This window comes from Mustela lutreola, chromosome 4 (assembly GCF_030435805.1).
Source record: "Mustela lutreola isolate mMusLut2 chromosome 4, mMusLut2.pri, whole genome shotgun sequence".
In the NCBI taxonomy this organism is placed as follows: domain Eukaryota; kingdom Metazoa; phylum Chordata; class Mammalia; order Carnivora; family Mustelidae; genus Mustela; species Mustela lutreola.
This window is the reverse complement of record NC_081293.1, coordinates 88,975,178-89,036,125: the sequence shown is the minus strand read 5'-3', so window position 1 is coordinate 89,036,125 and position 60,948 is coordinate 88,975,178. Positions and strand designations below refer to the sequence as shown.

The window sequence follows — 60,948 nt, the reverse complement described above, 5'->3', positions numbered from 1 at the left end:
ACGCAAAGAGCAATAAGGTAGACACTGTTCCTGTCCAAGTGAAACTTATAGACTCATGAGAAAAGCAGATATCTGACAGCTGTTTACTCACATAATTAAATCTTTAATTATAATATTGATACATCTACCAGCAAGAAGGACACTCTCATCTAGGTGGACAGGGAAGGAAGTCTCTGAGCAAACAAAATTTCATCTCAGATCTGTCAAGTGTTCTAGATATTGCAGGCAGGGAACTGGATCAGGTGGCAAAGAGCTAGGCTTGCTGGAGACAATTAAAGAGGCAAGGGGAGCCAGGAGAGAGTGGGGCAAGATGAGCTCCAGAGGGAGGCTGTGGGCTTTCCTAGACAGTCACAGAACTTTGAATGCAAAGCCATTTAAGAGTTTTACTTACAAGAGTGCTCAAAACAGACTCAGATGTGTGATTTAAAGGGATGACAGTAGCTGCAACATGGATAAGGCATTACTAGAAAGTTCTAGCGCTCCAGCTGAAGGTAAGGCTGCTTTGGATACCACAGGTCTACTTGGAACCACAGATCTAGGCATGGACAAATACTTTCACAATTCTACATTAAGGACTCCATCACCTTTTAGGGATAATCAGTGAAACTGTGCTGATACCCCTGGTCTCAAGGTAAAAACCTCTGAAAAAAAGCTAGACTAATCACACATATATATAACTACTGTTTATCCAGCCAACACTCAGAAGGAGTGGATCTAGGAAGCTCTCAATCTTGTAAATGAATTTAAATGATGGCAAAACTATTCTAGTGACTTTTAAAATATTTATTTATTCATTTGAGAGAGAAAGCATGAGCAGGGGAAGGGGCAGAGGGAGAGGCAGACTCCCTGCTGAGCACAGAGCCCAATGTGGGGCTCTCCATCCCAGGACCCTGAGTCAATGACCTGATTCAAAATCAAGAGTGGGGCACTTAACTGACTGAGCCACCCAGTGGAAATATGAAATCCTTTAAAAAAAAAAAAAAAGAAAGAAAAGAAAACTTTTTAAATAACAGTTTAGCATTTGTTATTGGCATAGAGTCAATGTAACAAGCTCTCTATCTAGATTTACTGAGCTGGAGAAGACTGGTGATCAAGGTTCATTTGATGAAGTATTATAACTAAATATTGGTGAGCAAGATGTTTGGCTGGACAGGAAGACTCAAGGCTCAGCTGGGGAGAGCAGAGGCTGAGTACTTGAGAAAATACGTTCGATGAATCAAAGAGTGAACAGTGCCGTAGGCAGTCATCTAATTCAGGTCAGACATATGACACAAAGCTATGTATCTGGGTAGAGTTCCAGTGAAGAAATAAGGTATCTGGTTGGAGAAAAGTGCAAGCACAAGACTGATAGGACAGTGCTGTCCCCTCCAATACACAGTCACTAGTCTGATGTGGCTCTAATGTTTTTACAATGTGTTAGTCCTAACGGGGATGTGCTGTGAGTGTCACATAGTCACCAGGTTTCAAAGACTTAGTGCAAAAATCATAATAATAAAAGAAAGTCTCTTGTTAATAATACTGATTACATATTGAAATGATAATATTGGGGTTCTATTGGTTTAAAGGAAGTATAATATAAAAATTAATTTCACCAGTTTCCTTATTCTTTAAAAAAATGTGGTTACAAGAAAATTTAAATGATATGTGTAGTTCACATCACGTTTCTATTGGACAATGCTGGCATACAGAAAAGGGTTATCTCCTAAGAAATCTGGTTATTTGTAGAAAAAAACTTGAATGGTTCTACATTGATGGGTTGTGTTTTTTTTAATGTATGGAGAAATTAAGGAAGAGAGGTTGTGGGAAAGATATCTGATTATGCCATAATAGACTTAAGGGTATATTAATAATAACAGAAAAATGACTCTCCAGTAGTAATTTTTTATTGTATTAATATGCAATGTAATCTACGACTAACGGTGGAATTATACCCATTTAGTACAAAATCAAAAACAAGATTGACTTTTCCTATGAGTTTACTCTCTTATTAAATCTACTATATAATGAAGTTAAGAAAAATGTCCTTCAAAGCATACTTAAAAGCAAAGAAATCCAGTAGAATCTATAGAGTAACGAGGTAAAACACCTGATACAAAGTAAATAATAAATAGTTAAGATTTCACTATTTTTATGAATAATAATATTATGCCTCAGTAATTAAGCAATGTTTTCTGGACTTCTGGATTCATCCGTTTATTTATTCACTCACTCAGCAAATACATTAGAGGTTGACAGAGATTAGGAGAGGGATGAAATCAAAGCCATTGGCCCATTTTTCAGGGGTGTTGAGGGGATTTGAAGGTGATTTAACAGCAATGTAACACAGCAGAAAATTCATTCAGAAAAGAAACAGGAGCATGTATCAAAATAGTCAGTGTTATCTTGTTGCTCTTTCCAACGGCCTTTCATTTACCCACAAATTGATGAGATGGTGTCTAAAACTAGATACGACATAGATTCCTGGCCAAGTGTCTTGTGTGTGTGTGTGTCTGTGCATGTCTGTGCATGTTAAAAAAAAAAACAAACAAACAAAAAACAAAACAAAACAAAACAAATTCCCACTTGAACATACCCCCTACAGGAATCAAATACAAAATGAGCTATAGGGAATACCATACATAAATTCTGCACATTAAGTAGGCAGGCAGGCAGGTAAGCAGACTTGGAGGATTAGATGCTATAAATCTCCTCCCAGCAGATGATATGGCTCCTCCTCTTCATTCCCTTGAAGCTTTGACCTTTGCCATGAATGTGGTCCTGATCCAGCCACTCTAGGACGTGGAAGTCATCAAAGGCAAACACCTGCACTTTTGGTAACAACTTCTCTTTAAATGGACGTGATCTTTCCTTTGCACATTTCCGATCAGGATGAGCGTCCATTCAATTAGCTTTTTATGACCTCTTTTCAAAAACCTTTAAAATTTCAGATATTTATGCTAGATCTTTTCATTTGCCTTTTCTCTCTTCCGCCTCTCTATCCTATAGCCATCCAGTGATTGAAGGTGGGTACAGACTACTGGAGCTGACTGGGAGATTCACCAACAGCAGCCAGCATTAAAGAGAGCGTGCTCCATTCTGATAGGTAACTTCAGAAACAGCATTGTTTCTTAGACATGTCATGAGCATGGCCAACTCTGCTTGATGGGTAAAGAAATAAAATAGTTAAATGTAATTTAAGTGCCTTTTCTAAGGCCAAGGTGGGCTAATCAATCATTGTGTGTGTGTGCGCGCGTGCATGCTTAAAGATCTGTTTGAATTTTAGGATGCATAATGAATTAGATAAATTATCTGGTGAACAAGCAACAGATTCTGTCTTTCTGTTCATGCAAAGTCTTTTATTCCAGAGGAAAATATGTCTAAAGGGGGTAAGGCTTAATTATTTGTTTTTCTAAAATTCTCATTCCTTTCTATTTTTAACCTCGACTTGCTTTCAAGGGAAAAATGATTTCCCCTTTGACACAAAGTTATGTGTTACAAAAAAAAATCAATCTTGGGGGAGAAAGAAGCAAACAAACAAACAAACAAAGATAAGATGTAATAGCAAAAGTATTTTGAATTAGAACATCAGAAGGAAAATAATAATCATTGTCACCAATAGATACCAAATTCAAGGATCCATGTTCTATGTTCAAGCACATGTTTTTAGACACCTTGATATTTGAATGAGGATCCATCATTAAAAAAATTGGCTCAGACTGCAATATGATCTTTGGACCAAGGTTTCAGAAACACCACCTTGCTTAAGAATGCTTGGATCAACCAGGAGATCAAAGAAGAACTTAAACAATTCATAGACACCAATGAGAATGAAGACACTTCGGTCCAAAACCTATGGGATACTGTAAAGGTGGTCCTAAGAGGGAAATACATAGCCATCCAAGCCTCCCTCAAAAAAATTGAAAATCCAGAATGTACCAGCTGTCTCTACACCTTAAAGAGCTAGAGAACAAACAACAAATCAAGCCAACACTATATGTAAGAAGGGAAATAATCAAGATTAGAACAGAGGTCAATGGGGTAGAAACCAGAGATACAGTAGAATGTATCAATAAAACTAGAATCTGGTTTTTTGAAAGAATCCATAAGAATGATAAACCATTGGCCACACTAATCCAAAAGAAAAGAGAGAAAGCCCAAATTCATAAAATTATGAATGAAAGGGCGAGATCACAAGTAACACCAAGGAAGTAGAAACAATTATCAGAAGTTATTATCAACAGTTACATGCCAATAAGCTAAGCAACCTAGATGAAATGGATGCATTCCTGGAAAACTATAAACTCCCAAACTTGAATGAGAAGAAATTGACAACCTTAATAGATCAATATCTAGTAACGAGATTGAAGTGGTGATCAAAAACCTCCCAAAAAACAAGACCCCAGGACCTGACGGATTCCCTGGGGAATTCTACCAAACTTTCAAAGAAGAAATAACACCTATTCTCCTGAAGTTGTTTCAAAAAATTGAAGCAGAAGGAAAACTTCCTGACTCTTTCTCTTGACTCTTGCTGGAAAAGCCAGCATTTCCCTGATCCCCAAACCAGGCACGACCCTACCAAAAAGGAGAATTTCAGACCAATATCACTGATGAATATGGACGCTAAGATTCTCAACAAGATCCTAGCAAACAGGATCCAACAGCACATTAAAAAGATTATCCACCATGACCAGGTGGGATTCATCCCTGGGCTATAAGGATGGTTCAACATTCGCAAATCAATCAATGTGATAGAAAAAATTAATAAGAGAAGAGAGAAGAACCACGTGGTCTTCTCAATTGATGCAGAAAAAGCATTTGACAGAATCCAGCATCCGTTCCTGATTAAAACGTTTCAAAGTATAGGGATAGAGGAAACATTCTTGAACTTCATCAAATCTACCTATGAAATACCCACAGCAAATATCATCCTCAATGGGAAAAAGCTTGTGTCCTTCTCGTTGAAATCAGAAACACGACAAGGAGGCCCACTCTCACCACTCTTGTTCAATATAGTATTAGAAGTCCTAGCAACAGCAATCAGACAACAAAGGGAAATAAAAGGTACCCAAATTGGTAATGAAGAAGTCAAACTCTCTCTATTCGCAGATGACATGATTCTTTATATGGAAAAGAATCCACCCCCAAACTACTAGAACTCCTGCAACGTGGCAGGATACAAAGTCAATATGCAGAAATCAGTGGCTTTCTTATACACTAACAATGAAAATACAGAAAGGGAAATTAGAGAATCAATTCCATTTACTATAGCACCAAGAACCATAAGATACTTGGGAATAAATGTAACCAAAGAGGTAAAGGATCTGTAATTGAGGAACTACAGAACACTCATGAAAGAAATTGAAGAAGACACAAAAAGATGGAAGACCATTCCATGCTCTTGGATAGGAAGAATAAACATTGTTAAAATGTCTATACTGCCTAGAGCAATCTATATTTTTAATGCCATTCCGATCAAAATTCCACCAGTATTCTTCAAAGAGCTGGAGCAAATAATCCTAAAATTTGTATGGAATCAGAAGAGACCCCGAATCGCTAAGGAAATGTTGAAAACCAAAAATAAAACGGGGGGCATCACGTTACCTGATTTCAAGCTTTACTACAAAGTTGTGATCACCAAGACAGAATGGTACTGCATAAAAACAGACACATAGACCAGTGGAACAGAGTAGAGAGCCCAGATATGGACCCCCAACTCTATGGTAATTTAATCTTTGACAAAACAGGAAAAAATGTACAGTGGAAGAAAGAAAGTCTCTTCAATTAATGGTGCTGGGAAAACTGGACAGCTATATGTAGAAGAATGAAACTCGACCATTCTCTTACACCGTACACAAAGATAAACTCAAAATGGATAAAAGACCTAAACGTGAGACAAGAATCCATCAGAATCCTAGAGGAGAACATAGGCAGTAATCTCTTCAATATCAACCACAGCAACTTCTTTCAAGATATGTCTCCAAAGGAAAAGGAAACAAAAGCCAAAATAAACTACTGGAACTTCATCAAAATCAAAAGCTTCTGCACAGCCAAAAAAACAGTCAAGAATACAAAGAGGCAACCCACGGAATGGGAGAAGATATTTGCAAATGACAATACAGACAAAAGGTTGATATCCAGGATCTATAATGAACTCATCAAACTCAGCACACACAAAATAGACAATCATATCAAAAAATGGGCAGAAGATATGGACAGACACTTCTCCAATAAAGACATACAAATGGCTATCAGACACATGAAAAAATGTTCATCATCACTAGCCGTCAGGGAGATTCAAATTAAAACTACATTGAGATATCACCTTACACCAGTTAGAATGGCCAAAATTAGCAAGACAGGAAACAACATGTATTGGAGGGGATGTGGAGAAAGGGGAACCCTCTTCCACTGTTGGTGGGAATGCAAGTTGGTGCAGCCTCTTTGGAGAACAGTGTGGAGATTCCTCAAGAAATTAAAAATAGAACTTCCCTATGACCCTGCCATTGCACTCCTGGGTATTTAGCCCAAAGATACAGATGTGGTGAAAAGAAGGGCCATCTGTATCCCAATATTTGTAGGAGCAATGGCCACGGTCGCCAAACTGTGGAAAGAACCAAGATGCCCTTCAACGGACAAATGGATAAGGAAGATGTGGTCCAGGTCCATATACACTATGGAGTATTATGCCTCCATCAGAAAGGACGAATACCCAACTTTTGTAGCAACATGGACGGCACTGGAAGAGATTATGCTGAGTGAAATAAGTCAAGCAGAGAGAGTCAACTATCATATGGTTTCACTTATTTGTGGAGCATAACAAATAGCATGGAGGACATGGGGAGTTAGAGAGGAGAAGGGAGTTGAGGGGAATTGGAAAAGGAGGTGAACCATGAGAGACTATGGATGCTGAAAAATAATGTGAGGGTTTTGAAGGAGCAGGGGGTAGGAGTCAGTTTCCAGGTGGTGGGTATTATAGAGGGCACAGATTGCATGGAGCACTGGGTGTGGTGAAAAAATAATGAATACTGTTATGCTGTAAATAAAAAATAAATTTAAAAAATAAATAAATAATTTAAAAAAAAAAGACTGACCTTTAATCTACATTTTGCCCAAGATCATGTTCCAGCTTTAATATCATCTAATTGGTGGGGGGGGGGGAGTGAAGCAGGGAAATTTTGAGCTTTTAGAAAGTAGGAGCTATAGTTTTGTATTTCACAGGGCCAATGAAGAAGTTGCAATGTGTTTCATTTTAGCTTATTTCAACAGGTTGAAAGCATTTAAGAGGGGATCTGAGAGGGCCACGAGGTAGGGCCACAAGTTAGAATTCTGAAATTCTCCCTGGTCTGCAGCCTGTCAAGGCTGGAGACATTTAGCTCCATTCCTGCTGCTCCCACACCGTGCATGGTCACAAATCTACATTAATACTAATAACATTGTGCCTCTCAGAACTCCCCAGAGAGTTTGCTAAGTTCTGTTTGAAGTGATTCTGGAAGTCAGAAGCCATGTGCATTTCCCAACAGGTCCTCACCCCTTTCACTGGGCCGTCTTTGTCAGGAACAGTGGAATCTTGCCTCAAAGGGGGAATAATCTGGGCGCCTAGGGGGTTCAATGGGTTAAGCATCTGCCTTCAGCTCAGGTCATGATCCCAGGGTCCTGGGATCCAGCCCCGCATTGGGCTCCTGCTCAGCCGGGAGTCGACTTGTCCCTTTCCCTGTGCCCTGCTTGTGCTGTCTCTGTCTCTCTCTCAAATAAATAAAATCTTTTAAAAAGTGGGAGGGTGGGGGGGGGCAGAATAACAGATAATCCTCCCACCTATTCCAACAATCATGAATTCATGAATTCATGAATCAACTGGCATGAATTCCCCATTCCAGTGGAACAGATCTGAGGGTTTGGACAAATGGAAGTAATAGCTTTGTTTTTGAAAGGGGTGCAGAATGAGTCCAGACTCAGAGAACAAAAACTACTGCCTCTGCTAGGTAGGACTTCACTGTCTCCCCACTTCTTGTCCCGGAGAGCTTCAGTCATTCCTGGGGCCCTAGAGGGTTACTGAATACAGGGTGAAACAGAAACCCTGTTTGTGTGCCTCCACTAGTGTTTGGGGAAGAGGGTGGAGCTAAGTTTTGTCATTCTCCTCTGGCCTCTTTTTCTACTTTGTTTTTTGTTTTATTTTTTGTTTTTAAGATTTTATTTACTTATTTATTTTAGAGAGGGAGAGAGTGAGAACAGGGGGAGGGGTAGAGTGAGAGGGGGAATCAGGCTCCCTACTGAACAAGGAGCCCGATGTGGGGCTGATACCAAGACCCTGAGATCATAACCTGAGGCAAAGTCAAGAGTGGGACACTAGGCCCACTGAGCCCCCCAGGCACACGTGCTTCTGCTTTGCTTTAATTCAAGGTGAACTGGTCTGTGGTTCAGCGCCCACAAGGGTCACTGCCTCCCTTGGATGTATGTGTCAGTTTCCCCTGATGCTCTGCTAGTTCTAAGTCCTACCGGCCTCGGGAGCCTGGAGTCAGGGTGGCCTCATCCTCACCATTTAGCCCACAGTCAGTCACCCCCTCCTCACACCACATGGTTGACATCAGTAGTTTTCTAGACTTGCTTCATCTGACTCCGAACAGAAATGGTCTGGTGTTGAGGAGATAGATTTTGCTTCTATGCCTGGTTCTGTCCGTTAGGATCCCGAGTCCGTCCAACTACCCCATTTCATGCCAGGCTTGGAAAAGATAGCTTAACCCTCCCGACAGCAGCTGCCACTCCAAGGAAACATAAAGGATTCAGTCATACTGGTCACTTCACACTCCGCAGATCACTATTTCCCAATCTGCAAGCACATCAGGGCATTTGGTGCATCAGGAAGACACTCTGGGAGGTGCCACGGCCTGGGGTTTCCTCATTGCCATTGGCTTCCGGTCTCTGCTCTCTCTAGCTGCTGTCACTGCAACTACATCTTGTTCTTCAACCTGATGTCATAGCCAGAAGTTTAGAGGTTCTTAGTCGGTAAGGAGTCTTCTGGAGCAGAGGGCACTCATTGAGCTAGGCAAGTTCAAGGTCTATCACAACTGGGAGGTGGGTTGGGGTGATGGTCAGATCCAAGGGCACTGCTGGGAGGCTGCCTGCCTTCTCCACCCAGTTCTGGCACCTGTGGGTTCTGTGACATGGGCAGATATGAAATCTCTCTAAGCCTTGGGTTTTTTTATCTATAAAGTGAGGATGATAGGACCCACTTGATGGAGTTTCTTTGAGATTTAAATAACACACCCCAGGCATTTAGAAACATTCTCTGCACAAGCTTTAGCACTCAGTAGATCTTAGCTGTTGCTAGTTTTAACAATGTTTTAAATAATATAACATTTGAAGATATAAAATCATCTTCAACCCGACAGCAAATGCATGGGAAGCTATTTAAAATCTTCAAAAGTAAAGCTCTAAATTTCTAGAAGTCGGTCATTAATTTGTTACAGCTCTCTGATGTTACTTTCTGGCTCATATAGTGAAAGGACTGACCTGTTTCTTGCTTTGTAGGTCATTTAATCCTTCCTGTAAACCCTGCAGGGTAGGCTACATTATTATTCTAATTTCACCCACAAGGAAACCAAGAGACAAAGCTGCAAAATAACTTGCCCAAGGTCAGATATCTTGTCTGTGGTGAGGCTGGACCTCAAAGTCAGGTCACAGTGGGGATGGGGAGGGTGTCATAGGAGGGTCAGTCTGGACAGCCATGAGGTTGTTCTGTCTTGGAAGGCATAATTTAAGCCCTGCCAAGGAAGAGATCACACATTTAAATGTGCAACCTTCCCCTTTGGGTATCCACAAGAGAAATAATCCCATCCCTGGAAGCCCATCTTCCTCCTCTCTGCTCACTGTTCTTGTTTGTTTTGTGGGAGGCCGGTTAGAGTAGAGAATAATGCCCCTTTTCCCTTTACTGTGGCTTGGACACCTGTCCAGGTATCCTGGCAATTTGCAGGTAAGCAAAGACTTAACATGATTCAAAACCTTTGATTAAAGGACAACCAAAACAATAAGTCTTGGTGCTTGATGAAATGTCTTGCAAGAAATGGATTGGGTCAAAGCACTTTCCATGCGAAGAATGGATTCCCACGCTCAGAATTAGCTCACTATGTTTGTTTGCTCCCTTCCACAGTTTCTCAGTGTCCCTAGGATGTCCGTCCAATTTTTAGTAGGGCACTATTTCCATTTCTTAAGCAATGTTGATGTATAAAATTAATCTGTGATTATTAAATGTCTTATGTCAGGCATTCCCACGATGTGGCTGGTTTTAACAACAACCTGTTGTTTGATCTGAGGAACTTTAAATGCTGGTAGATTCTTCAATTTGGAAAATGAAGCCAATCCTGGAGTGTGGATGAATATTGTAAGTCATGCCAAGTTCCAAAGGACATCACATAAGGCAGATGCATGGTCTTGTGAAAGCAGAAAGTCTCAAGTAAGGGAACAGATAAAACATAGGTGATATGTAAGGTTTCTCTGAGAGTCAAGCTAGGGAGAACTTCCCTTTTGGCTGAGTAAATAACACTTTCCAGTAATGTAAAGCAAAAAATAATTTATAGGCAACGTCCTTGTTTGAATTTATATTTTTAAAATATTAAAAATTTCTATTCTAAGCCCCTTGGATATTATATATGACCACCTTCTCCGCAATCAAAAGGGGTCTCGAGAATTAGCTGGAGAACATAGTTCTGTTAGAAAAATGGGTCAATACCTAATACCATCTCTACCCACTACCCACCCCCAAATTTGCCAATATCAGACATTTTTTAATATTCTGCTAATTTTTCTAAATCAAGACTTTACATAGTAAATCGATTTTGCAGTTACCTGGGGCTACAGATTTCAGATAATTCACCCCAATAAGTACACACAAGATACTTTGTTCTAGTTCCTTCCAAAACCTTTTGGAGAAGATGTAGAGCTAATGTCTGTGTTTTCACCGGGCAGAGTGAGATCATCACCTATAATGGCTACCCCAGTGACGAGTATGAGGTCACCACTCAGGACGAGTACATCCTCAGTGTCAACAGAAATCCCCATGGACGAAGAGATGCCCGGAGCCCAGGTACGAGATGCGTCTATCCTGCGAAGGCGACAGCATATCACTACACCTTAGGACTGGCTTTCCACTGAGAGAATGACTGGTTTATCAAACTTGGTTCAATTCTTAGATTAGTCTTTAAACAGTTAAAGGGAGTCTCCTTCTTTTCCAATTTTCTGAAGACAGCGAAGAACCTAAAAATATGACGGGCAAGACAGATCTTGTTGACAGCAAACAGGCTCGCTTGCTGGGGGTGTGAATGCAAAGGCGGGACCAACATTTCTTTCATTCATGACTCATTTCTCATGCGAAAAATTGCTGCATCCCAGGAAAGGGATTTCCTCACTCGCAAAGAGGTTGGCTGGTTTGCATGAAGTCTCTCCTGCCCCCTTTAGAATCAATAGGCCCCCTTCGGCAGGACTAAAAAATCAAATTAGATGACCCTGATGCTTCTGAAACATTTTCCAGCTAGGAAAATTGGAACATTCTTCCTATATTTTGATCAGAGGGACACAAGTTTTGTGGGAGGAAGGAGCATGGTGTTGATATGGCCTAAATTCTAGCATGAAGAGTCAGCCACGCAAAAGCAGAGGAAATTACTCTTTAAGTAGGGACAAGTCACTGCAAAGCTCAGGATGAGTGAGGAACAGAGAAGAAGGAGCAGAGTAACTGGGAAGACAGGAGGGCAAATACTGTACCCCATCACTGCACTTGTCTATCCTGCCATTCATATTCAGAGGTGGCTAAAATCGCCATTTGACTTCTGTCCTCCAAGAAAGAAAGGCATAATTCTAGAGATTCAGAATAAAATTTGAGAGTGGGACAAAGGTGAGGGTAAGAGACAAATGGCAGAAGTCGAAGTTGACTCTGTGATCATTAACAAATCAGTTTCTTGGACAAGTTCCTCTTTAGAATGTATTTGACCAAAAATTATTCATCCTGTATCTGAAATTCAGATCAACGCCATCCTGAGTCTTCCTGTTAATCTTTGTTTTCTTTCTTTCTTTTTTTTCTAAATCTGGCAACACCAGGCTTGGAGGGAGGGGGCTGGAAATCATAAAAGGAGGGCATTTTTCTCCTTTCCAAGGATGAAGAATTTGGGGAAGGTTTGGAGTTAAGAACCATGGGTTAAGTGTATTATTCTAAAAACTTTACATTAATTTATATCTGAGAAACCTCTCAGCATCCCTAAGAGGTCAGTACTATGAATAGTTACCATTTTACAGGTGATGAACCTGAGCAGGCTGTGTAACAGGCTCAAAGTCACACGCACATAGTGAGTGATGGAATCAGTACTCAAACCCAGCCAGCTCCATAGCCTGTGCTCTTAACGCACTAAATTATGGTGCCTTTTGGAACCTTCTGCGCTGGTTCACCTCATCTCCCTGAATACCCTCTCCCTCAAGAATTTGACAGTCATCAGAGGGATGTTAAGCTGACTCTATTATATTTGGGGTTTTCAAATGCTCTCTGGTGGGCAGAGGCTTGGGATTTGGCTAGAAGCTTGGAGAGAAAATCAGTCACTGTCCATTTATGCTCCCATCCTCCTCTTCCCTGGAAGAGGCAAGGGATTCCATCAGACATGATCATTTTCCTGTCTTTGCCAGACCCCTGATATATGCAAATGTGAATTCCTAGAGCTGGGAGCACAGTTTACAAGCACCCACTGCGGTGTGAAAAAGAACTGGGCTTGTGTCCTGGTTCTGCATCTTGTTAACCAGGTGGCTCCTTGGGAAAGGTACTTCACTACCTTAAAGCTCAGTTTCTGCAGCTGCAAAATGAGGATCATTAAAGTAGTAGCTACTTGGTAGAGGTATAATGAGACCATAACAAGCTCCTGCATGTTCATCCATCAGCACAGCACATGCTTGAGAATAATAAACATGCTTGAGAAACTTACACGTGACTCTCCCCCTCTACACCAATGAATGACAAGGGGAAAGGTGAATGCTGGTTTTGGGTTTTGCTTCTTCTGGTGTGGGGTGTGTATGTGGGAGGGGTTTCTATCATGTTCCTGAGATGTTCTCTTTATCATAAGTTATTTTCTCTCCCCTCTCTCTCTTCTCCCTTCCTCCTTCCAGGATCCCGGCCAGTCGTGTATTTGCAACATGCCTTATTTGCAGACAATGCCTCTTGGTTGGAGAATTATGCCAATGGCAGCCTTGGGTTCCTTCTAGCAGATACAGGTTATGATGTCTGGATGGGAAACAGTTGGGGGAACACTTGGTCAAGAAGACACAGAACACTGTCAATCACTAAAGAAAAATTCTGGGCCTTTAGGTAAGCCTCATCTAAGAAAAATCATGTGGAAAGGTGGAGACAATTTATTTGAATATAATAGTGTGGGTGATATTAATACTAATCCATAACATTGGAAGGCACATAGTTCCTTGTAGTTTCTACTAATATCTCAAAGCAAAGAAACAGCAGGAATTTAGATTTCCACTGATTGGCCCACAAGTTAGTTACATCATTTTAACGCGATGGTTTTTTAACATCCAATTTTATCCAATACTATACTATATAAATATGTCCCAAGAGACAGCTCAGGGAATTCCTGTGACCAGGGCACACACTCATTCAATCAATGTTTGCTGACTGTCTCCTGTATGTACAGTTATAGGCTCTGAGCACTCAAGAGTGAGAAAAGTGCCTGTCTTCGTCTATTCATTCTAGTGCAGCTAATCCAGGTCTTTTCTCTTGGACAGAGATGGGGTGTGCCAGTACTGTATTTTATTTAGAGAAATTCTGGTTGTAACTGTAGTAGATACCATTTTCAAGAGAACCCCAATATAAGGTTTTTAAAACCTTGCTGATGGGCCATAGAGAACAATCTCCTCATATGCTACCTCCTTGTTTTACTGAAAGTATTTCTGCTGTCACCAGAGGACAGGCTGATTCTTGCAAGATATTTCCCTGTTCATGGCTAAGCTCCCTGTTGGTTTGCAAGCCTACTGCTAGAACAGAGTGTGCTTTCCTACCATGCTAATGAAATATTCAGCACCCGCTGGCAGGTGGGGAATCAAGGAAGGGTAGAATAAATTGTTAGGGTCAGAGCCTTTGGGCAGGAACAAACATCAGGAAATATTTTGTGTCACTGCCCCTTGGCAGGGAGCTTGGAACTTGTTTGCTGTAAGACATCACAAGAATTTTCTTATACTTGGGAATGTCAGTCTACAGATTTCCTTACATGTCCTTTTGATAAGCAACCCTCGAGCTCATAGACTACCTGGAGCCACTGAGTATTTTGAAGGTCTTTTTGTTCTCCTGCGTGAATGCCAGCTGAACTGGTGCTGTGGCATTTTGGTAGATACGGAACATGTCTCTGACATGGGAAGAAACATCAACAGCAGGTGCACCTGAGTCATGCCTTGCCTGTCATCCAGTCCCTTGAGCAGGCCTGCTCCCAAATGGGCATGAAGGTCATTTCACAGATGAGCAAACTGAAGCTCAGAGCATTTAAGTAATGTATCAAGAGTTTCTCAGCCAGAGTCATGATCTGCCTCCAGTTCTGCTTCCAAAGCTGAGTGTTCTGTAGCCTGAAGGTCTGGAAGGGCCCTGTGGCTGTTTGAAGAAGAGGCGGGCCGAGCAGGGGACGGGGGAGGGAATGGGAGGAGGAAGGGGTGGACAGGCCTTCAGACATACACACAAGGCTGAAATGAGTCCTGCTATTAGACAGTAACACACAGAAATGCAACAAACGGAAGCTACACTAGCCCACGTGAAATTGGATAAAGAATGAAGTGCCCACCAGCATTCTGGGCATGAAAAATAGGTGAGCGGGTGCTCTGAGTGTTCAACTTGGTGGCAAGTACTTACAAGCCCCTGTTTCATTTTGCAGTTTTGATGAAATGGCCAAATAAGATCTCCCAGCAATAGTAGACTTAATTGCAAATAAAACCAGTCAGCAGAAGATGTATTTCATCAGGCACTCCCTTGGCACTACCATAGATAGGTTTACAAATGTCAATGTTTTACAAGGGTCAAGGCCTCGTAGGCGTTCACCTTTCTTGAATTTCAGAAACTGTGTGTCAAGCAAATCTTTCCTCCATTTCTGGTTACAATAGCACTTTTGTAATGGTGATAGAATTTCCATGTGCCCCAAATCTAACATATTTCCAAAGAGTAAGTTTCTAGGTCCCTTATGCACGAAACTAGTAAGGCCTAATGACATGAAATATCCCTGAAAAATAAGTATGTGTTGATCACATCTTCCTCACAACCCATTTGGGATTTTAAAAAATAGTAAAAGAGTGAGGTTATACTTACATTTAAATGAATTGAAAATAATACGATCACTTTTTTTTTAAGATTTTATTTATTTATTAGAGGGAGAGAGAATACATGAGAAGGGGTGGGGTGGAGAGAGAGGGAGAAGAAGACTCCCGGCTGAGCAGGAAGCCCAATGCGGGGCTTAATCCTGGGACTCCAGGATCAGGGCCTGAGCCAAAGCAGACATTAACCAACTCAGGCGTCCCTATGGTCACTTTTTTTTTTTTTTAGTTGATACACAAAAGCATATATAAGCTGGGTTTATCTATTTAACATGCAATTTAGTATTTATGGACTAGCAATTTAATTTAAGTACTATGTAGAAAATGTTTAGAAGTCCAAGATCCTTCTCTTTGAAAATGTACTTCCTAATGATTTCCTAGATCTTTTCAGAGAAAATAAAAAATCCAGCTCCAAATAAAAATTTAGAGGAATCATTATATGAATATTGTGAATTTGTTAGTGATCTTCCACTAAAGCTTCCAATTTTAAGGACACAGATTCAAATTAGGTCCATCTGAACACCCCCTCCCACCCCCAGTGAGGGTGTTTGGGCATGTGGAGGAACCAGATGGAGAAGGAATAGCTTGAATAGGGTCTAGAAAGTGGGCAGGATGTAGATGTGCTCTTACATCTGATCTGCAAAGAAAACAGAAAATATCTGATCAGCATTGCTCTGCCTTGTATGTAACGCATGAATTTTTCAGTGGGCATCTTCTGCATTTGGGGCAGAGCAATTTTTGTTATGTGGGAAGGACCCACTCTTCACAAGACATTTAGCAACCCAGGCTCTGACCCACACTGCTGGTCAGCGTGAGCACAGAACAACTCACCTCCATATATTTCCAGAGATCTTCTACAGGAAGTGTTAGACCAGTATAAAAGTTTCAATTTTTGTATCAATCGCTCAGCCAATTAATACAAAGTCAGTTCTTTTTCTGGCCAAGATGGTTTTAGTGTTTCAATAAGACTTTCAGGGAGGGAAAAAAAAAAAAAAAGCAAGCGTGTGTGTGCACACGCACACACACACACACGCTTACACACAGTGGGGGGCCCAGAAATGCATCTTAGAGAACCAAAATACACAGATAGATCACATCCTTGCCCATGCAGTGCTGCTCTCCACCCTTATCTTCATGGGGCTTGAAATGCTTGCTATGCTGTTGCTGAAAAGTCAGAGCGGATAGAGATGGCTGGTCCTTACCAGGACCACAGGGGACTAAGAGAAATCAGGGAACATTCTAGAGGTCGGTCAGCACCCAGTAAAGCCCTGGAAGGGATGACATCTCTGCACTGTGAGAAAAAAGCAACTGCGGGATCACTGGATAATACCGCATCAAGAACTGATGCGTTTCCCTCCCGTGAACCGACTGTTTACTTCTGGAAGTTCTGTGACTCATCCTGGCATCTCAGGGTTGGGGTAAAATGACAGCATTGCCAGTGCTTAGCCCACACTGGGGGGTGAAGCTGTCCCCGAGACCCCTCGACAGTGGAGGCTCACTCAGTTTATCCCTCACTCTCCCCAGAGGAATTGAATTGTCTAGAATACAAGAAAAATGGACATGAGAGCAGACAGGACTAAGGGCATATTATCTTCACAGAAACTCAGAAGAGTTTCTCAGTTCACCCGTGGGATTATTGCAACAGAAGGAAAAAGTGTCAAAGCAGAATCCCACTTTTGTTAGTAGAAACGTTGCCTCAGTATTTTCCAATTTTTACAAGATTGTCTTGTCTCCTGTTCTCTTAGGGTTTGTAGCCTTTTCCACCATGCCTGAACTGGCACAAAGAATCAAAATTAATTTTGCCTTGGGTCCTGTGGTCTCATTCAAATACCCCACGGGCATTTTTACCAGTTTTTTTTCTACTTCCAAATTCCATAATCAAGGTAGGCTCCTCATTGTTGCCAAAATGTCTCTGAGGATTCCATTTTGGATCGTAGATCCTTACTACTTTAAAATCTATTATGAAGCAATAGTGGGAAAGTAGGAAATTTACATGAAATCTGTAGAAACCAGACTCTGTGACCATGTGCTGTGTGTGTGTGTGTGTGTGTGTGTGTGTGTGTGTGTACCCATGTACATGTCTACGATTCCCATACATAACTTACTATACTCAGATCTATGAACAGATCTGGATTGTCAGAATTTCTAGATGAAGTGAGCACAGTGTAGCTAAAAATCCACTCAAGGTTTCTTGTTCCATTCTTATTCCACTGGGCAGGTCAGTAAATTCACAATGCCCAAATGAAAGACATTTTTCAAGTTCCCTATAATTCCTGACATTTCTGACTTTAATATTAGATGAGCCTGGATACTACAACCCCTTCCTGTAGGGGGGTTTGCTTTAATTTACCAAGGTTACGATTCCAAAATCTAAATGTCTAACAGCTCAATTATTTGTTCAGAATTTATTGGTTAATTTCCAAGGTTGAAGATGTAGTTTGGTTGCCAATTGTGAATTTGGGACTTTATCCATCAGAAGTCTTTTATATTTTTTTTTTCTGTTTGCTTTTTCTTTTTATAAAAAGGTCATTGCCATGATAAACATAGTATTTTGGCAAAATTGCCCCTTCAATTTGGGGTGTCAGCTAAAATGGATATTGGCCAAAATGAAATCAAGTAGACTGATAAGGGCTTCACAGTAATTCACACGTAAAATGAGGCCCGGGCTTAAGGTGAAGGAGTGAGAATGGGAAAAAAAAAATTATTTGTGGGCGAACACAAGGATGAATTTCCATAGAACCTAATGATTGGTTGCATAGTTTATTGTGTTGTTTACTATAAGCTCAGGTGATGCAAGTTCCCTTTTGTGGGGTTAATGGTTCTGTTGCCAAAATGTGACTAACATTGGTTAGTTTGGGATGTTTTCTACATTTGGGTAGAGTTGAGCAGACAAAATAGTTACATTACATTGGGAGGCAGATACGTCTGTCTCTATGTCATTTTTATAATATATGGCTTTGTGGGCATAGGTAGGGTCTGAGGCTTATCTCAGTTTCCTATAATTGACTGTCAGATTTCTTGCCCCTTTCAGTGCCATTCCCTGATCCCTCCCACCACTTCATGTCTGTGGCCAGAAACTCCAGTCTTTCCAACTGGGAGCCCCGCTCCCAAGCTTACCCTCTCAAACCCTACACGTTTTAACTCTACTGCATCCCGTGATTTCAAGTATTTTCTGTCCAGTGGTCCCCTTCCCTCAGTACGAACACCATAGTCTACTTTCCAGTCCAAGAGCTGGCTCCACTGGGACACTGCTAAAAAGACAGTGTGCCCATGGGTAGTAGGGGAAACCCTGCTTTTCCTTCCTAGTCAAGGCAATGTCTAGCCTTAAGGAGAAAATGTTCTGGCTCTCTTGCCAGTTAATGAGAAAGGAGAAACACAGGCAATCACTGATTGGACGGGATAGGGGAGCTCCACCATGGAGAAGTGAATTTGGAGTTGAAGAGCCTGACTGCAATCTCTTTTTAAATGATAATTGTTGATCTTCCCTGGATAGAGATGGATTCATAAGTAGTTCCTTTTCCCAAGTGACTTAGTCTTCTTAGCAGAAACACCAAATACAAATGGAAATGGATCTCTAAGAATCCTTATTCCTGGGATGAGGGGAATGTCAAGAAGCCAGAAATCAGTTCTTGAAAGAATAATTATTGTTTATTTTCACAGGGTATTTTTGGTACCAAAGGTGTATTTCTAAAGACAGGAAAGGAACCCACTCTCAAAATCTGCAACAATAAAATATTATGGGTGATTTGTAGTGAACTTATGTCCTTACAGGCTGGATACGACAAGAAAAATATGAATATGGTATGTACAATGATTATGGGGCCATTTGATGCTTTAAGAGATTCTAGCTTTTTTAGACTCACTTTGGTGGATCTATCACGCTGCATAAACAAATGTGGTTCTCTAAACTGTAAAGGCAGAGATTTGCTATGCCTAGATTGAGTATTCAATGGTGCATGATTATGAAAACTGGGGGGGAAGAGTATGTTGGAACATTGTTCCATCCATGGTCATATTAGGAAAACAGATGTCCATCATGAGTTTTGCACATTCCTTATCAGCCACCATTACTATAGTTAATGTGATTTTAGAAATGATACCCTGCATTAAAAAAAAAAAATCACAGGGCACCTGGGTGGCTCAGTGGGTTAAAGCCTCTGCCTTCAGCTCAGGTCATGATCTCAGGGTCCTGGGATCGAGCCCCACATCAGGCTCTCCGTTCAGCGGGGAGCCTGCTTCCCCCTCTCTCTCTGCCTGCCTCTCTGCCTACTTGTGATCTCTCTCTGTAAAATAAATAAATAAACTCTTTTTAAAAATAAATAAATAAATAAATGAAAATAAATCACAGAAAAGAAGAGAAGTCCATATAAGTATACAGCTTATTTCCTCTGTGCCTTCCTTTGTTGGGTGACTTTGGCCCCAGTTAAAACTCCCCACTTAACTTGGAAAGCACAAGACAAAATGGAACAAAGATAGAAGTCTTCTCCCTCAAAAGATGGGCAAGGCTGCTTCATCAAATCTTTGTTTCCTGTTATGGAGAATTCAAGGAGGAAGTGTGTACATCTGCGGGGTACTGTGGTTGGATGGCTAGTTCTGTCACATTGCATATGACGGCCAGCAAGGCTGATACAGTGAAGCCAGTCCCCAAATGACCCTTCTCGCCACCCCATCCTACTCCTATTCAAGAGGCGAACTTGTACCAAACCAAAATAAGAGAAGGACCATTGTTCAAAGTTTGCTTATTCAACAATAGATATTTTCAATAGATTACTTTCCTTCTGCAGAGTTCTAAAACATAGGATTCCCATTACTAGTATATCTCTATAATTTTCATCTCTATAATGTTTACAAAGACCAAAGCACAGTGCATCTGAAGTGATTATATTTAGCTTTTCTTCTGCAATATTTTATTTTAGCCTCAAAAAAGCCTGGCACAGTATGATTTTTGTATCTTCATTTAATAGGTGAAAATACAGAAACCCACAAGTTGTCCAAAGTCACAAAGCTTATAATTAACAGAGTTAAGTTCCAATGCTCAGGTGGTGGGATGTGCCCATCAGGGACCATGCACACCCACGCACATGCGCACAACACCCCTCCACGCCCCGAAACCCCGCTCGCAATTTACCCTGGAGCTAGTGCAGGATTGCGCTAAAGCAACCCATGCTTTTACTCATAGTCAGGTGCCTGACATGAGCTCTTCTTTACCTACGTGATTCAGCCTCGTCATTTCCCAAACCCCATCTTGGTTTGCTACTCTTAGAACACTCGTTCTCTGCTTCTGTGAGGTATCGTTCCTTTCCCTGGGTGATTTCTGCTATAATATGTTTTCTTTCCCTCCAGAGTCGAATGGACTTGTATATGTCACATGTTCCCACTGGATCATCAATGCAGAACATCCTGCATATAAAATAGGTAGTGTCTTTGCCATGGAAGGACTCTGCGATCTTATTTCAGCACATCTGAAAGGAGAGAGTTAGCAGGTCTAACCCCTAGAAGTTTTGAAACTGGCTTCTACTTTGTCTCCATCACCATCTCTGGTTTGATTTTCCCAGATTGTAAGGAAAAGGGCAAGTTATGGTACAGACCAAGTATGTGACAAAAATGAACCCAGTCTTAGATGGGAGCTTGGAAAAAAGACCCTGAGCTGAAGCAGGAGGTAACCGGGGGAAAGCCTCATGGGATTGAACCTTCCTGGACAGAGAACTACCTGAGCTTTGACTTCCCCCTGAGGAGTCCTGATTTTCCCTTAGCTGTCCCTTCAAACCAAGGGCAGTCATTGCTTCCCTTTCTGCTGGCCTTGTGCTTCTAGAGGTAAAAATGTATTTCTATCCTTCTAATGACACAGGAGTCTTATTTTCTTCCCAGGGCACAGTGGTTTTCTAAGATTTACTGTTAACAATTGTGATTCTTACTCTGATGATTTTTTCCAAAAAACATGTATTTCAGCTTTACAGATCTGATGAATTCAGAGCTTATGACTGGTGAAGTGAAGCAGAGAACATGCATCACTACAATCAGGTGAGCTGTTTGGAACGGCCCCAGAAGGGTGGTTTTGAGACATTATAATAAGAAATTATTGGAGGGTGAAAAGAATCCAACCTGACGATTGGTGGCATTCCCACTGACAGAGCTTTTTAAAAAGTGACTAATTTAAATATGCGTTCATTGCAGAACATCTAAAAATAAATAGGCTAGAAATAAAAGAGGCATGTCCGAAGGAATTAATATAATGTATAATCCCTCCACTCACAAAACACAAGATGTATCAATATTTTACTGCATTTATCCCAGTCTTCTCAATGTTGCTGCTTTCACACAATTTTTAATCTTGCTTTTTCATGTACAGTTATGCAAGACCTAGCCAATGCCATGGAGGTGGTTTTTAACATATTTTTCGTTGACTGTATAATAATGAAAATTGTTTTTTAAAAATCTATAAAAGTATACAGGGAAAATGAATACCCAGTTCTTGATACCAACAGAAAAAAGTATAGGATCCCACATGAAAATTATAAGAATATTATCCACCCATGATGAGTTGAGCCATTAGCCACTTTTTGTTGTTGTTGTTGTTGTTTATTAAAAGATTTCATCTATTTCCTTGACGGAGAGAGAAAACACAAACAGGGGAAGCAGCAGGCAGAGGGAGAAAAAGAAACAGGGTCTCTGCAGAGCAGGAGGGCCCCAATGTGGGACTCGATCCCACTGACCCTGGGATCATGACCTAATCCGAAAGCTTCACCAACCAAGCCACTCAGACACCCTTTAGCCTCTTTTTTCCATCTGATATTTCACACTAAACTTTGTAGACTCATCTAGGCTCTCTGTTCCTGTGATAAATCCTGTTGTCACCATTTCTTTTCTCAAATTCAGGTGCTGGGCTTCTCCATATGAACCAGACACATTAAATTAAATTTTCCCAATGTTTTCCCAGACTGATGTATTGAAGGCAATTTATTTGTGCAAATATAGACCAATTACATTGTTTCTAAGCATCGAAACAGTCAATCAGACCAACTGATTTCTCCATTAGTGAATGGATTGAATTGTGGGACAAATGATTCTACTAGCCCTAAGGACAACTTAAGAGAGCTATGTATATTTTTATTATTTTTTAAGCTTGATTAAGGTGTAATTTATATACAATGAAATTCACAAATTTTCCAATTCAGTGAGTTTTAGCAAACACACTCATTTGGGTAACCATGCTATAATTTAGATATAGAAGTTACCACTATGCCCAGGTGTTTTCCCCTGCCCCTCAGACTATATATTCACAGATGAATATATTTGCAAATGCTTAGAATAAGGCCAAGAAAAACAGAAAAACAAAAACAAAACAAAATTTTTTTAAAAAGCCACAACAAATGTGAAAAGAATTACCTTCAGAAAGGGGAAGAAAGGCAGACTGAATGGGGAGAATGTGAAGGAATTAAGGAGACTCTCAATTTGGATTTGACATAATTCTTTTTTCTTCCATTATTTTTTAAAAGATTTTTATTTATTTATTTGACAGACAGAGGTCACAGGTAGGCAGAGAGGCAGGCAGAGAGAGAGCGGGAAGCAGGCTCCCCGCTGAGCAGAGTCTGATGTTGGGGGGGCTCCATCCCAGGACAGAGGGATTTTAAGGCAGAGGCTTTAACCCATTGAGCCACCCAGGTGCCCCTCTATCATTATTTTTAATGGGCATATTATACTTATAAATTGTTTCCATTTACAAGAAAATAAAATAAAAATGTCACCCATACACTTAAGACCATTGTTAGTCAAGCTCTTTCTTTTTCAGCTTTATTGAGGCAAAATTGATAAAATTGTAAGATTGAAGGATACAACGTACTGACTTAAGTGTGTGGGAGGGTCAGTGTCCTTAGAATTTCTCCATGGTTCGCTGGTTCCATCTGAGTCCAGGCTGAGCCTGTTTGCTTTGAGTATGATTTTAGGTCACTTGAAGTTAATTTTTATTCTATTCTAGCCTCATCACTTTGTCATCTTCTTAAGTTCCCAGCCCAATCTTTGAGCCTGTCACATTTTATCGAGAATAGGGAGATTCAACCATGTAAGCTCCACGAGGGTAGAGATTTTCTTCTGTTTTGTTCACCAGATGTTTTCTCAGCTGGGAGAGGCCCTGGCACTTCGTGGGCCCTTAACACCTACTTGTTGCATGAATAAAATTTCTTAAAGTCCCTCTTATGCATCTTAAAATGTCACTGTCCCCTTCTCTTCTTCCTTCCTCTTTCAGAAAATGAAGACACACTTATTTCCCAAGTTTGTGGGCCTGTGCCCTTGGGCCCATCTCTTATTATCTCCTCTTTTTCCTGGTTCCCATTACACTCTTTTTTTTTAAGATTTTATTAAATTTTTTGACAGACAGAGATCACAAATAGGCAGAACGGCAGGCAGAGAGATGGGTAAGCAGGCTCCCTGCTGAGCAGAGAGCCCCATGTGGGCCTCGATCCAAGGACCCTGAGATCATGACCTGAGCCAAAGGCAAAGGCTTAACCCACTGAGCCACCCAGGTGCCCCTCCCATTACACTCTTAAATGAATTGCTGTTCTTTATGAAAAACAAACAAAAAAGCCTTCCATCAACCTATGGATTCTATCACTCATCATTCCAACCCTCTCAATTTAATCAACATTTTTTTAAATATTTGAAAGGACGGAGTTTCTCCATTTCTTTCCCTCTTCCATTCACTCCTGAACCCCAGAGCTGGAGTTTGGGTCTTCATCTTTCTATTACAGCTACTGTATTTAAAGTCACTTGTGCCTTTTGATTGCCACAATCCAGTGGCCTGCTCCAATGCATGTTCTGTGAGCTCCCAAGGCACCTTTGCCATTCACTTCCCCAACCCAGACTTCCATAATGTGGTGATCTTGAGTTTTCCCTTCTCTTTCTGATTATTTCCCTCATCCTCCATCGCCACTGGCTGCTTTCTATCGCCCCCATTCACAAATGATCAGCCTTCCTCCTCTCTCCCTTTCTCCATTGGAGAATGTAGTCCTAACCTGTAGCTTCAATTATCCCTTCTCTGGACCATCCCTGCTGCATGTCTAGATTGTTCCAGAATCTACCTCCAGCCTATTCCTTCCTCAAGGCATCTCAGACCGATGGTCCTTACAGTTACCCTCAGACAGAACTCTGAGAAATGACCCTGCCTCATCCTCCCAAACTTCTGAAAGATGTCAAAATACCTTAGGCTAGCCCTTGACTATCTGTCTCGAATCTTCTATCCTCCTGCATTCTCTCACACAGTTTCATCCCGGGGTTCTCTGGACAGCTTGCCATCCTGACCGTGGTGTACATGTTCTTGCTACCTGCTAGGAAGCCCTCTCACCCTCATCCCTATGTGACAGAATCCAACAATCCCTCCAGAGTCATTTCAGATGATTCCTCTTCCTCAGAAGCCCCCAGGTGGAAGTTGTGTCTTCTTCACCTTCACTGCCATTGTATTTGGGGAGTGTTTAGTGGCATTTGACATACCCTACTTTGTAGGCAAATGTCTGTTGACCTATCTTACGTCCTTCCTTCATGCTCCTTGAAGATGCAGACCATTGCAGGTGTTCTTTCTACTTCCCTCAGTGCTTGAAAGAGCTGCACTTGTAGTCAATGCTGAGCCCAGTAGCTGAACCCAGCAGTTGCCATGAGGAGATTTCACTCACAAATGCTCTTTCTCTCTCTTCCGTAGAGCCGTCCCCTGCTCTATGACTTGACTGCCATGAAGGTGCCTACTGCTATGTGGGTTTGGGGCCATGACAGCCTTGTGATGTTCCGGGATGTGGCCAGGGTAATTCCCCAAATCAGAAATCTCCAGTATTTCGACCTCTTGCCTGACTGGAACCACTTTGATTTCATCTGGGGCCTGGATGCTCCCCAGAGAGTGTATAGTAAAATCATAGCCTTGATGAAGTCATATTCCTGATGGCAAGGAATTCCTTTTTGTTAAAAGTTGCTTGCCAGACCAGGGGAGGCTTTGGGAAAGAGACTGACCAGCAGGGAGGCCTCCTCTGGCGTCCTTCCACTCATTTGTATTGCTAAGGGTTTCCCTTACCCACCATCCCCGCTAGGAGTTATTTCAACTGTGTTGCTCACCAGCTGAGAAATCTCCAACCTTCCCCCCTCAGTTAGGGGAGGCCCCATTTTTCATCTCTGCGAAATATGCCCATGGGAGAGTAGTTCAAGGCCTTTTTCTTTCCTCATTAAAGTCAATTTCTTAAAAGGAGAGACTTTGCAAAGGCAGCCATTTAGAAATATATTTGGGGAGGCAGTGATCTTATGACCTACCTGTAATCACCGTTAGGGCCAGAGACATGATGGCCATCTGTAAACAGGCCATGAAAATAAGCTCTGGCCCACATCCAGTAGGAAAGAGAACATCACGCTGGAAAAGACTAACAAAATGGAAGTATTCCCATGAATGACTAGGTAGGATATGCTGAATTACTGATTATTCTGAAGGTACAACACATAAGAAGTAAATCTCTCACATCTTGCCCTAAAGATAAGTTAAACTGATCACCAGCAGTGTCTTCATGGTCAAAGTGGGATTTATACTATTGTTTGTACCCAAATGACATTTAAAGCAGCTTCTAGAAAGCCTATGTTGCGGGGGGCACTAGGAATATTCCCAGTCTTGCTCTATTTTATTCTCTAAATGATGCCAGACATTGATTCTAGGATTTAGTACAGAGTTCCAAGAGCAGCATGAAGTTTTGTGTCCGTTTCTGGATTCCTGAGCAGTAGAAACTTGGAAAAGTTCTTTACCCTCTGTGAAGATGTCACTAATGGACTACTGTTTACATCCCTCAAGGAATGAACATACCTCCCACAATTAATTTTTAAAAGGTAATATATGTTAGCCCCCCAATATTTGCATATTGGACCAGGGTCTTTTGGATGTCAAATACCACATAATCATTCTTTAATAAATAATTCGTACCTCATCATTTTTAACCTTAATTTTAATGTCTTTCAAAAGAATAACAATTTTAATACACTTGGGAAGCCATTTGAAATGCAAATCCATCCATATTTATGTAACTTTTATTTACCAAGATTATACTATCCAAGTTTATCAGTTTTAAGTGAGTTTTATGGAACTCTTCTGAAGAATGAAATGTAGTTTTCTTTTTTATTTTTTTAATTTAAATTCAAGTAGCCAACATATAGTATATCATCAGTTTAAGATGTAGTGTTCAATAATTTATCAGTTGCGTATAATGCCCAGTGAAAATGTGGTTTTCATACAAACAATTCAGCCTTTCAAAGTCACATTTAGCCAAATTAACCAAAATGTATTAAATAATATAACTATTATAACAAATAGAAGAGGCATAAGTAAGTCTGAGAACAAACATCTAACTCTTAGTAAGCTTACAGTTCAACTGGAAGGAGGGGGAAGATGTGACCGAAATAGATGAGCCTATTTGTTAGGACTATTTAAGAGGCATTGGGCATCAGTTAAGATACCTACAAGAGAGAAAAGAGGCACTGGTTCCTATAGGAAACTACTTATGTGGAGTTCAGTTGAGAGAGCTCCTAAGAGGATTTATCTAACTCGGCTATTGCTATAGTAACACTGTGCAGCAAACAGTCATGAGGAGCCCACTGCCTTCCAACAGTGAACTTTCCTTTTTCATGCTCACAGCACTGTGGTTTGACTGGGGTGGCTCTGCCTTGCACTGGGATCACCAGAACCCCGCTCAACCCTGTGGGATGGGTCCTGGTCTTGATGAGGGAGCAGGAGGCTGGCTGAGGACACAGCAAAAGCTGGCGCCTTGCACCCCCTCTTCACCCGCTCCCCTCCATATGTGTAGCATTCCTCAGGCACCCCTGATCATCATAAAACGATAAATAGTTAACTTGCAGGGATCGCAATCCTGCAGAACAGGAATCTCCCTTGCTCTACAAGATGTCCTAGAGACCTAAACAGGGAGGTTACCTTATCAATAGCACAAATTTCCAGAGGCAAATAACTCTTGGTTCCTGAAGCCCTAATGTCCCCCTCCCACCATAAACTGGAGGAGACTGGGGTAGAAGGGAATGTAAATGATAGCCTGATCATAATGCCCCACCAAGAATCTCCCAATTATCTTGATGTTAATGCCTGACCTAAAGACGACATTGATCAGGCCATAAGGGCAAAGACTCCCCCCCCACCCCCGGCACCTTGTAGGCCCTCCCTAACATGTGAGAACTCTGTTGAAACCTCCCATCCCTTTGCCACCTCCCCCAACCGTGGGGTATATAACATGCCCACCCTCACAACCTGGGGCAGCAGCTCTTCCTGCCCACGGGTCCTGTCCCCGTGCTTTAATAAACCACCATTTTGCACCAATGACGTCTTAAGAATTCTTTCTTTAGTCGTCGGCTCCGAACCTCCTCACCCCACCGAACCTGACTTAGGTTCTGGGACTTCATCAGTCTGATGCACATGCAAGTTCATTCTGGAACGAGCAGCTAACGGGACTCTGTTCTTCCCAGGGTAGATCCCAAGAGCAGGAGAGGACTAGCTAAATCACAGCAGTGTGTTTACAACTCTGCTGGCTGCTCGGCTGCTCCTACACTTTTCCCTGCCTCCAGTCACAAAGCCAGGTCTGTCCCCAGTGGGGTGGGGTAGTCAGCCTCGCATATGGGGGAAGGATGCTCAAACTACAGGACAAAGAACATGTACCCAGAATGCTGTGATTTGGGAGTACAGAAGTGGGAAATAATCCATCCTATCACAGACAGGCACAAAACTCAAAAGATGAAAATAGGGAATATAATAAAATGTATGTCCCTCTCCCTGCCTTGGCTCCAGGCCCCACAGTCTCCCCTTCAAAGACAACTCTTTCTTACAGTGTTTTTGAAGACTTTCTAGGGATGGTAGTGAACATTTTCAAATAGATTTATAGAACTCATTGGGTTTTTTCACCTAAATGTACCATACTACACCTACTTCTTCACATTTGACTTTGATCACTTAATATATCTTGGAGACCTTTCTCTATCAATCAGTTCACTTAGAATATTATTATAGACTATGTGTAAATTCATAATCAACAGAGATTCAGATGGATTAGGATCTTTTGTAATTACCCACATTGCTGTAAAGAATATCATACAGACGGGGCGCCTGGGTGACTCAATTGGTTAAGCATCTGCCTTGGGTTCAGGTCATGATCCCAGGGTCCTGGGACTGAGTCCTACATCAGGCTCCCTGCTGAGCCTGCTTCTCCCTTGGTGGTTCCCCCTTCTCATGTGTGCTCTCTCTTTCGGACAAATAAAAAGGTCTTTTAAAAAATTATCAATCTATACCTTTGCAATGTGTGCACTTTCTCTGATTTGTGCATTACATTTCAAGAAGTGTGTATTAAAATACCCTAAGTTTTTCTGCTTTAAATCAACAAGCTATGAAGTACAGAAGGAAAGAACACTTTTTACTAATACCACTACTTTTTTTTTTTTTTTTAGCTTTTTTGCTCTGCATATGGTAGCAAATACATTGACTATGATAGCTCTGAATAATAGTTCATTTTTTGCTAGGAGTTTTATAGGAAATCCCTCATTTAAAACTTATAAGCCTATAGAATAGAACTATGGTCACATGAGACATAGAGAATAATGAGATATAAAAGCCAGCTTTTCCTCAGATTGCACAAGTGAAGGAATCTTGATTTTAATCCCAGATGTCTAATAGTATGTATCTGTATAAATGTGTCCAAATGGTATATAAATGTCATTGTGACACCATAGAGAAAATCATGTTTGTACTACCCTAGACCACAATTACTTGGAAAATTAAGGCAAGAGATGAGAAAATGCCTTGGAGTTTGGGGAGGTAGGGAGGTTGTTGTATTTTTTATAAACTCTAACCATAAAAATGAGATGAGAAAACAGAACTGCCCTATGACCCAGCAATCCTACTTTCGGGTATATATCCAAAGGAATGAAAATCACTGTCTCAAGAAGATATATGTACTTCCATGTTCAATGTCAAATTATACACAACAGGGGTGCCTGGGTGGCTCAGTGGGTTAAGCCTCTGGCTTCGGCTTGGGTCATGATCTCAGGATCCTGGGATTGAGCCCCACATTGGGCTCTCTGCTCAGCAAGGATCATGCTTCCCTCTCTCTCTCTGCCTGCCCCTCTGTCTACTTGTGATCTCTCTGTCAAGTAAATAAATAAATTTTTTTAAATGTATTCACAACAATCAAAATATAGAAACAAACTAAGGGTCCATTGACAGATGAATGGATGAATAGTACACATACACACACACACACACACACACACACACACACAGAGTAAAATAATACTCAGCCATAAAGAAGGAAATCCTGCCATTTAGGACAACACAGATGGACCTTCAGGGCATTATGTTAAGTGAGAGAAGTCAGAGAAAGAAATGCATTGCATCATCTAGTTATTTTCATAAGAAACAGAGTAGAATGGTGGTTGCAGGGTGGGGGGTTTGGTGAGGGGGAAATGAAGAGATGTTGCAAAGGGCACAAACTTTTAGCTCAGATGGCAAGTTCTAGGGCTCTATTCCAGCATGGCGACTATAGTTAACAATCTTGTATTGTGTGTTTAAAGGTTGTTATGAGAGATTTAGTGTTCTCACCATAACAACAGAAGAGTAATTGTGTGAGATGGAGGATGTGCTAATCTTATTTGTGGCAAACACTTCACAACACCTAAGTGTATCAAGTCATCACATTGTGTATCTTAAACTTACACAATGTTTTATGTCAGTTAGATCTCAATAGGCTGCATAAAAAACTTAGATGAGTAGAAGATAGCTAGTCAGGTCAATTATAACACATTTTTCATCACTTTGTCTGAAATTCCAGAATCGCTTCCGAGGAATCATAGAATCTAGCAATCCACTGATGCTGAATTTGGTTATAGACTTTGTAATATAAAGTTATCAAAAATTTAACGTTTCTCCTTTTTTTTTTTTCTTACCCTTACATTTACACAAAGCAGGAAACTCACAACCCCATAACAGACTCTCTGGGGAACTATACTTTCTCAAGCCTGAATATCCCATTAATATTTTGTATAGAACAAGGAAAATAATAACATTAATTTCTAGTACAATTCCATGTCACATGTAAAGTCTTTGGTGGGTTTCTTTGAGGAGGCATAATTAGTTTCAGAGAGGCGAGACTGGACTAAAATAATGGTTTTCAAGACTCATTAATCAAAGAGCAAGGAAGTTATCTGATCACCTAGGGCCTTGGTCAGGTCTGACCACTTCCCCGGTAGTCCTTCTATGCAAAGCTCATCCACTCCTTCCAAGGTCTGGCTCAAACACCACCATTTCTGAAAAGATTTCCTTGAACTTCACACCCCCAAATGAATACTTCTGCTAAATAACTTTTTATCATCTCCTGAATTATCTCTTTAGTCTATCTTCCTAATCAAAGTAGCTTGAGAAAAGGAGCTAGGTGTTTCTTAAAATCTTAAAAATATTTTAACTTTTTAAAATCTTTATTTTGAAATAATATAGATGGCTGTGAAATTGCAAAAATAGTACAGAAATGTCCCACATACTTTTCATTGTTTCCCCCAAAGGTAATACCTTACATGACTATAGCGTGCTCTCAAAACCATGAAGTTGACCTTGGCATAATCCACAGACCTTATTCAGACCTTGCTATGCTCTCCCGTGTGTGCATGTGTGTGTGTGTGAGTGTGAGTGTGTGTGTGTGTGTGAGAGAGAGAGAGAGAGAGAGAGATCCGTGTTATCACGGGTGTAGATTGTGTAAGACAACCACAATTAAGATACAGAATGGCCCATCACCACAAAAATTTCCCTCCAGCTTTCCCAGCATAGTTAACAACCACACCCATCACTCCCCAGCCCTCCTTGAACTTAATTTGAACAAACTCTAATCTGTTCTACATCTCTGTAACTTTGTGTAAATGGAATCTTGTGGTATGTGACCTTTTGATAGTGGCTTGTTTCACTCGCTTCAGAGCCATCCGAACTGTTAACTGTTAAAGTGTATCGCATTTGCTCCTTTTTAATGGTGAGAAATATCCAGGGCATGGCCCCACTATAGATTCCATTTTAGAAGTTAAGAAGTACTTTGGGGTCCAGTGAAAACAGATTCCTGGTACTCACACCTTGGTGGTTATGAAATAGTCCCCCAGCCAGTACCACGATGTGAGAGGGTCTCTGATCTCAACATCTCCATCAGCATCATCGCAGCCCCACAGAGCCAGTCCAAATGAAAAGAAACATGACAATAATACTGTGCCATCATTAAAACTTTTGGTGAAGCACTTTTTCATGTGTCTGTTGGCCATCTGGATGTCTTCTTTGAAGAAATGTCTGTTCATGTCCTCTGCCCATTTCTTGATTGGATTATTCGTTCTTTGGGTGTTGAGTTTGCTAAGTTCTTTATAGATTCTGGACACTAATCCTTTATCTGATATGTCGTTTGCAAATATCTTCTCCCATTCTGTCAGTTGTCTTTTGATTTTGTTAACTGTTTCCTTTGCTGTGCAAAAGCTTTTGATCTTGATGAAATCCCAATAGTTCATTTTTGCCCTTGCTTCCCTTGCCTTTGGCGTTGTTCCTAGGAAGATGTTGCTGCAGCTGAGGTCGAAGAGGTTGCTGCCTGTGTTCTCCTCAAGGATTTTGATGGATTCCTTTCGCACATTGAGGTCCTTCATCCATTTTGAGTCTATTTTTGTGTGTGTAAGGAAATGGTCCAATTTCATTTTTCTGCATGTGGCTGTCCAATTTTCCTAGCACCATTTATTGAAGAGGCTGTCTTTTTTCCATTGGACATTCTTTCCTGCTTTGTCGAAGATTAGTTGACCATAGAGTGAGGGTCTATTTCTGGCCAACAGACACATGAAAAAGTGCTCCATATCACTCGGCATCAGGGAAATACAAATCAAAACCACAATGCGATATCACCTCACACCAGTCAGAATGGCTAAAATCAACAAGTCAGGAAATGACAGATGCTGGCGAGGATGCGGAGAAAGGGGAACCCTCCTACACTGTTGGTGGGAATGCAAGCTGGTGCAGCCACTCTGGAAAACAGCATGGAGGTTCCTCAAAATGTTGAAAATAGAACTGCCCTATGACCCAGCAATTGCACTACTGGGTATTTACCCTAAAGATACAAACGTAGTGATCCAAAGGGACACGTGCACCCAAATGTTTATAGCAGCAATGTCCACAATAGCCAAACTATGGAAAGAACCTAGATGTCCATCAAAAGATGAATGGATCAAGAGGATGTGGTATATATACACAATGGAATACTATGCAGCCATCAAAAGAAATGAAATCTTGCCATTTGTGACAGCATGGATGGAACTAGAGCGTATCATGCTTAGCGAAATAAGTCAAGCAGAGAAAGACAACTATCATATGATCTCCCTGATATGAGGAAGTGGTGATGCAACATGGGGGCTTAAGTGGGTAGGAGAAGAATCAATGAAACAAGATGGGATTGGGAGGGAGACAAACCATAAGTGACTCTTAATCTCACAAAACAAACTGAGGGTTGCCGGGGGGAGGGGGTTTGGGAGAAGGGGGTGGGATTATGGACATTGGGGAGGGTATGTGCTTTGGTGAGTGCTGTGAAGTGTGTAAACCTGGTGATTCACAGACCTGTACCCCTGGGGATAAAAATATATGTTTATATGTTTATAAAAAATAAAAAATTATAAAATTAAAAAAAAACCTTTTGGTGAAGTATAAAGGTACCAATACTTTGCTTTTCAGTAACTCCTACCTTTGTTTGTCACTGAAAAATTTTCTTTTTTTTTTTCCTAAAGATTTTATTTATTTTATTTGACAGAGATTACAAGTAGGCAGAGAGGGAGGCAGAGAGAGAGAGAGGAGGAAGCAGGCTCCCTGCTGAGCAAAAAGCCCAATGCGGGGCTCAATCCCAGGACCCTGGAACCATGACCTGAGCCAAAGGCAGAGGCTTTAACCCAGTGAGCCACCCAGGAGCCCCACCACTGAAAAATTTTCTTGATCGAAACCTAGTTGACACATAATTCTACATCAGTGTCAGGTATCAACATAGTAACTCAATAGCCTAGCCTTATACTTGTGCCTTATGTTATGCTCACAAGCGTAGTTCCCATCTGTTACCATCTAGGGGTATTGTAGGCGCTCTGTACCCCGAGCTGTGTCTCTTATTGTCAGGACCTGTTCATTCCATAACTAGAAGCCTGTGTCTCCCACTCTGCTTCACGCCTTTTGCCCATTTTCTCACCCCTTCCCTCTGACAACCTCTCGGCTCATACCCTGTATTTATAGGTCTCTTTCTGTTTCTGTTTATTTGTTAGTTTTTGTTGTTTTGTTTTTGTCATTTTTAACCTGTGTGCAAATTGCTTCCTTAACCAAACCTATCAACTGAGCTGGGGGAAAAAAAATACTCAACTGAGCTGAGTATTTTTGGAATACTATGTGCCCTTCAGTTTCATCAAAATAAGCATTTTGAGTGCTTACTTGGACAGCACATACACTAGATTTGGAACAGTAGAAGATTAGCATGACCCCTTGCAGGGAGAATGCCTCACAAATTCATGAAGCATTCCATATTAAAAAAAAAAAAAATGAGAAACACTAGCAAATGACTTCCATGCCCTGCCACCATACCCCTCCCCAAAGAAAGATCTCTGGAAACTCTGCTATAAGTAAAAACACCTGGTCCTGGACTCAGGACCTGGACTCTCATTATCCATATAAGGCGACGAAGCTCCAAACACAAAAGACAGAGGCCAAAAAAATCAGGGCTGAAATGGAAGAAAGGAAAAACTGTTAACTACCTAGGCAGCGAGATTTGCCACAGTGATATATGGAAACTACATAGGTTTCAATATTCTAGTAAGATAATATGATTTATATTACTAAAAAGTACATGAGTATGATAGAAAATTTAAAAAAATGCAAATATTATAAACATTGTTTAATATTGTGGGTTCTTTAAATGGAATTTTAGGCAGTCGTGTACTACATACCCTTATTTCCAACAGTTTAAGGTTTCAAAAGGCAATATAGGAAGAAGTTATAGTTGCAAACAAACAAACAAACAAAAAACAGCTTAGCTCTTTTCATATGGAAAAAAACTCAGTTATTCTAAGTAATCAAAGATCTGATAAAGACAACATGAAGTATAGGAAGTATTTAAAAAGACACAGAATATTTGCTTCTGAGGCAGATTACATAAAACATAAACAAAAACCATTTTATCATCTTTTATTAAAAGAAGACTAATAATCTAAGACATGTGATTTTAGCAGAGAGAAAATTAAAGTCTAGCTTTGTATCACCTATCACTGAGACAATCTGGCAAGTGGTCAGTACTCAGGAGATGCTCATGGTACTGGGGTTGCCAGCAGGGAAAAAATTATGAAGTTCCCACCCCAAAATCTTCTTGGGAAAATCCCTGGTAAAGTCCCTGAGGGAAAACTGTCTTCACCATAAAAAGTTCCTTGACCCTTCCATTGCCATATCCTCCATCCTTACCCTCTCCCCTCTACCTCCAAGCTGAAAGGATAGGACTATTTGAACTCTAAAGCACCTTCTGGTTCCTTTATCTACAGACCTAGCTCTTTCCTGTCTAAATTGTCTTCATCTGTCATCAGCCACCACATAAGCACAGGAACTTACCTTAAGCTCTCAGCAAGATTTGCAAGGAGATTTGACCATAGCCCTTGCCCAATAAACCATAACTCATTGCTGATTTGCATTCTTCTTGAATGAAGAAAAAGGTCTATCTCCCAATCTTTTTGACCCATCCTCTATAGAGAATGTAGGGAACATATTGTCAAAGATGCAGAATGGAGATTGGGTTTTTTTTTTTTAAGGTTTTTATTTTTAAGTAATCCTCACACTGAAGGTGGGGCTCGAACTTACAATCCTGAGATCAAGAGTTGTGGGCTCCATGGTCTAAGCCAGCCAGAAGTCTGGAAGCAGAAAGGAAGTTCTATCACATTCTTCAAGGGAGGCCTCATACAGAGCAGAGTCATCCCTGAATGTCCAAACCCTTCCTTAATTTTAAGTAGGGTGGTGTTCTACACAAGGCAATACTTCTCAAGCTTTTGTCATTCCAATTTCTCATTCACAATGTTTGCTATATCTGCATGCCATCCATAATACTGCTTATTCAAAAGTCTCAGAATCGGGTGCCTGGGTGGCTCAGCGGGTTAAGCCGCTGCCTTCGGCTCAGGTCATGATCTCGGGGTCCTGGGATCGAGTCCCGCATCGGGCTCTCTGCTCAGCAGGGAGCCTGCTTCTCTCTCTCTCTGCCTGCCTCTCCATCTACTTGTGATTTCTCTCTGTCAAATAAATAAATGAAATCTTTAAAAAAAAAAAAAAGTCTCAGAATCAATTCTTGTAATTTTTTTTTAAGAAACTTCCTGTTGGTGTGCCTGGGTGGCTCAGTTTCAGTTAAGCATCTGCTTCAGTTCAGGTCATGACCCCAGGGTCCTGGGATCGAGTCCCACATGGGACTCCCTGCTCAGCAGGAATCCTGCTTCTCCCTCTCCCACTGCCCCTGCTTGTGCGCTCTCTCTGTCTCTCTCAAATCAATAAATAAAATCAAAAGACATATTGTCTATGTTGATAGCCATTAGCTCTGTTGCAGATGGTCCATCCTCTGTACTTTTCTTCTGTTGGGCATTCCTCCTCCTAGTCATTTTGGTGAGAGATGGCTGAATGAGTATAGCTAAGGAAAAAAAGAAGAAAGAAAGAAAGAAAGAAAGAAAGAAAGAAAGAAAGAAAGAAAGAAACTACTATAAATGGAAGGAGAGGTATAATTTGCCAAAACTTGAAAGTCACCAGAAACATAATAATAGCACAAAACATAATTGGTGACAAAACAGATGCCATGGCTTGTCAGGGCACTAGAGTTTAAAAACTTCTTTTCTTGTTAAATGCGCTCTTTCCCAGGGAGATGAGCAATGGCTAGAAACAAAGACATAAGCCAAAGTTAGACTCTCACCTTGTGACATTCAGAAGGTTGAAAGAAAAGACATTTTCTTAAGGTTTTATTTTTAAATAATGCCAACACCCAATGTGGGGCTTGGACTTAACAACTCTGAGACCTAGAACTACATGCTCTACTGACTGAGCCAACCCTATGTCCCAGAAGGTTGAAAGAAATTTGATAGGGAGACATGGTAGGATGTATAATGGCCCCCCAAAGATGTCCAAGTCCTAATCCCAGAAGCCTGCAAACATGTTACCTTCTTTGGCAAAAGAGACTTTGCACCCGTCATTACGTTAGGAAACTGGAGGTGAGAATTTTATTTTGGGTTATCTGGGTGGACCCAATGGAAGCACAAGGGTTCTTATGACAAGGAGGCAAGAAGGTCAAAGTCAGAGAAAAGAAATACAGCTTGAAACACCCGGAAATGGTGTGATGTACTTGGAGTCGAGAAATGCCGGCAGCCCCTCGAAGCTGGGAACCATAAGAAAGCAGATTCTCTCCAGAAGTCTTCATAAAGAATGCAGCCTAACCAGCACCTTGATCTCCACTCCCTGACCTTGATCTTGGTTTTCAAAACCGTAAGAGAATAAATGTATGTGACTTTAAACTATAACTTTTGTGGTCATCTGTTACAGTGGCAATAAGAACTGACCTTCCCATCCTGTGATTCTGTGTCATTTAACTCCTCTAAATGATTTAGTAGCCTGCAGCCACTAAAATCTCCCATAGTCCCAGGGGAGTCTAGCCCACACTTCGGGAAACAGTGCCTAAGGAGCTCCATTGGTTCGACAGGGGAAAAAGTAGCCATAGATTAAAGCAGCTGCGGAAGAACTGGGGCCTGAGGCAGTGAAGCTGGTTGTTAGGTGACAGGGGAAGCTGTGTGTGACTAGTGTCTGGCTTCCTCTCCTGCTTCAGTCCTTGAGGACGACAACATTCTGGAATCAGCCCTCCTTAAGCAAATGAACCCTGCTCTGAGGTAGGCCATCCCTGTGGTTCTTTCTGCTCCCAAACTGCACTGCCTTTCTCTGGATTAAAATAGGCTTGGGAATAGTCTCTTAAATTAAAAAAACAAACAAACAAAATTTATTTTGTTAAAGTAAAATCTGTTTATTATAGACATTTTAGAAAATAGACACTAACAAAGAAAATAATAAATAACCAAAATCCTTACCATCCTAACAAAAAAAATAATACATAACCAAAATTCTCACTGCCAAAAGCTACTTGGTTCACATTTTGATAGATTTCTTTCTGTTCTTACTTCTATTCAGTAAATATTATTTAGTAGCCTTTATATTCCCCATTGAAACATATTGTAAACATGTTACTATCTTGCTACAATAGATCTGTAATGACTGAGTAGTACTCTGCTGTGAGATTGAACTAGATTTTCTGTAACCATTTCCCTCACCTGGTCACTTAATGCTATTTCTGTTTGTCACCAATGGGTCCTAGAAATAAATTTCTGAATGAAGAATATCTCATTGTGAGGGAACCTGGGAAGCTTAGTCAGTTGAGCATCCAACTCTTGGTTTTGGCTCAAGGCATGATCTCAGAGTTGTGAGCTGGAACCTCAGGTCTGGCTCCAAGCTGGGAATGGAGTCTGCTTGGTCTTCTGTCCTTCCCTCTCCCCACTTGTGCTCTCTCTCTCTCAAATAAATACAATCTTTTAAAAATGTATTTAATTCTGGAATTAATTGCAAGTTTGAGTGAATAAAAGAAAGGGGAATAAGTAGTGACCTTTTGGGGAAAAGAATGAGAAAAGTCTTTCTTCCTATTTTATGTGTTAAATGAGAGAACATACTTGCCTTCCTCTTGACCTTGTGTTGGAGAAAGAAAAAGGTCAGAAAGAGATGCTCTGGAAATGGAGTAATTCCTAAAGAGGACAAAAAAATAGGGGAGGGTCAGTGCTTTCTGGTTGCAGAAAGGTGTAGCATGTGGACAGCCCTCATTGTGGCTCATTGAGAAGCTCCTTCCAAGTCTTTCCAAAGTCTTGGCCTTTATCATAAAAGTCACAGGGTATGCCCTCAGATGGAAAGAGACCTGTGCATTATAATCAACACAGATGATCAGATTGTAAAGCCGCAAAGTCAATTTCTGCCTCAGCTGTCTATGCAGGTTGTTAGAGGCAGAACTTCCAGATACCCTCCTTGCCAAGTGCTGTCCTGGCAAACCCAGAGGCGACCAGAGCCGCCCAGCATGGGGTGGGGATCAGGCAACTGCCCACACCCAGCCTCACAAACCTGAGCTGCTAGAGACTATGGTCAGAGGTCGGTCAGGATTGCCTGCTTCAGGCTCCTTATGTACTTTAACTGAAATGTGAGGCAGAAAATGTCCGAGTAATCTGATTTCTTTTGGGTTTTCTCTGCATCAAGCCTACAAATTGGTATTCAATCTCGTGATAAGAATGGCAATAAATACCAATGACATATTAAGGAAGCTTCTAGATGCCAGGCACATTGCTGTGCACCTCATACGTGTGTGTGTGTGTGTGTGTGTGTGTGTGTGCGTGCGTGCACACATGCACACATGTGTTTTAGGTTTTACTATAATGCTGCAAGGAAGGTGTTATTATTTATATATAAGTAAGAAAAGGGAAAATCAGAATATGGCCCAAGAGTGCACAGGTGGTGAGAGCAGTGCTAGGATTTGAACCCAGGGCTGTCAGATTCCACCATTCCCGATGCTTCTGGTAGACGGGATTCCTTGCTAGGTTTCCTTGAGGTTTCAGTTGGGATTTCCAGGTTCCATAACTGAACCCACACATCCCCATGCTTACCCTTTAAAAAAAAATGGCCTTATGGGTGCCTGGGTGGCTCAGTTGGTTAAGCAACTGCCTTTAGCTCAGGTCATGATCCTGAAGTACTGGGATCGAGTCCCGCATCGGGCTCCCAGCTCTAGGGGGAGTCTGCTTCTCCCTCTGACCTTCTCCCCTCTCATGCTCTCTCTCACTCTTTCTCTCTCTCTCAAATAAATAAAATCTTTAAAAAATATATTGAAATAAATAAATAAATATGAAAAAAATGGCCTTAGGGAAAAAAAAATTTTTTAAGATTTTATTTATTTATTTGACAGAGAGAGAGAGAGAGATCACAAGTAGGCAGAGAGGCCGGCAGAGAGAGAAGGAAGCGGGCTCCCTGCTGAGCAGAGAGCCCAATGTGGGACTCAGTCCCATGACCCTGAGATCATGACCTGAGTCAAAGGCAGAGGCTTAATCCACTGAGCCACCCAAGCACCCCTTTGGAAAAAAAATTTTTAAAGAGACTCAATGACACTTCTAGTCTTTCATGTTCCTCAGTTGTTCTATCATTCAGTAGGTACATTGTGGGTTTGAAAAAGCAGGAATAATTTTTTTCTATATTTTTAAGGAACTTGTAAGACTGTAGAGTTTCTGGATATGTTGTTGTTGATGTTTGTTTTATTTGTTTGGTGTTTATTGATGTGAGGAAGGAGAGGCTTCATAGTCCCTGTTGATGAGCTATACCAGGCATATTATAGACAATCAAATCAATGTTCTAAGGCAGGAACCCTTGGGGAGAATCTTCTAGAAATGATCTATGTTAACATTAGTGCCAGGGAGAGGTAGGCTGCTATGTTCTGGACATGGGCAGAATCCCCAAGCAAGAATTCATAGGAAGGAGAACCAACTTTTGAATCCAGAGACACTTCCTATTTAAATCTCTTAAAGCATCACAGTGGATGTGGCTAGGATGTCCCCTGAATCCCAGTGAAGTGACAGAGGGAGCTGTCTCTACCTTACTTCCTCTCTCCTCCTCCTCTCACTTTGCATTCTGCAGTGCTCCTTGCCTGCCTTGGCCCTCATCATGTGGAAACTGATATTAAATATATCAGCAAATTGTTTCCTTCTTCTGGGCCTTTTTATCTATAAAATAAATTAGCTGATCTTCTAGGTTTTCATCAGCCTCAATATGTGTATTCCTATAAATGTGATCACTTTTAAAACATCAACTTGGGGGCGCCTGGCTGGCTCCATTGGTAAAGTGTCTGACTCTTGATTTTAGTTCAGGTCAGGATCTCAGGGTTGGAGATGGAGCCCCACATCAGGTTCTGCAATGGGCATGGAGTCTGCTGGTGATTCTCTTGCTCCCTCTGCTCCTTTCCCTCCCCCCTCAAAAAAAGTAAAAAAACAAGAAATAAAGTATATTTTAAAATAAAAAATTTTTAAACGTCAAAGGAGAGATTATACAACCATCTCCCCCTTGATGTTAAAACCATTTTAGGACAAAAAAAAAAAATCTTTTCAAACCAAAAAATAGGACCTAAGGCTCTGACAAGTGTAAAATCAATGAATAGTAGATGTTTAGTCTAAGTTTATCAGATAAAATTCACTTTTATTACCTTCTGCCATTATGAAGAGGTAAAGATAAAATTACCTTGATAATCCTCAGAATTAGGAGTTTTTATAAGCCACAGTACTCCAGGGACTCAGTCTTGGCTTTATGTTGAGGTAAGTGATATGATAACATCTGCACACAAAAGTACTTAAAGTCATAATTGTCGTTAAACCATTAAGCAGTTTCAAACAACGTCCATTCTCTTCAATTGTATAAGATAGCATAGGACATTCTAGCATAACTTAACGAATATATGGCTATTTATGTGAACTTTGATATGCAAATAGACATTTGCGATTACCTGGGAAGCAAAGTTATTTAAATGAGTAAAATTATGTTCGAAAACAAAATTGAATGCCTCCCTTGGCAGACTTCTCGAAGCCCTTCTACAGAACCCAGACTTAACAAAATACTTTGAGAACTATGATCTGCTGAGTGAAATAAGTCAAGCAGAGAGAGTCAATTATCATATGGTTTCACTTATTTGTGGAGCATAACAAATAGCATGGAGGACATGGGGAGTTAGAAAGGAGAAGGGAGTTGGGGGAAATTGGAAAGGGAGGTGAACCATGAGAGACTATGGACTCTAAAAAACAATCTGAGGGGTTTGGATTAGCAGGTGGGTGGGAGGTTGGGGTACCAGGTGGTGGGTATTACAGAGGCCACGGATTGCACGGAGCACTGGGTGTGGTGACACAATAATGAATACTGTTATGAAAAAAAAAAAAAAAAAACTACTGATCTGGTTTCAAAGAAATTGTATAGATTCCAGGGTCTAGATGGGGGAAGTGAATTCCTCGGGGTCACAAAACTAGCTTTTCCAGGGGCCCCAGAACCCTGACTCCCACTCCAGTGCTCCCGCCACTTCCCTAGAATGCCTCATTAACCAAGTTCCTTTTTATCAGTGGAACTTCAGGCCTTATGACAAAACAAAGTAGAGATTTTTCCTAATTAGGAGGAAAAAATACAGCTGAGGACAAAGGCACTGATTTGGATAGCTCCTAAATTACTTATCTGCATTCTCAAGTGGTTGAATCCAACATCTGATGACTACTAGCTCTATTTACCTGTATAAATGTGTTCACAAGTTTTAGGTACTTTAAGTTCAATACTCACACTTATTTGCCTGCTGACTTATATCAGATGTGAAAGTCCTAAGACCCTCCTTTTTCCTTATTGGTGTTCTCCAAAAACCAGACCCCTTACCCCAGAATGCATGCACTCTGGACGTGGCTTCAGAAGGAGAGAAGTCAGTGCTCAGATCAGAGCTACTTGGGTCCCCTAATTTTCCCTGTGGGTAATATACATGGGAAAAAATACCCCTCCTTTGCAACACTATGCAATTATCAGCCAGACTTTATCACCAGGATGCCAGATGGATATCAATTGATGGACATCAATTACCAGGCTCCTGGGGTTTACAGGGTCCTCAGACATACTCTGGATTCTGCCCTTCACTTTCCTTTTTTTATTTTTTTTAGATTTTATTTATTCATTTGATAGAGAGCGACAGACGCGCACAAGGGAGAGGGAGAAGCAGACTCCCTGCTGAGCTGGGAGCCCAACATGGGGCTGAATCCCAGGACCTGGAGATCATGACCTGATCCAAAGGCAGACTCTTAACCCTCTAAGCCACCCAGGTAGCCCCTACCCTTCACTTTATTTCACCAAAATGCTCCCCTGCCCCTACACCCACACAGCGGGGAACTATGTTTAGCTAGGGCTCAGATTTATTTTTTTAACTAATTATTTCATGACAAATATCTTCATGATTTGCAAACATATACTGCATTTTTGTCAATTATTCACTTCAAATTTCTCTTTCTTCCTTAACATGCTCTCCAGGAAACTATCTTAATATTACATATAATGGATCCCTTTAAAGCTAAAGGAATTGGTAATGCTAAAGTCTAAAGTCTTCAAGAAAAACCATCTGCTGTTGCTTTCTGGTTTTTTTTAAGATTTTATTTATTTATTTGACAGACAGAGATCACAAGTAGGCAGAAAGGCAGGCAGAGAGAGAGAGAGGGAAGCAGGCTCCCCACTGAGCAGAGAGCCTGATGTGGGGCTTGGTCCCAGGACCCCGAGATCATGACCTGAGCTGAAGGCAGAGGCTTTAACCCACTGAGCCACCCAGGCACCCCTGCTGTTGCTTTCTAACTGCCAAGTTCAATGGTCTCATTGAAGTCATCTTGGAAGTTCAAGCCCTTTCAGGCTATTCTCAGACCTCTTTTGTCTCAGATTGGGAGACCCTGGAAGCAAAACTTCTGTCCTTTTATCAGTCTATTTGAGAACCCCCTCCATGGGCGGCATTAGGTCACTCCCAGCACTTTCTTGGCATCGCTCACACCAAATCCGTGTGATCTTACTCTCTAGGCTTAGCTATATTTGTTTATTAAATGCAACCCAGATTTATGATAATTAATGTTTAAATCCCCTTTGAGATAAATCCAAATGGAACCAACACAAGCTATCATTAACAGCCATAAAAAGTAACCCACATGTTTGTTTCTTCAACCCCCATGGTTTTCCCTGATATATTTTAAAATATCAGAGAGGCCGTGGTTATTATGAATCATCTTTTTACTATATTTTTCGATGCTGGTGAACACAAGGAAAACTTTAATCCTAAAAGCTCCAGTCGTAGTTTACCCTCGGGATTAAATTCACTTCTGAGGCCAGAATTACTCTGGAAGAATTTGCCCCACAGCAATGGGTGATTCTCTCCCTGCGGGCAGGTGGTCTGTGAGTGCATCCCAGCAGTGACCCCCCCAAACCCAGCTCACCCCCAGAACCATCTGGGGAGTGATAAAAATATAAATCCTTGGATCCCAAACCTGGAGATACTGCTTCAGCCAGTCTAGGATGGAAACTGAAGTCAGCATCAGCTATTAGATGATTCTCAGTCTAATTTCAACAAATATGGGAGGTAAAGTCAGCTGGGAAAACTTCAGCCCCGCCTGGTCTGATCAAAGCCAGTACTTTGGAAAGAGCACACATTAGTCTGTGCGTGTGTCATCCAGGGGAACAAATGATGTGTTCTAGAGTGGGTGAGAATAAAATGCTTCAGTAGTGGAGCATAAGGAACATCTCATAGAATGTCAGTGCCAAGAGTCACATTCTTTCTCACCTGGAAAACAGGCACTACATCATGGTAATTATTAGCTCATAAGCAAAACTACTTTTGGGGGATTTATCAACAGTTACAAAAAGCCAGCAATTTTTAAAAGATTTTTATTTATTTATTTATTTAAGAAAGAAAGAGAGAAAGAGCACAAATGGGGGAGGAGCAAAGGGAAAGGGAGAAGCAGGCTCCCCACTGAACAGGGAGCCCCATGTGGGGCTCAATCCCAGGACCCTGAGATCATGGCCTGAGCCCAGGGCAGATGCTTATCCGAATGAGACACCCAGGCGCCCCCAAAAGCTAGCAATTTTAAAAACTGATTGTAAATCATGTTCATATACCTTTTCCAAGTAGAATTTGTTTTCTCAGACCTATATTCATATGCTGCAATGATGCGAATGGGGAAATTCTTTGCAGGAGACTGCCTCCTGCCTTGCGGTATGTTTAGCGGCATTCCCGGCCTCTACCACTAGGTGTCAGTAGCACCTCCCCCAGTAGTGACAACCGAAAAACGTCTTCAGGTAAGGTCGGAAAGTTCCCAGGAAACAACATTGTTCCTAGTGGAGAAGCGATTCTCTAGGAAAATCATGTAAGCTTTCTGGGGCTTCTGGAACTTAGAAGATGAAAAAGTAAAGGTGTCATTCACCGCAGTGGAATCAGAAAAGACTAAAGGATAAGTTCTAGTTGTAAAATTAAATAGCTGCTTATATTTTAAAAATCAAGATTCAATATGCACCCGTATTGAAAAATAATTTTTTAAAGATTTTATTTATTTATTTATTTATTTGAGAGAGAGAGAAAGAGCACAAGAGTAGGGTGAAGGCAAAGGGAAAAACAGGCTTCCCAAGAACCAGGGAGCCCAAGATCATGACCTGAGCTGAAGGCAGACATTTAACCGACTGTGCAGCCCAGATGCCCCTTAAAAAAATAGATTTCAAATGGTCTGGAGTTCTAAATGGGAAAATATTGGTAAATATACAAAATATATTTATGTAACCTTGGAGTAAAGAAAATTTATCTTGGGGGGGAAAAATCAGGAAACCTGGAAACCCAAAATAAAACCCTCAAGAGTCTTAACTCTGTAACATGTTAACATTTCTGTAAAATGAAAAAAGAGCTAAAGAAAGGCAACATTGGGGCGCCTGGGTGGCTCAGTGGGTTAAGCCACTGCCTTCGGCTCAGGTCATAATCTCAGGGTCCTGGGATCGAGTCCCGCATCAAGCTCTCTGCTCAGCAGGGGGCCTGCTTCCCTCTCTCTCTCTCTCTACCTGCCTCTCCATCTACTTGTGATTTCTCTCTGTCAAATAAATAAATAAAATCTTTAAAAAAAAAAAAGAAAGGCAACATAATCAATATTTTATAAAAGAGGAAAAAGAAAAAAAAGTATTTGTAATACATGTAACAAACTAAAGGTCAATATTCATAAAAAAATGAAAAACCCAACAAATCATTTTCAAAAGGCAGAGAAAATAGGCTAATATTTTGGAAGAGCAATTCATAAAGAAAAATCAAAGAGCCAGAGCACAGGAAAATTGTTCAAGTCAGTCATAACACAAACACAAGTCAGTAGAACACAAACAAAAATTACGGTCTCATATTGATCCCATCAGATTGACAAAATTAACAAGATTTAAGGAACTTGGAACTGGTGAAGGAGGATGGGGAGGAATAATCATTCTCACACCCTATTAGCAGAACTTGCCCTGGGTCTGTCCTTTGGGGGAAATTTAGCAGTAGCTTTGAAAATGTAGAAACTGCATAACCTTTGAGCTAGTATTCCCCACTTTAAATCTACCCCATAAAAATACTCTCATATGTGTACACTATATGTAGATATGAAGGTATGGTATTGTCTGTAATAAATAAATATTACAAGCAGAAGGATGTTAGTCTTCTATAAAGAATGGTTGGTACATCGCTATATCTTGATACCTACAATGTGACTATTTGCAGTAGTGAAATCGAAAGAAACAAATTTAAAAGATTGAAATGAAAAGGCCCTTTTATATGACAAAGTTCCTTTGCTTTTTCTTTTCTTTGTTTTTCTTTTTTGGGGGGGAGCAGATGGAGGGGAAGAGAGGGAGAATCTGAAGCAGGCTCCAAGCCCCACATGGGGCTTGATCCCATGACCCTGAGATCATGACCTGAGATGAAACCAAGAGTGGTTCACTAAACCTACTGAGCCACCCAGGCGCCCCTGACAGAAAATTTCAAAGCTATATAGAAATATGGAGATAAACACAATTTATATAAATAAATTTATTTATTCACATATATAAAGTTACATGCATTTGTCTGTGAATGTATAATTACACATATATGCAAACATATAAAAAGCATCTTGAAGGTTACACATCAAGCTATTATTGAGAATTAACTTCAGGAAGAAAAGTACAATGTACATCTCATTCTATGTGCTGTATAGTGTTTTGAAGTTTCACCGCAAATATACAGAATGCATATTATATCATTTTGGAACAAAAGTCAGGAAGTTGAACTCTGTGATGTCAGAAGTCTGTGATTTCAGCTCTAACCAACATTGGGCTGGATTCATCTTGGGTTAGAAGTAAAATGTGAAAACTTAAGCCACCCAGCTGGGGTCTCTTTCACAGGAAAGAAGGAAAGAAACAGGGAAAGAAAGTTTGATGCCTTAAGCACCTACATGGGCTTATTCCATTTGTATACATTTTCCCATTTATCATGGTGATGTCATAGTTTACTGAGCCAGGGAGAGCTAAGGGGCTCCATAAAGATCACAGAGCTGGAAGGGACGGAGTCAGGAATCAGACGTGGACCCGTCTGCAGGGGGTATGACCTTGGCTCTCCACACTGAATGATTCCAAGTTTCCTTGGTTGATGGAGAAACTGGCTTATGGTCTAACATCAACTCGGCCAGCAGGAGGCCACGGTGAGGAGCAGCTAGCCAGCCCAATGACTATCATGACCCACAAGAAGCAAACTTGCTGAGATGTGCTCTTTTCCTGCTCTGCGTCAGGCATTGCCTTCATACCCACTTAACCCGCACAGCATCCTGGGAAGAAGGGCCATTACTATTCACATGGTACAAAATGGGGGACGCCTGGGTGGCTCAGAGAGTTGAGAGTCTGACCCTTGATTTTGGCTCACGTGGTAATCCCAGGGTCATGAGATCGAGCCCTGCATTTGGGTGTTGGATCTGATTGAGATTCTCTCACTCCCCCTGCCCCTCCCTTGTGCTCTCACTCTTTAGCAACAACAACAACAACAAAAAGTGACACTGAGGCCCAGCAAGGGTAAGAAAGTTGCAGAGAGATACCCATACAGTAAGTGTAGGACATGCCAGCCTCCGACCCCACCCACAAAGATCAACCATGAGATAACTATCCACAAATAAAAGAGCTCTGGGAGCTGTCAGAGTCCTCTTAAGGAATCTCAGTGTCACAGTGTAGTATATACCCTGACAATAGCCACACCCAGGAATAATGGAAGACAGCCTCATTTTGCCAGCATCCCTCCAGCCCCAGAGCCAGTTGTCCAGTGTCAAGAGGGATCTCCCTAGCTGACAGAGTGCCCCTTGCTGAGAAAGGAAGAGGTGGTAAGTGGGGAGCTTCCCCAGCCTTTCAGGACACCACATCAAAGACCTGCTTTGGTTTCACCCCACCCATTTGGCAAAGCTGAGACACTTAGGGACAGCTAGGAACAACGAAGTTAACAGAGGCCACGAATGACAGCCACAAGGCAGGAGCCACCATGGTGCCCAGTGACCTGTTCTGTGGACAAACCCAGCAACTTTTCCCACTCAAGAAATCAGTGGCCAGGGGCGCCAGGGGGGCTCAGTCGGTGAAGTGTCTGCCTTCGGCTCAGGTCATGATCTCAGGGTCCTGGGGTGGAGTCCCACATCGGGCTCTCAGCTCAGCGGGGAGCCTGTTTCCCCCTCTCCTTCTGCCCTTCCTCCCCACTCATGATCTCTCTCTCTCTTTCTCAAAGAAATAAAAATTAAAAAGAGAGAAAGAAGTAGGAAGGGAGGAAGGGAGGAAAGGGAAGGGAAGAGAGGGAAGGGAAGAAAGATGCCAGTGGCCAGCACAGCCCCCATAGACCCCTGCTGATTTCACTAGGTTTGCTCCATGTACAGCCCAGATACAAGCCTCCCAAAACTCTGCTGCCCTCCACTCCCCTGCCCCAGTCCCTGCTCCCCTTCCCTCTCCACTCCCCTCCTCCTTCCACTCCCCTCCACAGACACCTCTCTTGCGCCCTCCCCCAACTCTGCCACAGCAGCTGCCTGGTCCCTCACTCTGTACTTGTGCACTACCAGCCTGACTCAGGTCACGGACCGTCACAGCCTTGCACATGGCCAGTGGGAGATGGCAGGCACAAGATTACACACTGACAGCCAAGGCCCCCAGCAGCTGCCAGTGTGCCTACAGCTGTGTCCAGTCCTTGCCACTTGCCCTACAACCGCCACTATGAGAGTGTCTATACTTGACTCCCCCAACTAACAGCCCAGTGGGTATATAACACCAGCTTCAGCCCCCACGGCTGCCTACCCTGATTCCCAGCTGCTGGGCCTACTGAGGACCCCATCAGCCCTGGCCACCACTGCAGACCCCCACACACTCACAAAGGGCCACAGAGTTGTTGATGCAATGGTCCTTGGCAGCCTGAGTCAAAAGACCTCCTTCCCCTCTGGACCTGGTACGGACACCCAGCCCCACACTTGGCAGCCTGTGCCATTAGACCTTGTATCACAGCAGGCCGCAGCATGCTCCCATCCACAGACAAAAGGTTTCCCTCACCAAAATCAGCTCATCAAGTCTGAATGAGGTGACTGAATCTTCAAATACAGACACCCGTTTGACGCTACGGTGATCACAAAGAATGAGTGAAACATGACTCTAGCAAAAGCATAAGGCATACCTCCAGGAACTAGCCCCAAAGAAATAGAGATCCAGAAATTGCCTGACAAAGGGTTCAAAATGTTTCTTCTATAGCTACTCAGAGGGCTAAAAGTACAGAGGTAACGATTTAATGGAATCAGGAAAACAATACTAGAACACAATGGAAAGTTCAACCAAAGATAGAAAATATAAAAAAAAAAAAAAATAGAAATTTGGGGGCTAAAGAATACAATGGCTAAACTGAGAACTCAACAGAGAATTTGAATGAAGACTTAAATGAAAAAACGAAGCCATGAGCTTGCAAACAGGTCAATTGAAATTATCCAATCAGAGAAGCAAAAGCTAAATAAACAAAGAGAAGAATGAAAAGGAATGAAGAAAGCATATGGGATTTATAGAAACAGCGTCTGTACTGCTGCAGTCTGGGAAGGAGAAGAAGAGAAGGCACAGAATGCTTATTTAAAGAAAAACTGGTGGAGAATTTCCCAAATCTAGGGAGAGAGATGGATATGTAGGTTCACAGAGCTCAGAGGTCACTCCAAAATTTCAATCCAAAATGATCCTCCCCAAGATACATTATAATAAAACATCTAAAATTAGAGACAAAAGAGAATTTTAAAAGCAGCAAGAGGAAAACAATTCTCTGATACAAAGGAGTCCCCACAGAGGCATCAGTGTAGGTCTTAGCAGAGACATTGCAGCCCAGTAAGAGTGGAATGAGATACTCAAAGAGCTTAAGATGCTTCCAACGGAGAATACTTTCTCAGCAGTCATCCTTCAGATAGACAAAAGCTGAAGGAATCTTTTTTTAGGGTATGACCATTTGGTTATAGAAATTAACCTACCCTGAGGCACCTGGGGGGCTCAGTGGGTTGAGTGTCCCACTCTGTTTAGGCTCAAGACCCGCCTAGGGCTGGGTGAGCAGCGGGGAGTCTGCTGGGCATTCTCCCTCTCCCTCCCCTTCTCCAACCACCCTCCCTCTCTCTCTCTCTATCAAATAAATATACAAAAAGAGCTTTGAAAAAAGGGGATAAGCCCACATTTTAGGCTCTGCCTTCTTTCCGCCCAGCTACCATGATATTGTGCAATTGTTATTTTAAAACCCTGTAGTTTTCCTTATGCCTAACACACACCTAAGCACATTCCATTGTCTTATTCTGCAATCATGTTTTCTTAAAGATTTTATTTATTTATTTGAAAGCAAGAGAGAGTGCACATGAGTTGGGGGAGAGGGAAAAGGAGAAGTAGACTCTCTGCTGAGCAGGGAGCCTGACACGTGGTTCTATCCCCAGGACCCTGAGATCATGACCTGAGCCCAAGACAGATGCCCAACTGACTGAGCCATCCAGGCGCCCCACAGTCCTGTTTCAAGTGGTCTCAAAATGAGAATCCTGTGTTTTCAGGCATGTCTGACACATCAGGAAGGCAGATAAACCGAAAGGCCATTTACCTAAAGGGCTGGGGTGTCCTTCGAGATAAGTCTTGGTGATAAAGGGAGGGGTCAGGCCAAAGTTTGAGTCAGCACAGAAGTTCCTGTCATTTGATGGCAAAGAGAGTCTTCCCAGAGCACTGACTGGTACTTTCATTAGATTCTGGTGCCCAGGCCCGACTGGCCACCAGGCTTCAGCTTAGACGACCTGAAGGAACTGTTTTAATAAAACTCAATTCAGTGTCAGGCGAGCACAGCGCTAAGTCAAGACCCTTTTCATACACAACTCAAGCAGAAGAGAGAACTTCTCTCCCAGCTGAAGGGGCTTTTTCAATTTGCCTTTTTTTTTTCTTACTCTCATGTTACTATTTATTTTCTGTTTGGGGGATTTTGTCCTATTTTGTTTGTTTTATTTTTATGGGTTTTTTTTTTAATGATTTTATTTACTTATTTGAGAGACAGAGATAGGGAGAGAGAGAGTTTTTGTTGTTGTTGCTGTTGTTTTAATTTTGACAGAAAGGGAGAGAGAGCCCAAGCAGGGGGAGCAGCATGCAGAGGGAGAGGGAGAAGCAGGCTCCTCACTGAGCAGGGAGCCCAATGCAGGACTCGATCCCAGGACCCTGAGATCATGACCTGAGCCCAAGGCAGAGGCTTAACCTATGGAGCTACCCAGGCACCTCTGTTTTGTTTGTTTCTTATAGTTTTAACATGCAGTACAACTTGGGGTAAGGCTACATGCTGATTCTTCATTCACTTTGTTCTTAGAAAGTTTTTCTTTAACCTCTGTCCTATTGGGCCAGTTGCTTTTATGTCATTTTGATACTGAATTGATTTCTACATCATGTACATTAGGGGAGACCCATTTTTCTAGTTTTGAGATACTGGGGTCTTTCAGATCCTCCATCTTTAGGTATGGACACAATAAAAAGCCATTTTAAAAGATGACAGAGTTCTCTGATAGAAGCCTATACAGATAAATCTCTTGAGAGAAACACTTCCCAGCTGGAGGTCAAGTTTGTTGGCACATCTGGACCCCCATTCTGTTTATAATGCTTCTGATGCTTCCAATGGCTTGAAAGTTGCTAAGGTAGTTAAAATTCTGGAGTGTGGAAGAAATGTACTTACTTCATGTTTGTTCAAAATTTATCTCCTTGAGCTGGACTTAGAATGTCACTTTCCTGGGGCGCCTGGGTGGCTCAGCGGGTTGAAGCCTCTGCCTTCGGCTCGGGTCATGATCTCAGGGTCCTGGGATCGAGTCCCGCATCGGGCTCTCTGCTCAGCGGGGAGCCTGCTTCCCCCTCTCTCTCTGCCTGTCTCTCTGCCTACTTCTGATCTCTGTCTGTCAAATAAATGAAATCTAAAAAAAAAAAAAAAAAAAAAGAATGTCACTTTCCTGCTTCCAAAAGGACAGTTGGGAGCTCATAAAGTCACCCAAGAACTTGATAGCCAAATCGAACTGTATTTTCTCTGTATTATGCCTGCACCTAAGGAGGGCATGGCTCAGAAAGGCTGAAAACAAAACCATCCAAAATGGCATTCTTTCTGAACTAAGCAGTTTAATTGGCATCAATTCTTTTGTTAACAAATCCATATAATTTTCACAAGTTTATTACTCCAATATGGGCATTGATCTTACCTGAATATATTGGAGCAAATGTGAGTAGATTATGTTTCCCAAATTTATAATGAAGTCATTGAGAATATAATCTCGAATCTCAAACTCAGGAGAGAAGTTTAAAAGAGATAAGTTTCCAGAGATTGATGCCATTTCATCTGATGCAGGTAAGGCTCTGTGCTCGAATGGGGATGAGGACACTGAAATGTCACATTTTTTTCCATGTAGTAATAACACTAACCAATGAATTAAAGCTCCTGAATTTTTGGTATTTGTGTTGTCACAATCTACCGAGGTAATGTTGGGTGAGTCTTCACGCTTTTCTTAAAAAAAAAAAAAAAGAGCCGAATGTGATTTTCTGTGTTGTTGTTGTTGTTGTTGTTTCTAGCTTTCTAACATTTAAAACTCCAAGATATCAGTGATGGGAGCCAAAGTTCCCTTCAGAAGTCTCACTTTGCAGAAGGTCAGAGCGGGTTCAGCGGGGACTGAGGTCGTGGGGCTCTCTGCCGTGTTAGACAGACGTCCCTGCTCTTCTGAACTAGGTCAGACGGCCCCTCCTTAGCAAGTATCATATCCATGCAGTGGGAACGCTGAGATGGGTCCAGATAAGAGCCTCAGGCTTGCATCATCAACCTCTGCCACCAGCCCAGCACAGGTGAGGCTGAGACCGTGGGCCATCCATTCTCACGGACTCTCACGTCCTGTTCCTTTTATGTGCATAGTCTTTTGGCATGTTGTAGAGAGTAGGGAGGACCACACAATGGAGTGTCTAAACCAGGGTCTCTGTAGCATGATCCCTGGAATTTCAAACCCAACTCTGCCTCTTACTAGCTGTGTGATCTCAGGGAAATTATTTGACCTCTCTGTGCTCAGTTTGCTCATCACAGAAATGGAGATAACAGCAGTATTCCCTCATGGGACCAGTTAATGATAAGCAGTTAGAGCCTTGCCTAATACATAGACAAACTATATAGGAGTTTCTTATAATTATTAGTCCTTCTACCTACTCAAATACTGTGCCCACCTTTACTTTTAAAGAATTTAGGAAATGCTTAATATTTAAAATCTCTGTGTCTCTACCAAGGAATTCTCTTTCATGGTGAAATGATACCCAGGCTCTGAAACTGGGATTTAACACTGACCATCTGTGAAACATGTTCTTTGAAACACCTTAAATTTTCAACTCAGAAAGAACTCCATTAATCCCATGTCGCTCATTTATTGACTCTGTATATCTGGGGAGATCCTGAGTTTCTATTCCTACAACTGCCAACTAGAGATTAAAATACTTACTTCTCAAGGTTGTTGTAAGGATTAAGAGAGAGAATGGAGGCAAAGTGCTGGAAAATATCTTTATCATTCTTTATGGCACCCCGCTCAGTCGCAGTGTGTGTGTAACCTGAGGCAGGATCTGTGGAATTGCACAAGATACCCCAAGATTCAGAAATGAAATGTCTCGGTGGGACGCATCTCTCTTGGATGAGAGTCACTGACAAGAGAATGGGGCCACAGGTGGCATCACTGTGGGTGGGGATGGCGGGGGACACATGATGCCCCACAGGGGACCCTGCCCACATGTCATCTCCACAGCTCTCATGCCTGAAACTGCTGGATGTTTGTTTGTTGTTTTCTCCGTCCCAGTTTCTGAACATTCAGTACCAGTTGGCTGAGGAGGCAGAAAATCCTCTTATTCGTCTCACAAGGAGAATTTCAAAATTGTCTTTGTGCTTAGCATTTTTCTTTTTAATGTGGACTTTGTATGTTAAGGGCATGTGTACTAAATGGTTTTGCTGGATCATGCTGCATTCTCTGCTTTCTGCCACAGGTGCCCCCAGAGGGGTAAAGGCAGCATTGCCAAAGCAGGGATATGACCAGGAGCAGAGACACATGAGGCTCTGAAAGGAGCCAATCTATCTCTCTGTTCTCTCGTCTCTAAATGGAATATTTCCAGTGAGGTGTGCCCTAAGGTCTTCCCTTCATCTGCAATCCTTGGATCCCCTGTGATCAGACTGTTTGAGAAGTGAAATTCAGAAGTGGCCACACCCGGGCAGAGAGACCAGGATGGGGGCAGCACGAAGGTGGTGTCGAAGGCTGGCTCTTCCAACAGAGCCTTTGGGCACCAAGTGTTTTACAAATACCTCTCCACTGACTTTGGGGAATGAATACACTATTAGAATACTGGAAGGAGGGCGCCTGGGTGGCTCAGTGGGTTAAGCCGCTGCCTTCAGCTCAGGTCATGATCTCAGGGTCCTGGGATCGAGTCCCGCATCGGGCTCTCTGCTCAGCAGGGAGCCTGCTTCCTCCTCTCTCTGCCTGCCTCTCTGCTTACTTGTAATTTCTCTCTGTCAAATAAATAAATAAAATCTTTAAAAAAAAAAAAAAAAAAAGAATACTGGAAGGAACTATTTTTCTTTGTATATTACTTTAAAATATATATTTATACCCCTGGCTGAATGATGGTAAGTGTTCTGGCACTTTCAACAGACATGGGAAGAAAAATGGGACCTCTTTATCCTCAATGTCCTCTCCAGCTATAGAAGGACTACAGATACGGACACAGCTATTGAAAGCGCTCAGGGAAGGTGACAGTTTATCATTGCAAAGTAGGCTTGGCAAATATCCATTTTTTACAAGCACAGTCCAAATTCCAGCAGCAAACCTGAGGTCTGGAGTGACCTGACCCAGAGTGCCAACAGGTGGCGGGAAAGTCCTCTTTGCTGGTACATCATGGGTACAGAATTTACCAAATGCCACAGGATGAGATCAGGGGTTTTATAGGTTGGAGGCAATATTTTTATATCTTATCAGGAATGAAACAGTAAGACCGTGAAAGCAGGCAGAAATATTTTTTTTCTTTTCCATTGAGAAGCACTTGTGTTCTTTAATGCTTATACTTGATTTATTTCCAGAAAGATATATACTTGATATATTTCCAGAAAGCCTCGGCTGTCATGCGCAGTTTTTGTTCATGACCTTTATGGAAATGAGGAAAAGAATTAGACCCCCCCGCTTGCAGTCTAGGATAGAACCCGGCACTTAAAGCTTTACGGTAAAATCACTTGAGAAGAAACTGGCTTGTGTGAACCTTTGTGGTCCCTCCATCACAAAGCCGATCTCTTGGCTTCTGGAGGAAGTGGTGCCTCTCCCCATGTTAGTTGCCCACCAGTGACCTTTCGTCATATTCTTGCTCTTCATTTATAATCCTGTCAAACTGAGACTAAACGTGATTGTTGATGCCCATGAGGATATCTAGATGTTTGTGGCTACTTGTTCAACTTTGAATCACTTTTTGTCTTTGCAGAATCCATGGCATTTGTATTAATTCTTAGAAATATAGGTACTTTCACTGCATCCATTCCTTATTTGAACATGCTAAGAAGGCATCCCAGCCTTCCTTAACAATGAGGACATGGAGGCTGGGTTCATAGCTCAACCCAACCAGAGACTTAGTAACATTCTGCTTTTGTATTGACTTTGATTTTGGGTTCATCTCTCCTGAACCAGAGTTAATGACTAAGTGTCTCCCGGTGGAAACAAGGCTTTTTCCTTGGACCTAGCTTATTACCTAGACTCTATCCTCCCTCAAGATGAGATCTTTCTCCATAGACTTCTTGATCACTCGTGCAAAAACACGAGCCTTGTCCCGTCACTGGAATGAGTATGGTCTAGGCTCAAGATGGAACCCTAGAGTGGCAACTAGGTGGCTCAGTTGGTTAAGTATCCAACTCTTGATTTTGGCTTGGGTCATGATCTCAGGGTCCTGGGATCGAGCCCCTCAGTGGGCTCGCCACTTAGCAGGGAGTCTGCTTGTCTCCCTTTCCCTCTGCTTGCTCTCTCTCTTTCTCTTTCTCAAATAAATAAATCTTTAAAAAAAAGATGGCGCCCTATAACCCAGAGCTTTCCATCCACAGAAATCAGAAGGTTGTGCCCTTGAAGGAAAGAGCCAGATGAGAGGAGTGGTCTCTCAAATTCCTCCAGGTTTTTCAGATCCTCTTCATGGGTCACATTGTCCTATGATCTTCACACTACATCCCAGTGTAGATCGAAACACTACACTTCACACTACAACCCAGTGGAGATTGAAACAGGACCTGTTGGAGGAGGCTGATACTCTCAGACCCGGTGTATACATGGGATTCCACCTCCACCCCAAAACTCATTTTTACCAACAGAGGAATTCTTGTATACTAAGGGGAATTTCATTTCAAATCCCCAAGATGTCCTGTGAATGTTGTTCATGACTGAAGGCAAAAAATGTCCTAGTGGAATCCAGGAGAGGATCTCGCTTATGATTACTTTCAGCAAAAAAATTGCCTCATTACCAAGTCCTTCTGGTCCCTCTGTAGCTCTGTTCCCTTGGACGGTGTCCAAACCCAAGCTACCTTTCTTTACACCAAATTGCTCTGTGCCCTGAATACTGAGATTATCGCTACAACTGCCTGCTCCCACACTTCCTTCCTGCTTAATTTAAATAAACAGTGAGTTGTTTTTCGTTTTGACTAAGAGCCAGTCTATACAACAGCAGCAGGAAGATTGCTTTCTATCTATATGCAAATAAGCTGAATTCTCTCCAAACCCTGGGAAAAGACCCTTTTAACCAAATGACTTATACTTCTGTTTCTTCATGTATAAAATTAGTGGTTTGTATAAAATAACCTGAGCTCCCCTCCAGCTGTATAACTCCACATCACGAACACTGGAGAGGACCAGCTTTGCACATACTCAACAATTAGAGAACAGACAAAGTGGTACGTGTTTAAATGCTCAATGAATACCCAACTCCCTACCATGGTACTCCAGTTCCTTCTCAGCTTGATGTCAACTTATTCCTGCCCCACCAACACCATAAACATTTAGGCAGCGAAAACACCAGCCACTCAGGGATCTCCAGAGTATCCTGCAATTAACCTGCTGCTGGCAGTCAAGTTCTTATAGTCCCCACTCACCTGAATGCCCCTTACCTTAACTTCTACTTTTGATGACTCCTACCCAGTCTTAAAATGTCTCCTCCTCCGTGAGCCCTCCCCACCCCCCTACTCTATCCCTCACACTCAGCAGAAGGGTGAGCTCCATTTCTGGGTATCCATGGTTCTTTGATGAGACCTAGGGTGTTACACTTGACATATGGTAGCAAAACCTACTATGGATTTGGCTCCCTCTGTCAACTAGACCAAGAACCACTCAGCTATCACTTACCTTTCTGCCCCCCCCCATGATCTAGCATCATGCCTGACATACAGCAAGTTCTCAATGACACCTGTTGAGTACAGCTTGAATAAGTTCCATCAGGGAAGGTTCTTAAAATAAATCTGTTTAGGATAAAGTTTAATATATGCACAAGGCTGTATCCTTAAGGTCTATGCTAGAGGAAAAGCAGATAAGGATACGGGCAAGCTTTGGCTCCTGGCTATTTAGCTCATTTTCAATACCTGGAGATGTCAGAGGACAAGTCTGCTATGGATTTAGGTGACTGGGATGGGGATTAAGGGAGAAGTGCTGGTTTACCTTAAACCACTATTTTGATTTAAGCATGCTTTCCTGTTAGTAATGTTTTGTCTGGTCATGATAAAATATGAAGCACATGGAGCTCTTGCTGGCCAACATGAGACTCAGCAAATCTTGTCATTTGGGAGTCTCCATGCCAGCTCATTCTTGTAACTTTTTTTTGAGGACAAACAGAGCTGATTCTGCCTTTTTTTTCTCTTTTCTCCTTTCCTTATTTCTTCCTTCAACGAAGACATAAACATGTGAATCTTTTATAGATTCCTGTGGTCTTTAAGTGAACCAGTGCCTGCTCTGTTCTCAGCACCATAGGAAACGTGGGGCAGGGAATCAAGACATCATTTGGGCAGTGATTTTTGAGATTATTCTTTTTGCTTGGAAAAAAAAATAGGTAACAACAGTTGACTTTCTTCTGTGTGTGAAGCCATTATAAGAGACAGATGAATAAAGAATGGTTGTCTACCTCAGAGTCTTTAGACTTTCAAACAATGGTTTTCGGGGTACTGGGGTGGCTCAGTCACTAACTATCTGCCTCAGGCTCAGATCCTGAACCCAGGGTTCTGGGATCGAGTCCCGTATCAGGCTCCCTGCTCAGCAGGAAGCTTGCTTCTCCCTCTCCCACTCTCCTGCTTGTGTTACCCCTCCTGCTCTCTCTCTCTCTCTCTGTCAAATAAATAAACAAAACCTCTTAAAAATGGCTTTCAAGTTTCAAGACATGAAATCAATGTAGGAGATGGAGAAGTGCATTTTTATTTAGATTAGTATAGAATAGAGAGATCCCAGTACCTCTCATGAAGTGACAATACTACCCCACATGGTGGCATTGCAGTAGAGTGGCTAGGTGTGCACACCAGAACACAGTAAAGAATGTCTTTCCTTCTGTAAGACACAGTCAAAAAAGTCAGAAGGCCCTGGTTCAGAGGAACCAATGAAGATGTACATGAGTCACTGTGATTCGGGTTGTAAGAAATGAGAGTTGAGAAGAGAAGTGTGAGAGACTCCAGTGTCAAATGAACAAGTGTCCAATGTCAGAGGATCCAGACTGCCCCAGCTGCATCACATTCGGCCCACTTTGCCTCTCTCCCTTCCCAGGAGCACTGAGCTCTGTATGGAAGTGGTACCCTAAGCATCCCTTCATACAATAGTGAACTCAGATGAACTGAGTCTGGCTGCTGTGTTTTAGTTGTTATCATTCATAACGTGTAGGAGGAGACAAATGAAAAGATTTCACATATGTCTTCTGCCATATATTAATATTTACTATCTTTATTATAACAATAAGGCAAATTCACCATATTATAGTGCAAATGTAGAAAAATGACCTGTAACATCATTCCCCAGAGATAACCATTTTTGGTATTTTCTTTGAGGCCATTTTCTGTACATACCATATACTCTGCATTTATATACAGATTGCTTTTTTGGATATCTAAGTGTGTATGAATAAAGCTTAGGTATTCAGTCTTGTTCAAAAAAGAACGAACCACAGGGCACCTGGGGGTCTCAGTGGGTTAAAAGTCTGCCTTCAGCTCAAGTTGTAATCCCAGGGTCCTGGCATCAATGCCCCCCCACTTCCACTAAGCCCCACAAGGGGCTTCCTGCTTGGGGGGAGGTCTACTTCTTCTCCCTCTGCCTTTTACCCCCAGCTCGTGCTCTCATGGTCTCTCTCTAGCTTGCTCTTCTATCAAATAAATAAATAAGATCTTAAAAAAAAAAAAGGAACCTGCCATATCTGTGACATATCTTTTGCAGCAACTGAAGGAAAACTTTAAATATTTTGAAGCTAATAATCTTTAGAGTTTTATTTTCAAGTTAAATGTAAGAAATAGGCATTAACCATCTTTGTGCTAATCAGCATGAACACAGAGGTATAAAACATGGTCCTTGCCCTTAAAGGGTTTGTAATCTAGTAAGGAGAAAGAAAGCATTAAATCGCTATCAAAACAATGCATTAAGCACAATAAAGAAAAGCAAGTACCAGGTGCAGAGGAGAAAATGATCCAGCTTATGGGGGGGGTTATCAAAGGAAGCGTTCCAGAAGCTCACCTGGGTAGAGAAGGACTACTGGAGTTGCCAGGCAGTAGAGAATCTACCTAATGGAAAGCCAATCCAAGAATGATATCCAATGCTGGCAATGAAGTTTGACACTAGGTAAGAAGAGCAAAGTAGAAGGAGGGAATAAATCAGACTCTTTTGCTCAACATTTGGATTTTCATAACCCCACTTGCATCTCAGGAAATGCGGGTTTCTCAGGAAACCCGTTCATTTTCCCTGTGAAATGTCTATGCAAATGCCCAGTAAATAATACCAGGTACCACCCGCAAAGTCAACTCAAAAGGACAGGGGCGCCTGGGCGCATGCGCACTCACTACTATATTCAGTGCAGAAAGAATACAATTAAGCAGGGTAATTTAGAGGAGGGCTTCCTTTGGGCTGATGGAAATGCATTCGTGGAGAAGAAGGTGGTTGCTGCCATCTGTGCACAGGCACACATTTCTCCAAGAAAGGAGCTCCCAGCTGGTGTGACCTCTTGTTTCAACCGAGGAGTATATTGGCTTCAAATCGATGAAACTCGCGTGACCAACTCCCCATTCAGCAAATTCATAAGTGAGAAATAGAAACACTTAACACAACATCAGGAAATGCAAGCTGCTCTGGTCCCATCTCTCAAATCTATTTCAAAAACAAAGTCTTATCCTCAGACCAAGAAAGGGTGTGGCTTTGGAGAAAGTGTGCTTTTCTCTTCTGTCACTCGCTGAGCATCTAAGCTTGGCACAGCACTTGCTGAATGAAGCCATATCAATTCCTTCTCTTTTTTAGAGAGCAGAATATAAATATATTTCAATTGATAAAAATATAAGAAACCCTGTGATTATGTGATTCCTATCCCAGTATATTTCTTGGCTGCGAAGCCACAATAAGGATTCTGTCCTTAACATCCTGCTCTTCTAGAAGTGTGGGATCCAAATCCATTCCCACCATTCCTGAACACAAACCTCACAGCTCCTTTTCACCTGAGACCAGATGCTCCTGGGATTCCTGGGCCACCATCGACAAAGCAGGAAGCAGTAACAAAAGGGAAAGTTCTTAAAGTATAAGATGGTTAGAAGTGGGCAAGAAATCTTGGGCACATATAGTGAGCATCATTCCCCGCTGTCAGAAATGCATAATAAATAGTAGTAAATTAGTAAAGGAGTAAATAAATAGTAAAGAGAAGAAATTGAGTCATTTTGCCTCATACTTCATGCATCACCCACTGAAATGCTAGCTAAACCGTGAACTGAGAATCTGTCATGCCTCATGGTGTACGAGCAGAGAGAACAATCTTACTTTTCTTTCATTTCCATGCTTGCCCTTTTTTTTTTTTAAGATTTTATTTATTTATTTGACAGAGAGAGATCACAAGTAGACAGAGAGGCAGGCAGAGAGAGAGAGAAAGGGAAGCAGGTTCCCTGCTGAGCAGACAGCCTGATGCAGGACTTGATCCCAGGACCCTGAGATCGTGACCTGAGCTGAAGGCAGTGGCTCAACCCACTGAGCCACCCAGGCGCCCCATGCTTGCCCTTTGAAGTGTCTGTTTAGAGCCAATAAAATGACACATTTGACACATCCTTAATGATAGCTTGAGAGAGCCAGGAAAATATCCAGGGGGGCTGGAATTGCAAAATTAGAATGAATCCGTAGAGGGTGTCCTCTTGTCTCCAGATCTTCCTGAACCTGACATTGCCAATTAGATTTGACAGGGAAGGGACCCTGCTGAGGGGGTCAGGTACCGGTCCTCGCTGT

The 60,948-nt window shown here is 41.8% G+C and overlaps 1 pseudogene; it reads left to right on the top strand.

Moving 5' to 3' along the window:
* The first annotated feature begins 448 nt into the window (after window positions 1-448).
* LOC131830147 (lipase member N-like) lies at window positions 449-25,228 on the top strand (annotated as a pseudogene).
* Window positions 25,229-60,948: the final 35,720 nt, after the last annotated feature.